This window comes from Drosophila santomea, chromosome 2L (assembly GCF_016746245.2).
Source record: "Drosophila santomea strain STO CAGO 1482 chromosome 2L, Prin_Dsan_1.1, whole genome shotgun sequence".
Taxonomy (NCBI): domain Eukaryota; kingdom Metazoa; phylum Arthropoda; class Insecta; order Diptera; family Drosophilidae; genus Drosophila; species Drosophila santomea.
Genome location: NC_053016.2, coordinates 27,525,107 through 27,597,195, shown reverse-complemented (window position 1 = coordinate 27,597,195; position 72,089 = coordinate 27,525,107). Strand labels below are relative to the sequence as shown.

At 42.3% G+C, this 72,089-nt stretch overlaps 3 protein-coding genes across 3 annotated transcripts; 2 read left to right on the top strand and 1 right to left on the bottom strand.

The window, feature by feature from the left end:
- The first annotated feature begins 44,674 nt into the window (after nt 1-44,674).
- On the top strand, nt 44,675-45,296 carry LOC120455161 (thyrostimulin alpha-2 subunit). Its single transcript, XM_039641087.1, has 2 exons — nt 44,675-45,013; nt 45,071-45,296. The coding sequence occupies exons 1-2, from the start codon at nt 44,711-44,713 to the stop codon at nt 45,161-45,163; spliced, it is 396 nt and encodes a 131-aa protein (XP_039497021.1). The 5' UTR covers nt 44,675-44,710; the 3' UTR covers nt 45,164-45,296.
- Nucleotides 45,297-55,411: 10,115 nt separating this feature from the next.
- Nucleotides 55,412-58,796, top strand: LOC122756521. The gene is made up of 4 exons (XM_044006344.1): nt 55,412-55,564; nt 55,655-55,814; nt 55,898-58,246; nt 58,687-58,796. The coding sequence occupies exons 1-4, from the start codon at nt 55,412-55,414 to the stop codon at nt 58,794-58,796; spliced, it is 2,772 nt and encodes a 923-aa protein (XP_043862279.1).
- Nucleotides 58,797-60,827: 2,031 nt separating this feature from the next.
- LOC122756520 lies at nt 60,828-64,646 on the bottom strand. The gene is made up of 3 exons (XM_044006343.1): nt 62,332-64,646; nt 61,827-62,234; nt 60,828-61,631 (listed from the first exon to the last, which is right to left on the bottom strand). The coding sequence occupies exons 1-3, from the start codon at nt 64,402-64,404 to the stop codon at nt 60,828-60,830; spliced, it is 3,285 nt and encodes a 1,094-aa protein (XP_043862278.1). The 5' UTR covers nt 64,405-64,646.
- Nucleotides 64,647-72,089: the final 7,443 nt, after the last annotated feature.

Genomic DNA, 72,089 nt, shown 5'->3' with positions numbered 1-72,089 from the left:
AAAGACCTATCCACAAACCTAAATAAAAGACTGCTAAAACTTTTGAACAACATCCTTAGCTCATACATACCTCAGCAACTTAAAGTAAGCAGCATCATACCTATACCCAAACCGAACACGGACAAAGCCAACATTAACTCCTACCGACCCATTTCACTCAATCCATGCATATCCAAAGTCCTTGATAAAATAATAGCAAAACGGCTATGGTGGCAAGCTTCTAGATAACCGGCAAATGGGATTCAAAAAGGGAAAATTGGTTTCTGATTCTCTTGCTATGCTAGATTATCAGATAACTACATCCCTATCAAAGAAAAGCCACGCGTCTATCATCTCACTAGATTTCGCCAAAGCGTTTGACAGAGTAGGCATCCACAGCATCATTGACGAACTCATAGCCTGGAAAATAGGCCCAAGGATCTCAAACTACATAACAAACTTCTTCACCAAAAGAAAAATAACTGTCCTTTCCAACAAATCCTACTCAAACCCCCAACCACTACACAATGGAATACCGCAAGGATCCCCCTTATCTGTGATATTATTCGCAATAGCAAATTAAACAAAATACTAGCTACGCACAAACAAATGGATTTCACTGCTTACGCCGACGACTTCACAATAATTTACAGTCTTGGAAAAACAAAACAACCTCAACCTAGAAGCGCTTCTCAACGACATAAATCAAGGGTGCAACTACTCGGGTGCATCCCTCTCTACAAACAAATTCAAACATCTGCACGTTTGCACTGCAAACCAACGATACCCCCATACAAAATGTAACGTCCCTCAAAATACTAGGAATAACAATAGCCAGAAACTACAGATGGAAGAAACACATAGAAAATCTTTCTTTAGAACTAGCTAAAAGACTAGACGTCATTAAATGTCTAGCAAACAAAAAATTCTGCTGCAACACAAACACAATAATATATGTGGTCAAATCAATTATTATGTCCAAAATATACTAGGTATAGACTTGGTATAGATTAATATACCAACAAAAGTTCAAGGAATTAAAAAACACACTAGCAGGCAGACACTCTCTTTACACAGATGGATCCAAGTCAGTTAGCGGAGTCTCATATAGCGTAACAACGGAAACAGAAATTATTTACCACCATATACTCACACAATACTCCTCCATATATACAGTCGAAATAGCAACAGTTCTGACAGCATGCAACCACGCCAGCAAACAACGAAGAAAATTTGCAATCTGCACAGATTCCCTTTCAGCCCTAAAAGAAATTGAAAACATAAAAAGCCAAAACTACTACACCACCTCCATCAGAAATGTCCTAAACAAATACAAGAGAAATTAAATCTTAATTCTATGGGTCCCGGGACACTGCGGGATTCCAGGAAACGAGCTTGCGGACGAAACAGCAAAAAACGCACATGACTTCTTTTTGATTACCCAAAAAACTTCAACACATCCGACATCTTGGAACACATCAAACTAAACACTGAAACCTTTAAAACTTCAATATTTAACAACTCCTCAATCCACTACAAAAATATTAGCCACGACATCACCCCGACGAAAAACATCCCACGATCAGACTCAATAAAATTCACAAGAATAAGACTAGGACACACCAACCTAACCCACAGCCACATACTCAATAAAACTCCACCACCAATCTGCACAACCTGCAACACCAACATAACATTACAACATATATTACTCGACTGCCCTGACCTTCAGTAAAACAGATCGAACCTCTTCGAACAAACAATAAGAGAAATCACCTCATTTCACCAATTCTTAAAAAATACAAAACTTTACCATACAATATAAGCAAAAATAAAAAGTCATATCCATAAATATCAACGCTACACATAAATAAATTAGCTTTAAAAAACTATTACATAGTAATTATAAGTAAAATAAGAACCTCACTTGTACATATAATATAACCAAACCCAAAAAAATGTATATAACTTAGCTTAAGGCCCTCAGCTGCTATAGCTAATCCAAAATTCCGCATAATTTTAATTATGTGTTAATTTCTCAATAATAATAGTAATAAAACAAGAGAGAACGCTATAGTCGAGTTCCCCGACTATCTGATACCCGTTACTCAGCTAGTGGAAGTGCGAAGGAGAGTCTTCAACACTGACAGTTTTTGGCGGTTTGTGGGCGTTAGAAATGGCGTGGCAAAAAGTTTTTTGGCATATCGATAGAAAATAATACAAAAATGAATAAATATCAAATAATTTTTCAAAAGTGTGGGCGTGGCAGCTTTGGGCGGTTTGGGGGCGTTAGAGTGGGCGTGGCAAAAAGTTTTTTTGCAAATCGATAGAAATTTACAAGACCAAAACAAAAATAAAAAAAATATCAAAACATTTTTCAAAAGTGTGGGCGTGGCAGCTTTGGGCGGTTTGTGGGCGTTAGAGTGGGCGTGGAAAAAAGTTTTTTGGAAAATCGATAGAAATTTGGAGGACCAACACAAAAATGAAAAAATATCAAACCATTTTTGAAAAGTGTGGGCGTTGAAGTTTTGGGCGTTAGAGTGGGCGTGGCAACATGAATCGACAAACTTGCGCTGCTTCTATGTCTCTGGAGTCTGTATGCTTAATCTCAATCTATCTTTCTAGCTTTGGTAGTTCCTGAGATCTCGACGTTCATACGGACGGACAGACGGACAGACGGACGGACAGACGGACATGGCCAGATCGACTCGGCTATTGATCCTGAATATATATACTTTATATGGTCGGAAACGCTTCCTTCTGCCTGTTACATACTTTTCAACGAATCTAGTATACCCTTTTACTCTACAAGTAACGGGTATAAAAAAAGAAAAAAGAACCAGGTGCTTGTAAAGTGGAGCGGTTTCGAATCCAGCCATAATATGCTTAAGTAATGAAACACAATAAAATAATTTCAAATTCAATTTTGTTTTTCTTTACTTACATTTCCGTATTGTTTTGTAATGTACAAAGGTATACAAAAATTTGGTATTATTGAGTATTAGTGAAGTTATTGGTAATTATATTATCTATATTACATATAATGACCGTGTTACAATTATCTGGTAAAATATATCTTTTATCATCCTTATAGATAAAAATAAATTTTATGTACAATTTCGGTATAAGGAATGTGAGACCTACTACGAATTACTCGCTGTGAGCCATAAAATGTATTTATACCCGTTACTCGTAGAGTAAAAGGGTATACTAGATTCGTTGAAAAGTATGTAACATACAGAAGGATTCTTGATCAGGATCAATATCCGAGTCGATCTGGCCATGTCCGTCTGTCCGTCCGTCTGTCCGTCCGTCTGTCCGTCCGTCTGTCTGTCCGTCCGTATGAACGTCGAGATCTCAAGAACTACAAAAGCTAGAAAGTTGAGATTAAGAATACAGACTCCAGAGACATAGAAGCAGCGCAAGTTTGTCGATTCATGTTGCCATGCCCCTCTAACACCCACAAACCGCCCAAAACTGCCACACCCACACTTTTGAAAAATGTTTTGATTTGTTTGCATTTTTGTATTAGTCTTGTAATTTTCTATCGATTTCCAAAAACTTTTTGACAGGCCCACTCCAACGCCTACAAACCGCCAAAAACTGTCAGTGTTGAAGACTTTCCTTCGCACTTCCACTAGCTGAGTAACGGTTATCAGATAGTCGGGAAACTCGACTATAGCGTTCTTTCTTGTTTTTTTATACATTCGGGTTCATTTCCTTCTCCATCAACTAAACAAGAGTATGCCTTAGCCTTAAGTCCCGCAAAAGAAGGTATAACCTTACCGGCATGTTTATCTTTCATTTTTCCTGGTTGTTTATTATAAGCCTTTATTATATTAAATTGGGTTTCTTGCTTATAGTTATAGTTAAAGTATCAAAGCGTTGTGGGTTGTGTTTTATAGTTTCATAAAAATCTTCTTCTGAAGATAATATAAATGAATCTGTATCCTTATATATTATTTTCGTAGAAGGACTTTTAATTAAAAGAAAGTTATAATAAAATTCATACATTAGACATTTTGAGAGTTCTAAAACCGATACTCCTATATATATGGGTTTATCAAACATAATTTTGGACGGTGTTGACTCAATTGCTGCTTAGTCGGGCTCAAATATTTCTACGCTATGAAAATCATTTCTAGCTATGCGCTGTCTAAAACCTGAAGAATTTTGTTTAGATTGGTCAAGTTTAACTAAAGCTACTTGACGACGCTTTGCTACATTTTCCATTGTCTTCCCGTAAACAGCATTATTCATTAGCTTAAAAACTTTTTTTTCAAAATCATTTTCAGCCAATATTTTTTACTGTTTTTTATAATTAGACCATGCTCTAAACAAAGTTGAAGCTGTATTAAGTTAACTATGTAGGTATTCACTTTTATTGGTTAAATCAGCTATAAGCTTTCTTTGCTTGCCCCCGGGTGGAATTTTATTTTTAGGACAGAATGGTAAATAATTATGTAAATCATGCTTATCGGCAGGGTACTCTAGATGAACTTCTAGCATAAACCCAATACTACCGAATGAATCAACTTGATCCCAAAAACTAAAACTCCTATAGGGGTAAATTATTGGCATTAATATAGTTTAAAAAATTGTTCGGTTTTTTTGGATCAAAGTTTTTTAGGTATTTATTATTTGCTATAGAAATCCGCTGAGTGCATTGAGTCAACCCTCCCCGAAATGCTCTTTTTAAAAAATTATACATATCCCCTTCACTTATTAGTTCTAAATTTACATTAGTGAACTTGAGCATAGCATCCCATGATATTGATGGCGCAGTTACATAATTAATAGGATCTAAATTATAAATTTTTTTGCAATTTTTCCTAACATTTTCAAACACATCTGCTAAAATTAAAACGTCGCTTTCTAAATATAGTTTTAAATAGTCTTTAATAGTTCTACAGTTAAATGTCTCCCATACTTTCTGTGCGAAATTAAAGTTATCTATACTACAATTTTCTTCACTAAAAGAATTATAAAAACAAGAGAGAACGCTATAGTCGAGTTCCCCGACTATCTGATACCCGTTACTCAGCTAGTGAAAGTGCGAAGAAGGTCTTCAACAGTGACAGTTTTTGGCGGTTTGTGGGCGTTAGAGTGGGCGTGGCAAAAAGTTTTTTTGCAAATCGATAGAAATTTACAAGACATACAAAAATGAAAATATATCTAAACACTTTCCAAAAGTGTGGGCGTGGCAGCTTCGGGCGGTTTGTGGGCGTTAGAGTGGGCGTGGCAAAACGTTTTTTGGCAAATCGATAGAAATTTACAAGACCAATACAAAAATAAAAAAATATCAAAACATTTTTCAAAAGTGTGGGCGTGGCAGTTTTGGGCGGTTTGTGGGCGTTAGAATTTAAAAATCGGACTGATTTTTATAGTCTGTGTAAGTGCTAAATAGAGCTCTTTATTGTTTTTATGCTTTTTGCTTATTGTTCTTATGAATGGGACCTACGTATTCTCCAGAAAATTGGTCGAAGAATTTGTCCAGGTCGCTCGCATTTATCCCTTTCTCACAGGCGGAACAATTTCCATTCTGAAGCTGTTCATCGCTCGGTTTTTTGGAGTTGACCCAATATTTGTAATACAGACTTAAAGTTTTTTCTTTAAGAGGTTTACAAAACGTTTGTATAAACGCCCATAAAATTATACAATTTAAATATGTAAGTTAAATATAATTTTATAAAAATGTGGTTCTATTTACCTTCGTAGGTCCACAGCTCGTTAAGATAACATAGGATAATCTTTATGGGCAACATAAAAAAAAACTACACATGCAGTATGTCTGCATAAATTACAATTGGAGGAGATAATTTTTTGTGATACCCCTTAAACGATGTTGTCGTATTAGGGTCAGGATAAAATGAGGACAATTTTTCGCATTCAAGTTTGTTGTGAGTAGTGCTTTTCACGTGATAACACTGAAGACAGTTTTCACAAAAATATCCTCCCGATTTTCCTTTCGACTGAAGAGCCGCTAAATAAATTATAGATAAACAATAAAAGATATAAGAACGCGAAAAGTGAAAATTTCTGTTCGCCGTGATAAACCAAAGACAAGTCCAAAATAGTGGCACAAATTGTTAGTAGTGACCCTCAAGTCGATATCAGTGATATTGTAGTGGAACTTAACCACTTTCATTTTAAAAAAGACTGTCAATTTATTTACACAAAGTGGGGCTCCCAGCGGCCACGCGATCGCTTGCGCACAAAAATCAGCTGTTGAGCTCAAAGCTCCAACTATCCCAGAGTCCAAGTCTTGACTAGGACCCTGGTGATTTGATGCATACTTCCAGGCGTGCTCTAAAAACGAAATCTAGAGACAGTATGAAAACAACAAGATACAAAGAGATGCTTGGCGATGCGCTTAGAATAGCCGTCAATCAACCTGAGACGATGAACGGCGTAACCGAGACTACCACGACGGTGACTCCGACTACTGGCCCCTTTTCGAGCGCCAATGAATCCCCAGCTGGGCTTCACACCCGCAACCTAAACTCTGCTTCAGGTGACGCAGTAGTGCACCGCTTCCAAACTGTAAAGCGCAAGACAATACCAGGCGCTTCTCCAAATCTTGAGAGGAAAAAATTGAACTCTGGCAAGAAGGATGATATCTCCCAAGCTAGCTACAATGGCCGAGCAAATCGTTTCGGGCTCCTCGCGGACACGCCAGCCAACATGGAATCTGAACTTGAAAGTGTCGAGCAGCCCAGCACCAGCCGCCAAGCTGCTATAGCTGCGCAGGAGAGGGCGGCTACTGGCAAAGCGCAACCAAAGCCACCACCAATTGTGCTTGAAGGTGTCAACAACGTCAAATTGTCGAAGCTAGAGCATCGCTGAATGGTGTCATGCGACTTTACGCTGCTGATGCAAGCACGTTTCGAAGTATCGTCAGCTGGCTAGAGGACGAGCAATACGAGTTTCATTGCTACCAGCTAAAGGAGGACAGACCGTATAGAGTAAAGGGCTGCACCACAGCATGCTGACCGCCCAGATTAAGGAGGAGATTGAAAAAGCTGGTCACAAGATACTTGATGTACATACGCCCCTAAAGCGCAGCGAGCCTGGCACTCCCACAACAAAGCCAGTCAATATGTTCTTTATTAATGTTGCCGCTGTGGCCAATAACAAGGAGATTCTGGTAGTGAAGACTCTATGCCATATGAGAGTGGTAATAGAGCCACTTCGCAAGCGCACTGCCATCGTGCAATGTCACCGATGCCAGCAGCCAAATACTGCCGTAAAACACACATATGTGTGAAGTGCGGTGGAGAGCATCCTGCCAAGGAGTGTACTCGACCACGCAGTGAGGAATGCACTTGCTACAACTGTGGTAAACAGCACCCAGCCAACTATTCGGGCTGCACCAAGTACCAGGATTATCTGCAACGCTCGAGGCCGAAGAGTGGACTTGGAAGCAAAACCGAAGGTACGGGTAGAAGTTTGCCACGCTACACCACCGGAAGCAGGGCGACTGCCACCCTTCAAGGCAGCGTTTCCTATGCAGACATAGCAAAGCAGCACCAGCAGCACTGCAACGACAGGAGCCGCAGCCGACAAAGGACGACGAGAGATCAACTCCAGCAGCCTACGGACACCAGCAACAACATCGAAGTCATCCTCAAGGCACTGAGTGATAGCATTAACTCCCTCCGGGCACTCCAAGAAAAGCAGATGGAGCTTATGATGATGATGCTAAAGCAGCAGCAACAACAGACACAGCAGCAGGGGCAGATTCTTAATCTGCTCACTGCCCTCCATGCGCACCAAGCCCCATAATGATGCCGCTGCGCATCCTAGTGTGGAACGCCGACGGCGTATCCACGAAGTTGCCTGAAGGGGAGTGCTTCGTGCGACGTCATGAAATCGATGTGTTACTGCTCAGCGAGACACACTGCAAGGGGACAGAGGCGTCCAAGCTATTCGGCTTTTTAGCTTACATTGCCAATGATCCGAGTGCTGGCAACGCCAAAGGCGGGGCAGCTATCTTGATCAAATCTAGCCTTGCCCACTTCCCGCTAACACCAATAGCCACTGACAAGGTGCAACTCGCGCCGGCGGCTTTTGAAACGGCACTTGGTCCTATAAGCTTTGGAGCGGTCTACTGCCCACCGAGATTTGCATGGACTACGGACGAGTTTAAGGACATTTTGGAAGAGTTCCAGACGAAATTCATCGTTGCGGGCGATTGGAACGCGTCCCACTGGCTCTGGGGTGCGGCCGATCAGTCTCCTCCCTTCAATTTCGAAGGTGTTTGAGAGAATGATTGCTGTCCGGATTGTAAGGATTATGGAAGCCCAGGGGATTACCCCTGAGCACCTGAGTAGCTCCATCGGGTCGTCGAGCAAATTCTGACTGCCTACGACAGCAAGGAATATTGCAACAGCCTCTTCTTGGACATTCGAGAAGCGTTTGATCGAGTGTGGCACATTGGACTTCAGCTAAAAATCAAGCAGACGCTGCCTGCTCCATATTATGGGTTGCTAAAATCGTACCTGGAAGGTAGGAGGTTCGCTGTGCGCTTCCATTCAGCAATTTCCACCGAGCACTGGTGTTCCACAAGGAAGTGTCCTCGGCCCCCTGCTCTACTGCCTATATAGCCACGACATGCCGCAGCCGGATGTAAGCCTTTACGGGAATTCAATGTTGGCCATATTTGCCGATGACGTGTGAGTCACCTACAGGTCCCGATGCGAGCACGACGCAGCGGATGGTATACAGGACTTTGCAGATCGATTCTCGGAATGGGCAAGACGTTGGAACATTGGCAGCAATAGCAGTAAATTCAACAACGTCTGCTATACTTTAAAGCGGAGAACGCCACCGCCCGTCTACATCGAGGCAGCCCCTGTACCACAGCCGAACGCAGCCAAATACCTTGGAGTGCTTCTGGATTGCAGACTCACATTTGCCAAGCATGTGGCCGACATTAGAACGCGCCTACGTGCTAAGGTGGCGAAGCACTACTGGCTACTTTGTCCGCGCAGTAAATTGTCGCTATCCAACAAGCTGACAATCAACAAACAGATTTTAGCTCCAAACTGGAAGTACGGGTGCCAAATCTGGGGCTTGGCATGCGACAGCCAAATCAAAAGGATCCAGGCTATACAAAATAAGGTCGCAAGACTCATCACCGGATGCGAGTGGTTTGTGCGAAACACCACCCTGCACAGAGACCTGAAACTCGCAACGGTATTTGACGAGATAAACCAGCACTCGAGCAGATACCATGACAGGTTGGAGCGCCACAGAAATCGCCTGGCCAGCGCTCTAAACATGTTATGTAATTGTAGTAAAATCATTGTAAAATAGAAAAAGCTAACTGTAGTTAGCCGGCGCGCCCAAATGGGCTGAATTCAGAGAAAAGAAGGACACAAAAAGGCTCCAAGTTTTCCTCGTATGCCTTAATAAATAAAAATTATTATTACTAAAAAAAGAAAAGATATAAACATTTTCTGCCTAGAAGTATGCACTAAATTACGTGATACTCTGAGCCTAGCTTTACGCGACGGGAATAACGTCGCGGCATTTCGGTAAAAGCTTTACGTTGTTTAAGCTGAGTTTTAATCCACATGCAGATTTTAATTAGCTAGCTGCATTTCTGCCAGAACAGAGTTTTGGACAAAAATACCAGATAGCTCATCGATGCGCCAGGGAAGATCTGGAAACCTTTAGTCTGATTAGGAAATTTTATGCTGTGGCAGAGAAAAGGGGCTAAGCGACTTCATCCATTTCCGTGCTAAATTCTTTTCCTTGTGAGATCCGGTAGAGTGCACATCGTTGCAGGTGCTGATAAGAACAATCACATAGTGCCAGTGTCCACGCGGATTGTGAAAATCTGTTTGCGGGGAAAAGTGTCGGCGAAAGCCGTGTTCATTTACATACAGATGCATAACCTTTTGTTGCCCAGGTCACGAAAAGAGTGTCAACGGAGGCAACCAGGCGGCGGACTGGCAGGCAGTGTCAAAGGCCGGAATTTTCCGTCTGGAAAACCCTTATCTTTCATCGGGGCTCAACCAGCGGATCGAGCTCAGCAAGCCTAGTTTGCCCGAGGAGCACCCCTGGGAGGGACATGATGGAGTACTAAGGGAGCAGCAGCAGAAGCAGTAGGAGGATGTTAACAAATAATATCGAGTGCGGTTTAACTGGCCAACAGCGCGCATGCGCAATATTCTTCAGTGGCCAGCGTTGGCGTTTTATGAAACTTCTAATGGGAAGTTGGCAGTGCTAAAAATGTCCCAATAATTTTGACCCCAGTTAACCCCAGCACCTATGTGGGATTAACCTAAAAAAATTTAATAAGGTGAACATAACCCCAAGGGGTAGTGTAGATCAGTGCTATTGGTGCGGAATAAAGCATTCGATGTCCGACTGTAAATTTTCTTGTGCGTTAAATCAAAACCATTTCATTTAATTTCACATCATTTTCGCAACAAATTGGTCATAACCTGTATCGAGACCATTTACGACACTCATCTGAAATGCTTTGTGAATTTGATTGCCATTACTAGAATATGAATATTTGACGAAAAAACCTCTGAAGAATTAGAACACATTTTTTTTATAATTTAAGTTAAGCTAGATAAAATCTAAGAAAATTTCTCTTGTTGCGAATTGAAACGAATCATGAAGAAGAATGCCACTTTTGACTCTTTTGTTTAAAATAATGCCTTAAAACCAAAAGTGGCCTGCCAAAGCCATACGATTTTGAGCACACGTTCGAGGGAGATCGATCTTTTGCCGACGAATAAGATGCGTAAGTTTATATAACCTTGTTTTAAGTGCAAACCAAAACTTAAGAGAAATGAACTAAATGGCTATGCTATAAAAGAAGTTAAGAAATGAATTAAATGCCGCAACAACCAAATTAGTCATCAATTTCATAAATATGTATGCTAAAGTTAACATTGTTTTTCTCAAAATGTCGAACTCCGATTTTTTCGATTGGAAATTTAATTCCCGAAAAATTTAAGGTCATTCCACCATACTCTATATTTTCATCAATAATATTAATGTTATAGCTTTGAGGCTTTGTCATTCTTTCTCTAGAATATTTCCTTTGCTGGGGGGTTGGAAAAGTTATATTTTCATGGTTTTGATTAGCTATAAATGCTAGTATACACCACCTGAAATAAAATACGTCGGCATTCTGCACGTTTATAAGCGCATTTCGAGCTCTTGTCTTTTAGGAGCTTTAATGTATCCGCTGCCAGGAATGTTATCCAGTTTTATTATAGTAGTTTCAAAATAGTTAAAATTTTTAATGGCCCAGCATGAGTCTTTCCCTCGAAATTCGCTGCTCAATGTAAGTAAGCAATCTATGGCCGAATTTAGCTCATCAATAATGTCTTCATTTATGTATACAGATTTGTAGGCAGTTTTAAAGCGCTTTATTGTTTCCTTCATCTAATTGCTTTATGTATGCTCCATATACACATAGGGTAAATTTTATGGTTTTGTAATCTATCATACAATGCTTTATAATTTCAACAATATTTTTTTCACACTGCTTATAAAACTCTTTTAAATCAATCCTATTATTAAATGGACTATCAGTTCGATATGATTTCACCGGAAATGTCGTCTCAGATGTAAGTAATATGTTATTAGCATTGTTCTTAACTTCTCTGGTCGACGCATTTTTATGAACATCGGATGCCTGATACTTTTCTCCGAAAGTAGGACATAAGAGTTCCCTTCTTAAATCAATTTGTTTTTTTTTTTGGGGGTGTTAGATATTTCCTTATCTTCTTCCATCCTCAATCGTTTTAAAGACTTTGCTGATGTCATAGGGTGGTCTGCTTGATGATTTGACCGGTTTTGTAGATTCTCCAGTTTTCCTATACCCATTAAAATACTGAATGCATTTCGGGGTCCTTCACAGCGTTGGTAGTGATCATCAAATTCGCAATTTTTTACTAGATTAGAGCCTAAGTCACATCTAATGTTAGAGTTTAACATGAAAGCCTCGCAGGCTTTACTGGTTTCTGAGCACTTCGCGTAATGAAAATCAAACTCACTTATTTCGATGCATTGGTTGCACAAATCACAAGCTACTGATGATTCCATTTTGAATTTTTTAATAAATATTTTTTATTTATATATTTTAATTAGTTATTAAAAATTTTCGCAGTATATGGTTCTAGTCCACACAAACAATAATAACGGTTAGACGTGATATCCCCCAGTTCGAACGAAATTTTATTATAAGAATGCAGTGCTGAGGTATTATAAGAACTGCTCCTGAGCAATTTAAGGGGATCCATTTTTATACACGAGAATTAAAGAGTTTGACATCTACAGGGGGTGTCTTCTCTTAGAATCCACCTGATTGGTTCTCGAATTAAGGAGCCTTCACAGACTGCAGACTGCACAGACTGCAATGGGGAAGTCAGAAAAGGAGGGCGAGCTATGGGTTTGGATGCAGACGCTTGACTTCCTCGATATTTGATTTTATGGGGTCTCCTAGCGTAATGAAAATGGAAACAGATCACAGATAATCTGAAATACATATCTCTGCAGGGAGTTATTTCGGATGACCGCAGTCAGTGCTCAGGAAATTATTGATGATTCATTGTTTATCTTTATAAGTAACTTTTAGCAAGGCCTACATTCAAAACGTGGGTGGCCTTAAGCTGAAAGTCGCTATGGCTTCAGATTGTTTAGGTTTTCTTCTCAACGACTCCATAGCTTTTAGCTGAGAGTAGCTGGAATATACGGGAACGACGGTTTTTAACGGTTTTATGATTATTTGATTTTTGTATATATACGTATACACGACCCTATAACCAGTTTGTATGATTTCTAAATATTTCTCAACAAATGTTCCAACCACCAGTTACCTTCCCAGAAAATTGAGGACAGAGTAAGGTGCATATCCTTGAACAGAAATCTCACCCCCACCCTTACGATCATCCTTATGACTGCTTGTGCGCGCTGGTACACCCCTTTTCAAGATTGCTTATGCGCGAAGAAGTGCATTTGTAATGTTGAGAGTTTATCTCTAATCCTCGTGTATAAAAATGGATCCTCTTAAATTGCTCAGAATCAGTTCTTATAATACCTCAGCACTGCATACCAATGGATCTTACTGTAGAGTTCGTCGACTCAGTAAATGGAATAAATGTTCCATTAACCCTCGGAGCTAGATTATGTGGAAGCTACCGACTTAGAGGATTCGGTAGATCGATTCTTAAGAGGAGTATTGGACCCTTCTATGTCATCTACCCCCACTACAAAAATTGGAAGTGAACTTGCGTCTCTTGAGTGGAGCGATTTTCCTTTTGGAGCGGCAACGCAGGACGTTTTAAATGATCTTATACGAGGCAATGGAGACAACCAAGAAATTCAATGTCCACAGCAATTCGTTTTGGATATACTGCACACAGATCCTATAATCTATGAGTTTCCTGATGATGATCATATCTTTGATCAGTTCATCTGAATGACGAAGATGACCATTCATTACTAGACGTTTTATTTGATCTAGGTTTTTAATTTGTCTATATAATTCAGAAATTTATTAAATAAAACTGTTTTACAAAATTCAATTCTCAAATTTGTTTTATCTTTATTTAAAACCTTTCCATTGATTTACGCATACTTTTTAATTCTGCATCGTGCAACAGCAAGAGATGAACATTGTAATTATATCGCAACCAGAATTTTTGTTCATTGGGACAGAAAAAGCAACAATAGTAAGAAGATTTTGATTTTGATAGCTGAAGTTAAGGTGTGTTTTTTTTAACCGCTGCGTGAAGTAAACGATTTTGATTCCGAACACAACTTACAATACAACTTTGTCATTCTGAAAGTAAAAATAGAATCTGAGTTTTTCGGAAAAAGTGCTGTCTTATATATGGTTTTCAGTAACATTTTTATTTCATATGAAGTTATACATATATACAAAAATAGATAGATATACTCAAGTATATAAAAATATTCTACATAGGCTTATCTGAGTTTATGTATATAAAGGTATATTGGTATCTCTTTCACGTAGTATTTTGTTCTTGTAATATATATAGGGCTGAACAGTATAAAAGTCCCGTAATTGAAAGTAAATGAATTAGTATAATACGGATAGTTACTAGAGCATAACGAATCAAATCTCCCGTTGGTCAGAAATGGTACGCATATAGGACATTAATAAATAAATTCGTTCAAATTTTGTGGAATTTCCAGGACCTCCTAGAGACTCTGAATTAATCGAAGCCTGTGATTGGTTATACAAAAACTGAAGATCTATGTAATGGATTTGACTATAAGATCACTGGTTGTAAGCTGAAAAAGACACCTTATGGAACTAAGGTAGCTCTTTATTTAGCAGACAAGGACAAAAAAGATGTTTGGATTTTTCTACCTAAGAGTTATGTAAACAAATTCTGTACTAAGACACCTTTTAGGAAATTAAATGAGAATTGTATTACCCATATGGTATATAAGGGGAAGGATGTAAGTAGATATAGTTCTGCACGAATTGAATTTTTATCAGTAAATAAGTAAGTAAATGAAATTTTCCAATATAAAGGTTTGAGTTTTCTAAATCCAACATCAGTCTTTAAAAAACCTTAAAAGAACCTTAACGAAAATGGACTCCAAACAAATTGAGATCTTCTTGATGCAGTTCGAAGACATGATATTTGACGAACACGTAACGCAGATTATATATTTGAAGAGCACTCTTGAGGATTTGGAGGATAAAGAACTGATCCACCCACAGTATGGATTCCACTACAAGCTTTGTCCCTGGAGTGATGATGACGCTTCGGAAGGACGAGGCCTTCAATATTATGTATTATAAGTTAAACAAACGACTGAATAAATAAACTACATTGATTTTTTTAAATATCTTGCATTTTATTTTTTAAAATTGGACAAACATTTTAAGTATAAACTTATTGTTATATGAAAAGTCATTTCTCTTAAATTTTTTTAATAAATTTTGTAGCGTTTTCATTTAACATTTAAAAATACCATACATTATGCAATAATGACCACACGTATTAGAAAACAAGAGAGAACGCTATAGTCGAGTTTCCCGACTATCTGATAACCGTTACTCAGCTAATGGAAGGGAGAAGGAGAGTCTTAAACACTGACAGTTTTTGGCGGTTTGTAGGCCTTAGAGTGGGCGTGGCAGAAAGTTTTCTGTCTGTTACATATTTTTCAACGAATCTAGTATACCCTTTTACTCTACGGGTAACGGGTATAAATATTAAAACATTTTTCAAAAGTGTGGGCGTGGAGTCTGTATGCTTAATCTCAACTTTGTAGCTTTTGTAGTTCCTGAGATCTCAGCGTTCATACAGACGGACAGACAGACGGACAGACGGACATGGTCATATCGACTCGGCTATTGATCCTGATCAAGAATATATATACTTTATATGGTCGGAAACGTTTTCTTCTGTCTGTTACATACTTTTCAACGAATCTAGTATACCCTATTACTCTACGAGTAACGGGTATAAATATCTTTGTAGTTGTTGCTTATTATATATAGCAATATTTAATTGCGTTGGATTTTAAAAATGTCACGAATTCCTTGTTATTCAAATTGACTTTTGCACATGTTGCCGCCGTAACGAAAATGCGGGCAAACAATGTAGCCAAAGTACGCTCCACTAAAATCAAAAACAAGAGAGAACGCTATAGTCGAGTTCCCCGACTATCTGATACCCGTTACTCAGCTAGTGAAAGTGCGAAGGAGGTCTTCAACACTGTCAGTTTTTGGCGGTTTGTGGGCGTTAGAGTGGGCGTGGCAAAAAGTTTTTTGACAAATCGATAGAAATTTACCAGACTGATACAAAAATGAAAAAATATCAAATCATTTTTCAAATGTGTGGGCGTGGCAGCTTTGAGCGGTTTGTGGGCGTTAGAGTGGGCGTGGCAAAAAGTTTTTTAACAAATCGATAGAAATTTACAAGACCAATACAGAAATGAAAAAATATTTAAACATTTTTCAAAAGTGTGGGCGTGGCAGTTTTGTGCGGTTTGTGGGCGTTAGAGTGGGCGTGGCAACATGAATCGACAAACTTGCGCTGCGTCTATGTCCTTGGAGTCTGTATGCTTAATCTCAACTGAAATTGCAGTTTGTCACGAGGATTTTTAAATGCAATTATATATTTAGTGTTAAATGAAATATCTCTGGTATGCGATGATTTGTGAAATATATTTCAAGTAACCACAATAACAGATAAATTTCGGTGGTGGGAACCTTTAGTAAAGAGTTCACATACATTTTTGTTAAAGGCTCCCATCATCAAGTCGTCCAATATCAAGAGAATAGGCTCATTAGTTTAATTTTCGATGGTTTTAGGAACTACTTTAAAGTATTCAATATTATTAAAATTTGGCTTAGCACTCTCCTCCCCATAACACCAAATAATACGATCAATTGAAACATTAAAAAGATCATTCTTCTCGTTTATCAGATTTTCTAGAAATGTTGTTTTGCCCGATCCTGAAGGTCCACAAATAAACATTGTGTAAGGATGTATATTCACTAATTTATTTTATACAAGATAAACTAAAAAATGTATTTTTTTATTGGTCGCGTTATTGGCGCAGTTCTTCTCGAAATGCGTATCAGATCCCCAATAATTGCAATATATAAGGCGAGAGTATTTTTTTTCTCGGAATTATTACCAAACAACTTTTTAACGGAATCCATAGTAAATGATAGTAGACGATCTAAATGGTTTACAAATTATTTTTTATTTAACTTTAAACATATGCGCACCATTACTGTATATTTCATAATCCGAGTTTTCTAAGAATACAAATAACTTAAACAAATTATTTAATGAACAGCGAAGTGGAAGTTTTTTCTTATGTAAATTAAGAGATTTCATTTAATAGTTTTAGGAACAATATTTATTTATTCGGCTCGCTGTCTAGCGTGGCGTATTAATTATGTAATATCAACGTGGGATGAGTTGGCTGAATTGACTTCGAGTAAGTTTGCGTGGTGATGACCGGCGCTGGTGATCTCCAAAAATCCACTGGAGCATGTACAAAAGAGTTGTTATCTCTAAAGATCGATCGACTAAGAATAACAAGTGCCGCAATATTCTTATCTCAAAAGCTTGCTCTATAACTAACCAAGACTATTGAGCTAGGCTTACGACTATACTTACTGTTTTATGAATTTCTGCTGGGTGATTGTGTATTCTACAATTGGTAAAAAAAATTAAGTAGCTGAGTTAAACTTTTTCCGATATCTATATCAATTATGTTTGCTGTTAAATACTTGCTTAAAAAGATTTTCTTAATTTCACCACGAACTATAAATGTACGCTATTTGTTTAGCGGGGAAAGTATTTCTTCAAGGCATGTATACGAAAAATCTCCAGCTGACCAGTCCAATCCGTTTATTTTCTAATGATTAAGATGTTGTTGCTTAAGAGTTCCATTATCCAATTCCTTAATGTTAAATGGTGGTTTAAAATGAAAGAAATTAGGTATGACAGTTCCGGTCGGCATAAACGTTCTCTTTTACAAAAACTTGTCTATTGTTTCCAAGTAAATATGGAAAGTCTAGTATAATGCTTGAAATTCGATCTACAGTGTTCATGATGATTGGTTGAGACTTTTTATTCAACTGAGGGTGAGTTTGGAGGGGCTTCCTCCTTTTATATACCGCAAAGATCAGAATATACTTTTAGTTTGAATAAAGCATTCTAAGCCAATGGATACGTGCATAACTAAAAGAATGAAGTCGTCTCGAAAGACCCAGGATCATGAAGTCATTTTTGGTTTCGAATATTATGTTGGTCATAACTTAAAGTTGAAATGTGGTCTGTCAACTTCTCGTAGTTTTTCGGCCATGATTTGGATGCACGAAAGTAAAAACAATTACGTTGGATTTGATAAAGACGAATGGATGCAACTGCTCACATATAAGAAATATATACAGCTGAAGCTTGACCAGTATGACTTCCTGATGCCAGATACTATTATTGATCGTCCTTGCATGCCCTCAATAAAGTGTAATTTTTGATTTAGGAAATCAGATAAGCAGTACGTTTTTGTAATTAATCAATATGGTAACAGAATTGAGTTCGATTGTGAGTCCTGGAGATCTTTATTAAGATTGGGCATCCTTTTTACCACATTTTTGTGTTGCAATTCCATATTACGACAACAAGTTATTTATCTTTATCACAAACATATAATTCCTAAGTGTGCATTCTTACAAAAGTTAAATATTCAACTGTCTGATTTAGAGGGTTCCTATGATAAAGATGTTCAACTAGATTTAACTCGATTATGTTTTGAAATTTCTAAATAGATGCGTGTTGAAATAAAACGGGATGTACTAGTATATAAGCAATCACTATTATCTAATCAAGCAACGTCTTATAATAAAAAATAACTCAAACAAATAAAATCCTGATCATGAGCAAACAACAAGTTGCTAATGAAATTCATAAGCCTGCTCGGAAATACTTTCAACGCCGAAAATTCGTTCAAAAAGGAATAAATGATACATGGCAAATTGATTTAGTTGAAATGATTCCATTTAGTAAAGAAATTAAGGGATATATATATTTACTAACCGTTAACCGCGGTTAAGACAAAGTCTGCCCTAGATGTAGTACAGGCAATGGAAACCGTTTTTAGAAATAGTAAATGTAGACCTAAGAAAATTCAGTCAGATCAAGGAAAAGAATTTTTTAATTCCGCTTTTAGGGATAAATCATTATACACACCTAAAGGCTTCTATATGTGAACGCTTCAATCGAACTCTAAAAAATCGTATGTGGAAAATGTTCAGTATGAAGGGTGACTATAAATGGATTCATAAAATCAAATTTCTTGTAGATCAATACAATAATTCTTATCATCAAACAAATTAAATGAATCCTGTGGATGTGTGTGCCAAAAATTAAGAGTTCATTTTAAAATCAGTATATAATATACCAAAACAAGAGAGAACGCTATAGTCGAGTTCCCCGACTATCTGATACCCGTTACTCAGCTAGTAGAAGTGCAGGTTTGTGGGCGTTAGAGTGGGCGTGGCAAAAAGTTTTTTGGCAAATCGATAGAAATTTAGACGACTAATACAAAAATGAAAAAATATCTAAACATTTTTCAAAAGTGTGGGCGTGGCAGCTTTGGGCGGTTTGTGGGCGTTAGAGTGGGCGTGGCAAAACGGTTTTTGGCAAATTGATAGAAATTTACAAGACCAATACAAAAATGAAAAAATATCAAAACATTTTTCAAAAGTGTGGGCGTGGCAGTATTGGGCGGTTTGTGGGCGTTAGAGTGGGCGTGGCAACATGAATCGACAAACTTGCGCTGCGTCTATGTCTCTGGAGTCTGTATGCCCAATCTAAACTTTCTAGCTTTTGTAGTTCCTGAGATCTCAGCGTTCATACGGACGGACAGACAGACAGACGGACAGACGGACAGACAGACGGACGGACAGACGGACATGGCCAGATCGACTCGACTATTGATCCTGATCAAGAATATATATACTTTATATGGTCGGAAACGCTTCCTTCTGCCTGTTACATACTTTTCAACGAATCTAGTATACCCTTTTACTCTACGAGTAACGGGTATAAATATTCCCAAAACATAAATTTTCAGTAGGGGATTTCGTTAGAATAAGTAAATACAAGCGAGTATTTATGAAGGGATATGAACCTAATTGGACTGCAGAAGTTTTTAAAGTTTTAAAAGTTAAGTCTACAGGGCCTGTAACGTTTGAAATAAAAGATTACATGAGTAACCCTATTCAAGGTTCGTTTTATGACGAGGAACTTCAGAAAGTAAAATATAAGAATGCGTTTCTAATAGAGAAAATAATTAAAAGAAAAAAAAACCAGGTGCTTGTAAAGTGGAGCGGTTTCGACTACAGCCATAATATGCTTAAGTAATGAAACACAATAAAATAATTTCAAATTCAATTTTTCTTTTGTTTATTTACATTTCCGTATTGTTATACCCGTTACTCGTAGAGTAAAAGGGTATACTAGATTCGTTGAAAAGTATGTAACAGGCAGAAGGAAGCGTTTCCGACCATGTAAAGTATATATATTCTTGATCAGGATCAATAGCCGAGTCGATTTGGCCATGTCCGTCTGTCCGTCCGTCTGTCCGTCCGTCTGTCCGTCTGTCTGTCCGTATGAACGTCGAGATCTCAGGAACTACAAAAGCTAGAAAGTTGAGATTAAGCAAACAGACTCCAGGGACATAGACGCAGCGCAAGTTTGTCGAATCATGCTGCCACGCCCACTCTAACGCCCACAAACCGCTCAAAGCTGCCACGCCCACACATTTGAAAAATGTTTTGATATTTTTTCATTTTTGTATCAGTCTGGTAAATTTCTATCGACTTGCAAGAAAACTTTTTGCCACGCCCACTCTAACGCCCACAAACCGCCAAAAACGGTCAGTGTTGAGGACTCTCCTTTGCACTTCCACTAGTTGAGTAACGGGTATCAGATAGTCGGGGAACTCGACTATAGCGTTCTCTCTTGTTTTGTAATGTATAAAGGTATACAACAATTTTGTATTATTGAGTATTATATATTACATATAATGACCGTGTTACAATTATCTGGTAAAATATATCTTTTATCATCCTTATAGTTAAGAATAATTATACCCGTTACTCGTAGAGTAAAAGGGTATACTAGATTCGTTGAAAAGTATGTAATAGGCAGAAGGAAGCGTTTCCGACCATATAAAGTATATATATTCTTGATCAGGACCAATAGACGAGTCGATATGACCATGTCCGTCTGTTCGTCTGTCTGTCCGTCCGTATGAACGCTGTGATCTCAGGAACTACAAAAGCTAGAAAGTTGAGATTAAGCATACAGACTCCAGAGACATAGACGCAGCGCAAGTTTATCGATTCATGTTGCCACACCCACTCTAACGCCCACAAACCGCCCAAAGATGCCACGCCCACACTTTTGAAAAATGTTTTGATATTTTTTCATTTTTGTATTAGTCTTGTAAATTTCTATCGATTTGCCAAAAAACTTTTTGCCACGCCATTTCTAACGCCCACAAACCGCCAAAAACTGTCAGTGTTGATGACTCTCCTTTGCACTTCCACTAGCTTTATTATATTAAATTGGGTTTCTTGCTTATAGTTAAAATTATCAAAGCGTTGTGGGTTGTGTTTTATAGTTTCATAAAAATCTTCTCCTGAAGATAATATAAATGAATCTGTGTCCATATATATTATTTTCGTAGAAGGACTTTTAATTAAAAGAAAGTTATAATAAAATAAAAAATACATTAGAAATTTTGAGAGTTCTAAAACCGATACTCCTATATATATGGGTTTATCAAACATAATTTTAGTCGGTGTTGACTCAATTGCTGCTTAGTCGGGCTCAAATATTTCAACGCTATGAAAATCATTTCTAGCTATGCGCTGTCTTAAACCTGGAGAATTTTGTTTAGATTGGTAAAGTTTAACTAAAGCTACTTGACGACGCTTTGCTACATTTTCCATTGTCTTCCCGTAAACAGCATTATTCATTAGCTTAAAAACTTTTAGGACAGAATGGTAAATAATTATGTAAATCATGCTTATCGGCAGGGTACTCTAGATCAACTTCTAGCATATACCCAATACTACCGAATGAATCAATTTGATCCCAAAAATTTAAACCCCGATAGGCGTAAATTATTGGCATCTATATAGTTTAAAAAATTGTTCGGTTTTTTTGGATCAAAGCTTTTTAGGTATTTATTATTTGCTATAGAAATCCTCTGAGTGCATTGAGTCAACCCTCCCCGAAATGCTCTTTTTAAAAAATTATACTATACTAAAATTATATTATATATACTTTTTATTCAACTGAGGGTGAGTTTGGAGGGGCTTCCTCCTTTTATATACCGCAAAGATCAAAATATACTTTTAGTTTGAATAAAGCATTCTAAGCCAATGGATACGTGCATAACTAAAAGAATGAAGTCGTCTCGAAAGACCCAGGATCATGAAGTCATTTTTGGTTTCGAATATTATGTTGGTCATAACTTAAAGTTGAAATGTGGTCTGTCAACTTCTCGTAGTTTTTCGGCCATGATTTGGATGCACGAAAGTAAAAACAATTACGTTGGATTTGATAAAGACGAATGGATGCAACTGCTCACATATAAGAAATATATACAGCTGAAGCTTGACCAGTATGACTTCCTGATGCCAGATACTATTATTGATCGTCCTTGCATGCCCTCAATAAAGTGTAATTTTTGATTTAGGAAATCAGATAAGCAGTACGTTTTTGTAATTAATCAATATGGTAACAGAATTGAGTTCGATTGTGAGTCCTGGAGATCTTTATTAAGATTGGGCATCCTTTTTACCACATTTTTGTGTTGCAATTCCATATTACGACAACAAGTTATTTATCTTTATCACAAACATATAATTCCTAAGTGTGCATTCTTACAAAAGTTAAATATTCAACTGTCTGATTTAGAGGGTTCCTATGATAAAGATGTTCAACTAGATTTAACTCGATTATGTTTTGAAATTTCTAAATAGATGCGTGTTGAAATAAAACGGGATGTACTAGTATATAAGCAATCACTATTATCTAATCAAGCAACGTCTTATAATAAAAAATAACTCAAACAAATAAAATCCTGATCATGAGCAAACAACAAGTTGCTAATGAAATTCATAAGCCTGCTCGGAAATACTTTCAACGCCGAAAATTCGTTCAAAAAGGAATAAATGATACAAGGCAAATTGATTTAGTTGAAATGATTCCATTTAGTAAAGAAATTAAGGGATATATATATTTACTAACCGTTAACCGCGGTTAAGACAAAGTCTGCCCTAGATGTAGTACAGGCAATGGAAACCGTTTTTAGAAATAGTAAATGTAGACCTAAGAAAATTCAGTCAGATCAAGGAAAAGAATTTTTTAATTCCGCTCTTAGGGATAAATCATTATACACACCTAAAGGCTTCTATATGTGAACGCTTCAATCGAACTCTAAAAAATCGTATGTGGAAAATGTTCAGTATGAAGGGTGACTATAAATGGATTCATAAAATCAAATTTCTTGTAGATCAATACAATAATTCTTATCATCAAACAAATTAAATGAATCCTGTGGATGTGTGTGCCAAAAATTAAGAGTTCATTTTAAAATCAGTATATAATATACCAAAAATATTCCCAAAACATAAATTTTCAGTAGGGGATTTCGTTAGAATAAGTAAATACAAGCGAGTATTTATGAAGGGATATGAACCTAATTGGACTGCAGAAGTTTTTAAAGTTTTAAAAGTTAAGTCTACAGGGCCTGTAACGTTTGAAATAAAAGATTACATGAGTAACCCTATTCAAGGTTCGTTTTATGACGAGGAACTTCAGAAAGTAAAATATAAGAATGCGTTTCTAATAGAGAAAATAATTAAAAGAAAAAAAAACCAGGTGCTTGTAAAGTGGAGCGGTTTCGACTACAGCCATAATATGCTTAAGTAATGAAACACAATAAAATAATTTCAAATTCAATTTTTCTTTTGTTTATTTACATTTCCGTATTGTTATACCCGTTACTCGTAGAGTAAAAGGGTATACTAGATTCGTTGAAAAGTATGTAACAGGCAGAAGGAAGCGTTTCCGACCATGTAAAGTATATATATTCTTGATCAGGATCAATAGCCGAGTCGATTTGGCCATGTCCGTCTGTCCGTCCGTCTGTCCGTCCGTCTGTCCGTCCGTCTGTTCTTCCGTCTGTCCGTCCGTCTGTCCGTCTGTCTGTCCGTATGAACGTCGAGATCTCAGGAACTACAAAAGCTAGAAAGTTGAGATTAAGCAAACAGACTCCAGGGACATAGACGCAGCGCAAGTTTGTCGAATCATGCTGCCACGCCCACTCTAACGCCCACAAACCGCTCAAAGCTGCCACGCCCACACATTTGAAAAATGTTTTGATATTTTTTCATTTTTGTATCAGTCTGGTAAATTTCTATCGACTTGCAAGAAAACTTTTTGCCACGCCCACTCTAACGCCCACAAACCGCCAAAAACGGTCAGTGTTGAGGACTCTCCTTTGCACTTCCACTAGTTGAGTAACGGGTATCAGATAGTCGGGGAACTCGACTATAGCGTTCTCTCTTGTTTTGTAATGTATAAAGGTATACAACAATTTTGTATTATTGAGTATTATATATTACATATAATGACCGTGTTACAATTATCTGGTAAAATATATCTTTTATCATCCTTATAGTTAAGAATAATTATACCCGTTACTCGTAGAGTAAAAGGGTATACTAGATTCGTTGAAAAGTATGTAATAGGCAGAAGGAAGCGTTTCCGACCATATAAAGTATATATATTCTTGATCAGGACCAATAGACGAGTCGATATGACCATGTCCGTCTGTTCGTCTGTCTGTCCGTCCGTATGAACGCTGTGATCTCAGGAACTACAAAAGCTAGAAAGTTGAGATTAAGCATACAGACTCCAGAGACATAGACGCAGCGCAAGTTTATCGATTCATGTTGCCACACCCACTCTAACGCCCACAAACCGCCCAAAGATGCCACGCCCACACTTTTGAAAAATGTTTTGATATTTTTTCATTTTTGTATTAGTCTTGTAAATTTCTATCGATTTGCCAAAAAACTTTTTGCCACGCCATTTCTAACGCCCACAAACCGCCAAAAACTGTCAGTGTTGATGACTCTCCTTTGCACTTCCACTAGCTTTATTATATTAAATTGGGTTTCTTGCTTATAGTTAAAATTATCAAAGCGTTGTGGGTTGTGTTTTATAGTTTCATAAAAATCTTCTCCTGAAGATAATATAAATGAATCTGTGTCCATATATATTATTTTCGTAGAAGGACTTTTAATTAAAAGAAAGTTATAATAAAATTCATACATTAGAAATTTTGAGAGTTCTAAAACCGATACTCCTATATATATGGGTTTATCAAACATCATTTTAGTCGGTGTTGACTCAATTGCTGCTTAGTCGGGCTCAAATATTTCAACGCTATGAAAATCATTTCTAGCTATGCGCTGTCTTAAACCTGGAGAATTTTGTTTAGATTGGTAAAGTTTAACTAAAGCTACTTGACGACGCTTTGCTACATTTTCCATTGTCTTCCCGTAAACAGCATTATTCATTAGCTTAAAAACTTTTAGGACAGAATGGTAAATAATTATGTAAATCATGCTTATCGGCAGGGTACTCTAGATCAACTTCTAGCATATACCCAATACTACCGAATGAATCAATTTGATCCCAAAAATTTAAACCCCGATAGGCGTAAATTATTGGCATCTATATAGTTTAAAAAATTGTTCGGTTTTTTTGGATCAAAGCTTTTTAGGTATTTATTATTTGCTATAGAAATCCTCTGAGTGCATTGAGTCAACCCTCCCCGAAATGCTCTTTTTAAAAAATTATACTATACTAAAATTATATTATATATATATAAAAATTCACTTATTAGTTCTAAATTTACATTAGTGAACTTGAGCATAGCATCCCATGATATTGATATATGCTTATTGCTTATTGTTCTTATGAATGGGACCTACGTATTCTCCAGAAAATTGGTCGAAGAATTTGTCCAGGTCGCTCGCATTTATCCCTTTCTCACAGGCGGAACAATTTCCATTCTGAAGCTGTTCATCGCTCGGTTTTTTGGAGTTGACCCAATATTTGTAATACAGACTTAAAGTTTTTTCTTTAAGAGGTTTACAAAACGTTGTATAAACGCCCATAAAATTATACAATTTAAATATGTAAGTTAAATATAATTTTATAAAAATGTGGTTCTATTTACCTTCGTAGGTCCACAGCTCGTTAAGATAACATAGGATAATCTTTATGGGCAACATAAAAAAAAACTACACATGCCGTATGCTTTTGTACTTGCGTGGTTGACGAAGTAGCAGAAGAATTCAAGCAAGTTTTGTAATTTTCAAGAACAGCCTCAATGTCTGCATAAATTACAATTGGAGGAGATAATTTTTTGTGATACCCCTTAAACGATGTTGTCGTATTAGGGTCAGGATAAAATGAGGACAATTTTTCGCATTCAAGTTTGTTGTGAGTAGTGCTTTTCACGTGATAACACTAAAGACAGTTTTCACAAAAATATCCTCCCGATTTTCCTTTCGACTGAAGAGCCGCTAAATAAATTATAGATAAACAATAAAAGATATAAGAACGCGAAAAGTGAAAATTTCTGTTCGCCGTGATAAACCAAAGACAAGTCCAAAATAGTGGCACAAATTGTTAGTAGTGACCCTCAAGTCGATATCAGTGATATTGTAGTGGAACTTAACCACTTTCATTTTAAAAAAGACTGTGAATTTATTTACACAAAGTGGGGCTCCCAGCGGCCACGCGATCGCTTGCGCACAAAAATCAGCTGTTGAGCTCAAAGCTCCAACTATCCCAGAGTCCAAGTCTTGACTAGGACCCTGGTGATTTGATGCATACTTCCAGGCGTGCTCTAAAAACGAAATCTAGAGACAGTATGAAAACAACAAGATACAAAGAGATGCTTGGCGATGCGCTTAGAAAAGCCGTCAATCAACCTGAGACGATGAACGGCGTAACCGAGACTACCACGACGGTGACTCCGACTACTGGCCCCTTTTCGAGCGCCAATGAATCCCCAGCTGGGCTTCACACCCGCAACCTAAACTCTGCTTCAGGTGACGCAGTAGTGCAGCGCTTCCAAACTGTAAAGCGCAAGACAATACCAGGCGCTTCTCCAAATCTTGAGAGGAAAAAATTGAACTCTGGCAAGAAGGATGATATCTCCCAAGCTAGCTACAATGGCCGAGCAAATCGTTTCGGGCTCCTCGCGGACACGCCAGCTAACATGGAATCTGAACTTGAAAGTGTCGAGCAGCCCAGCACCAGCCGCCAAGCTGCTATAGCTGCGCAGGAGAGGGCGGCTACTGGCAAAGCGCAACCAAAGCCACCACCAATTGTGCTTGAAGGTGTCAACAACGTCAAATTGCTGATGCTGGGAATTAAAAGACATTAGCAAGGTCGAAGCTAGAGCATCGCTGGGTGGTGTCATGCGACTTTACGCTGCTGATGCAAGCACGTTTCGAAGTATCGTCAGCTGGCTAGAGGACGAGCAATACGAGTTTCATTGCTACCATCTGAAGGAGGACAGACCGTATAGAGTCTGCGTAAAAGGGCTGCACCACAGCATGCTGACCGCCCAGATTAAGGAGGAGATTGAAAAAGCTGGTCACAAGGTACTTGATGTACATACGCCCCTAAAGCGCAGCGAGCCTGGCACTCCCACAACAAAGACAATACCAGGCGCTTCTCCAAATCTTGAGAGGAAAAAATTGAACTCTGGCAAGAAGGATGATATCTCCCAAGCTAGCTACAATGGCCGAGCAAATCGTTTCGGGCTCCTCGCGGACACGCCAGCTAACATGGAATCTGAACTTGAAAGTGTCGAGCAGCCCAGCACCAGCCGCCAAGCTGCTATAGCTGCGCAGGAGAGGGCGGCTACTGGCAAAGCGCAACCAAAGCCACCACCAATTGTGCTTGAAGGTGTCAACAACGTCAAATTGCTGATGCTGGGAATTAAAAGACATTAGCAAGGTCGAAGCTAGAGCATCGCTGGGTGGTGTCATGCGACTTTACGCTGCTGATGCAAGCACGTTTCGAAGTATCGTCAGCTGGCTAGAGGACGAGCAATACGAGTTTCATTGCTACCATCTGAAGGAGGACAGACCGTATAGAGTCTGTGTAAAAGGGCTGCACCACAGCATGCTGACCGCCCAGATTAAGGAGGAGATTGAAAAAGCTGGTCACAAGGTACTTGATGTACATACGCCCCTAAAGCGCAGCGAGCCTGGCACTCCCACAACAAAGCCAGTCAATATGTTCTTTATTAATATTGCCGCTGTGGCCAATAACAAGGAGATTCTGGCAGTGAAGACTCTATGCCATATGAGAGTGGTAATAGAGCCACTTCGCAAGCGCACTGCCATCGTGCAATGTCACCGATGCCAGCAGTTTGGTCACACGGCCAAATACTGCCGTAAAACACACATATGTGTGAAGTGCGGTGGAGAGCATCCTGCCAAGGAGTGTACTCGACCACGCAGTGAGGAATGCACTTGCTACAACTGTGGTAAACAGCACCCAGCCAACTATTCGGGCTGCACCAAGTACCAGGAGTATCTGCAACGCTCGAGGCCGAAGAGTGGACTTGGAAGCAAAACCGAAGGTACGGGTAGAAGTTTGCCACGCTGCACCACCGGAAGCAGGGCGACTGCCACCCTTCAAGGCAGCTTTTCCTATGCAGACATAGCAAAGCAGCACCAGCAGCACTGCAACGACAGGAGCCGCAGCCGACAAAGGACGACGAGAGATCAACTCCAGCAGCCTACGGACACCAGCAACAACATCGAAGTCATCCTCAAGGCACTGAGTGATAGCATTAACTCCCTCCGGGCACTCCAAGAAAAGCAGATGGAGCTTATGATGATGATGCTAAAGCAGCAGCAACAACAGACACAGCAGCAGGGGCAGATTCTTAATCTGCTCACTGCCCTCCATGCGCAGCAAGCCCCATAATGATGCCGCTGCGCATCCTAGTGTGGAACGCCGACGGCGTATCCACGAAGTTGCTTGAAGGGGAGTGTTTCGTGCGACGTCATGAAATCGATGTGTTACTGCTCAGCGAGACACTGCAAGGGGACAGAGGCGCCCAAGCTATTCGGCTTTGTAGCTTACATTGCCAATGATCCGAGTGCTGGCAACGCCAAAGGCGGGGCAGCTATCTTGATCAAATCTAGCCTTGCCCACTTCCCGCTAACACCAATAGCCACTGACAAGGTGCAACTCGCGCCGGCGGCTATTGAAACGGCACTTGGTCCTATAAGCTTTGGTGCGGTCTACTGCCCACCGAGATTTGCATGGACTACGGACAAGTTTAAGGACATTTTGGAAGAGTGCCAGACGAAATTCATCGTTGCGGGCGATTGGAACGCGTCCCACTGGCTCTGGGGTGCGGGAAGGAGCAACCAAAGAGGCATTGCACTAGCGAATCTCGTCCTTAACTCGGAGGTGAACTCGCTATCAACAGGAGGACCAACAAGATACCCGTATGGCAGTAGAGGCTCCCCAGGGTACATTGATTTTGCACTGACAAAGGGTGTGCTGGGCATTCACGCTAACATAAGTGCGGTTGTTGAGCTTAGCTCCGACCACCTGCCTCTGGTAATTACGCTGAATGCGGGGTCAATATGCTACCCTAAGATGGAGCGGCTTATCACTAGGCGTACTAACCTGGAGGTATTCCAATCGCAACTAGAATCCACATTGCCCCTCAACACTACCTTAAACTCTGGTCAGGATGTTGATGACGCTATTGAACTGCTCACCAACCATATCAAGTCAGCAGCTCGATTGGCAACTCGCAGCATATCTCGGCAGCCCGCGGTAGATCGAATCCCAATAACCAGGGAGATCCTGCTGCTCATAGCTGAGAAGAGGCGCTTACGCACTAGGTGGATGAGGTCCCGTCACCCGTTGGACAAGACGGAATGGAATCGAGCGCTGAGTAGGCTCCGATGCGCGTTGGTGCGGCACAAATCCGCATGGTTCGACGAAAGGCTCGCCAATACTGGAGTCGAAAGCGAAGCGACGCATTCGCTGTGGATGGCCACGCGCGCAATCAAAAGGCGTTGCACGAGGAAGGCGCCTTTAGTCGATAGCAACGGGACATGGTGTCGGACCGACTTGGGACAAGCGGAGGTATTCGCTGCGCACCTCGCTGAGCGATTTCAACCATTCAAGCTTGCCAGCCTGCAACAGGTTGAAGAAACTCAGGAGCGGTTGAACCAAGCGCTTCAAATGGATCTGCCAATCACGCCGTTTGAACCCTGCGAGGTAGCCGAAGTCATTGTGCGCCAGAGTAGCAACAAAGCACCAGGACATGACGTCATCTGCAACGCCACATTGAAGGCCCTGCCCAGTCAAGCAATCCTCTACATAACGTTGGTTTTCAACGCTATTGTGAGGTTGCAATACTTCCCTTATCAGTGGAAGCTCGGGATAATCTCCATGATCCACAAACCTGGCAAGCCGGAAAGGGAGCCCGCCTCCTACCGGCCGATCAGTCTCCTCCCTTCAATTTCGAAGGTGTTTGAGAGAATGATTGCTGTGCGGATTGTAAGGATTATGGAAGCCCAGGGGATTACCCGGTTCGGTTTTCGTGCTGGCCACTGTACTGTCGAGCAGCTCCATCGGGTCGTCGAGCAAATTCTGACTGCCTACGACAGCAAGGAATATTGCAACAGCCTCTTCTTGGACATTCGAGAAGCGTTTGATCGAGTGTGGCACATTGGACTTCAGCTAAAAATCAAGCAGACGCTGCCTGCTCCATATTATGGGTTGCTAAAATCGTACCTGGAAGGTAGGAGGCTCGCTGTGCGCTTCCATTCAGCAATTTCCACCGAGCACTGGTGTTCCACAAGGAAGTGTCCTCGGCCCCCTGCTCTACTGCCTATATAGCCACGACATGCCGCAGCCGGATGTAAGCCTTTACGGGAATTCAATGTTGGCCATATTTGCCGATGACGTGTGCGTCACCTACAGGTCCCGATGCGAGCACGACGCAGCGGATGGTATACAGGACTTTGCAGATCGATTCTCGGAATGGGCAAGACGTTGGAACATTGGCATCAATAGCAGTAAATTCAACAACGTACATCGAGGCAGCCCCTGTACCACAGCCGAACGCAGCCAAATACCTTGGAGTGCTTCTGGATTGCAGACTCACATTTGCCAAGCATGTGGCCGACATTAGAACGCGCCTACGTGCTAAGGTGGCGAAGCACTACTGGCTACTTTGTCCGCGCAGTAAATTGTCGCTATCCAACAAGCTGACAATCTACAAACAGATTTTAGCTCCAAACTGGAAGTACGGGTGCCAAATCTGGGGCTTGGCATGCGACAGCCAAATCAAAAGGATCCAGGCTATACAAAATAAGGTCGCAAGACTCATCACCGGATGCGAGTGGTTTGTGCGAAACACCACCCTGCACAGAGACCTGAAACTCGCAACGGTATTTGACGAGATAAACCAGCACTCGAGCAGATACCATGACAGGTTGGAGCGCCACAGAAATCGGCTGGCCAGCGCTCTAAACATGTTATGTAATTGTAGTAAAATCATTGTAAAATAGAAAAAGCTAACTGTAGTTAGCCGGCGCGCCCAAATGGGCTGAATCAATAGAAAAGAAGGACACAAAGGGGCTCCAAGTTTTTCCCGTATGCCTTAATAAATAAAAATTATTATTATAAAAAAAAAAAAAAAAAAAAAACTCTACGAGTAACGGGTATAAAAAGATATAAACATTTTCTGCCTAGAAGTATGCACTAAATTACGTGATACTCTGAGCCTAGCTTTACGCGACGGGAATAACGTCGCGGCATTTCGGTAAAAGCTTTACGTTGTTTAAGCTGAGTTTTAATCCACATGCAGGTTTTAATTAGCTAGCTGCATTTCTGCCAGAACAGAGTTTTGGATAAAAATACCAGATAGCTCATCGATGCGCCAGGGAAGATCTGGAAAGCTTTAGTCTGATTAGGAAATTTTATGCTGTGGCAGAGAAAAGGGGCTAAGCGACTTCATCCGTTTCCGTGCTAAATTCTTTTCCTTGTGAGATCCGGTAGAGTGCACATCGTTGCAGGTGCTGATAAGAACAATCACATAGTGCCAGTGTCCACGCGGATTGTGAAAATCTGTTTGCGGGGAAAAGTGTCGGCGAAAGCCGTGTTCATTTACATACAGATGCATAACCTTTTGTTGCCCAGGTCACGAAAAGAGTGTCAACGGAGGCAACCAGGCGGCGGACTGGCAGGCAGTGTCAAAGGCCGGAATTTTCCGTCTGGAAAACCCTTATCTTTCATCGGGGCTCAACCAGCGGATCGAGCTCAGCAAGCCTAGTTTGCGTCCCTGCCCGAGGAGCACCCCTGGGAGGGGCATGATGGAGTACTAAGGGAGCAGCAGCAGAAGCAGTAGGAGGATGTTAACAAATAATATCGAGTGCGGTTTAACTGGCCAACAGCGCGCAAGTTAACATGCCCCTCTCCCCGGCCACAGGGAAACAACACCGACCCGGCAACAAATCCAGAGCCGAGGAGTTTTAACGAAGATCGCCAACACGAACTCGGCCGAAGAGACATTTTGCCTAAGCATATAATTTTTTGTAATAAAGAGATTCCTTCTCGTTTCATACCCCGAACTGCACAGTTGTTTTTTTGAAAGCTTTTCCTCCCCCGGCCACAGGATTGTAACTGGCGCAGCCGGACTACGGACAAGGGATTAACAATGCCCACTACGCTTATCGTTCTAATTCTAGAGAGGTGATGAACATGTGACGGCAGTGGTTGTGGGGATTTTAGTAGTGAGTGGTGAAATAATAAATTAAGTAAAAAGTTATTAAACATAATGACGTCCAAGTGCAAATAAAGCAAAAGAAACAAACAAAATCAAGTTCAAATTGCTTCACAGGCGACCGTATATGTGTACATCAATCTCTGATAAGGCACCGGGATCGCTTGTGCAGGACAATTTACAAAAATTATACCAACAAGTTGCTGCGTGTGATGACCGTATAAGTGTACATTAATCGCTGATAAGGCACCGGGATCATCCATACACCCCAACTCATAAAATGATACCAATAAAAAAAAAGAAAAAAAAAAAAGAAAAATTTCAAATATCAAACTGCTGTGCGTGGTGACCGTTTGTATGTGGTTGGTATGCTTTTTTGGTTATTTCACCAGAATGGTAATTTCATCACTATGGTAATATTGCATCAGCCCATCTTTGCATTGCGAATGGTTGTTGTAATTCCGTAGTTCTGAGAACAACTATTTTGCGCGGCGATAGGCTGGCGCCGAATGCGAGTTTTAACATAGTTCTAAGAACAACTGTTTTGCGCGACGATAGGCTGGCGCCGCTGTCGCTGACTGCGAGTTTTAACATAGTTCTAAGAACAACTGTTTTGCGCGACGATAGGCTGGCGCCGCTGTCGCTGACTGCGAGTTGTTATAAAAAATTAGTGGTAAAGAGCTAGATCAGTTGAATATTAGACTTCATTGCGACCAGAACTCGCTGCGCAAGAAGTGGTGAAGAACTAAATAAGCCAAATACTAGACTTCATTGTGATCAAGAAGTGAATATATACATCAGTCGCCGCCAAGGCAACGGGATCCTCCGCACAGTGATTTAAAATAGATAAATGTGAGTTGTGTGATTAACGACCGAATATGTGTACAACAATCGTTGTTAAGGCACCGGGATCGTTTTTATTTATCAATTTACATGAACGCAAATTTATTTTACAAATAAAAAAAAAAAAAAAAAATAAAAAATAATATAATAAAACCTGGACAATTATTATTCATAACAATAAAAAAAAAAATAATAAAAAAAAAATAATAAATGAAAATAAATATATACACAGTGATACAGTTTCCTTTTGCAAATCAAGTAAGCATGTATGTGTTTGTGTTGCGCCGCTTGTAAAATCCTTGCGATGTCGGCGCATCCTGTACATTGGCTGCCGCCAAGAGGTGACGTCGCGCCATAGTGGCGCCGCGTTCGCTTGTACACTGTTAAATTCTGTTGAATTCTGTTTGCACACCACGCACTGCGAGAAAAGAACCACTTCGAAAAAAAAAAAAAAAAAATATATATATATATATATATATAAAAGCAATACAATTAATTTAAGAAAAACATTATACATTTATAAAAAAAAAAAAACAAGAAAAATAATAGAAAACAACAAAACAATCCACAAACAGCTTAACGTCTTTTGTTGTCACATGTTCACTAACCTCTAAATTACACTCTATTGAATACTTATTTAATTTATGCATTACAGTCAAAAACATAAAGAAAAAAAAATGAAAACTACAAAGTTGGAAGTAAGCACAGCAGCACTACACGAATGACATACAATCAACACTAAACACGGGAAACAAGGAAAAGAGGAAACTGCGTAACAGACACACACATCCAGGTTCTCTTTTATTTTCGAAAGAATACCCACATATTATAATACACATTTAAACATAGATACATATACATAGTATCACAAAATATAATACAATATATTACTACATTAACATACAAACGAAAACAATACAAACCAAACAAACACCCAAAATTTTCCCTATACAAAAAAAAAAAGAAAAAAAAAAAAAACCCATACATATTATTAATATACCTATTTACACTATTACTACATTATTACTACATTACTTACATTATTACTATTTTATATACACATGCACATTACTTGTAAACAAAAATACATTACACGTAAATGTTAAGGAAAAAAGCCAACACCGGTAACACAGTTAGGGGCAGATTAGGGTTAAGGAGCGGATCAGGTCTATCTGAGATAAGGGAAGCGACAGGAACAAAAGAGAAAGACCAGTCGGTTCCATCCCAAAACAATAATCCCACCAACGCTATGGATTCCGGTAACGCATCAGGGCCACTAAGCCCCACCGTTAGCAATTCTTCAATAAACACAAACCTTAATTTACAACAACTACTAACCCTCGTACATCAACTACCAACTTACGAAGGCCCACCTGACAATCTTGATAGATTTATAGACAGAGTAGATCAGCTCCTTTTGTTAGCCTCATCAGTGGATCAAGCAACATGCGGACAGTACTTACTTGGAACTATCCGTGACAAAATTAAAGGCAGGGCAGACGAAGCGCTGAATGTCTGCGATGTACTCCTTAGTTGGGATGACATCAAAGCAAACCTCAAGCGACTATACTCTAGCAAAAAAACAGAAGAAATGCTTGTTAGAGAGCTACACAATTTTCCGGACGGACTCACTATGGGGAAATTATATTACTCAACCGCAAAAATAAGAAGCGAACTAATGTCACTCGCCAGAGAAACAGACCCTAGTGGACAGACTCTCGCGGCCAAACGTGACCAATACGACAGATTCTGCCTAAATGCATTTTTAGTTGGATTAAAGGACCCATTTAGGTCAGCCATTAGGTATCAAAGGCCAGAGACAATCGAGAAGGCATACGAGTACGGACAGATTGAATTAAACTTCTCTAGAAGCCTGAACAAACACCAAGAAAACCGACGACGCGACAGCCCAACATACAGGAATCACCCATACGCGAAAGGACAACCAACTAATAGTGACTACAACAGTCGCTACATACCACGACAACAGAACTATAATAGCGGCAACAACGCTCGTCATGATAACACCCGACATTATAACACCAACAATGACAATAATAGCCGCTTTATGCAGAGACAACAAAATTTTAACAACAATAATAATAGACGCTTCACACGTCAAAATAATTCCGATAACGATAGTAATGGTCGACAAGATAGAAAAACTCTGGGCAGGAACCCCTTCCACAATAACGACCAACCGGATCAGACCCTAAGTCACCAAAACAGGAACAACCATAATCCAAGCGCTCCGCTATGCAACATCAACGATGATGTAAATTTTCTAGTAGAAGCCTCGGGAAGCCAGTCGGATACATAAGCAAGAAGACTCACGGATCTTCCTTGCCCTTTGTTTTCTTATCACCAAACTCCATGGTGTCAAACCCTCTCAAATTCCTTATAGAAACAGGATCTACTTACTCTTTCATAAATCCAGCACTTATTAATGAAGATCATATCAAAAAACTAACCTCAGATATCAATATCCACACTGTCCTCAGTACATTCAAAATTCGGGAATATACAGATAAATTAAATTTCAAACAATTCGGAAAAATGGTCAATTTTAAGTTCTTATTATTTGATTTCCACCCCCACTTCAATGGTCTCCTAGGCATGGATATCCTATCTAGCCTAAATGCAAAAATAAACTTTGCCGAATCCATACTAGAAACACCAGAAACCGCCATCCCAATCCTCACAAGGGCAAACCCTGTAGACACATTACATAACCTGCCACAAAATACCAAAATGCTACTTCCGCTCCCAGTAAACTTCATGCAGGGAGACTTTATATGCGAAACCACAAATTTGGATAATCAAATATCCATAACAGGCGGTTTATACACCGCAAACGCAGGATCCGCCTATTTCGAAGTCTGCAATAACTCAGACCAGATCCAAACACTTTACCTCGAGGAACCGTTACAGGCAGAAGAGTTCTCTCCACGAACCCACCAATATTTAAACTGCATGTCCACGGCAACAGATACAGAACGACCGGACGACCAACAATTGAACATTCAGACGGAACACCTCAACAGCGAGGAGAAACAACACATACTCAAACTATGCAAGTCATTCAAAAGACTTTTCCACAACGAAAACAACCAACTAACGTTCTCTAACGCCGTCAAACACTCTATACCAACAACAGATAATATACCGATTCACACAAAATCTTATCGTTACCCATTTGTACATAAAGACGAAGTTCGAAAGCAAATTTCAAAAATGCTCGAACAAAACATCATAAAAAACAGCCATTCCCCCTGGAGTGCACCCGTCTGGGTCGTACCTAAGAAAAGTGACATCACAGGCGAAAAAAAGTGGCGCTTGGTAATCGATTTTCGGAAATTAAATGAGAAGACTGTCTCTGATAGATACCCTATCCCGAACATTGCAGATATACTAGACAGCATAGGAAAGACCATGTATTTCACAACGATAGATTTAGCAAGTGGCTTTCACCAAATTCAAATGAACCCACACGATGCGAGCAAGACGGCATTCACCGTCGAAAATGGGCATTACGAGTTCACGAGAATGCCCTTCGGCCTCAAGAACGCCCCTGCCACGTTCCAACGCGTTATGGACAACGTTTTAGGTGACTTGGTCGGTAACGTCTGTCTCGTCTACCTCGACGATATAATAGTATTCTCACCCTCACTCCAAAAACATATAGCAGATATTAAATCGGTTTTCACAAAACTCCAAAACGCAAATCTAAAAATCCAACCAAGCAAGTGTAGCTTTTTAAGGAAGGAAATCGATTTCCTGGGACATATCGTAACCCAGGAAGGAGTCAAACCAAACCCACTTAAGATTCAAACCATCAAAGACTTCCCCTGCCCAAAGACAACCAGGGAAATTAAATCATTCTTAGGATTATTGGGTTATTACAGGAAATTCATAAAGGACTTCGCGAAAATAACTAAGCCCATAACGAGACAGTTAAAAGGGAAGAAATCTATAATAATAGACGATGAATTTAAACAAGCATTTGAAATGTCGAAAGATCTTCTTTGTAATGATCCCATACTCATATACCCTGATTTCAATAAACCGTTCACGCTGACCACAGACGCAAGTAATTATGCGATAGGCTCTGTGTTGTCACAAGGCCCAGACACTAATGACAGACCCATATCTTTTGCTAGCAGAACACTATCGGACACGGAAATACGCTATTCTACGATAGAGAAAGAAATGCTAGCCATCATTTGGTCTGTAGGTCATTTCAGACCATACCTCTTCGGGCGTAGATTCAAAATAGTCACAGACCATAAGCCCTTAATCTGGCTAGAAAATCTGAAAGGCCAGAATCCAAAACTACTTCGATGGAAAACTATCCTGGCCGCTTACGACTACGAAGTCGTATACAAAAAAGGGTCGCAAAACGTAGTTGCTGACGCACTCAGCAGAATTGAGCCAAACTTAAACATAAACGAAGACCCACAAATTATACCAATCACTTCGCAACCATTAAATCACTTCAATTGCCAAATAATATTCCGTACCGGATCAGCAACTGGGAGACAAGTAGAAACACCATTTATCCATAAAGTAAGACACATAATCACAGAACCCGTACATACTTTCGACTCCGTTACAAATACCCTTCAAACAATCCTGAAACCGAATAAAACATTCGCAATATTTGCACCAGACGATATTTTCAAAATAATAGAAGAGTCCTATAATAACTATTTCTTTGAAAATGACTTATACAAAATTTTCCGCTGCAATATATGCCTAACCGAAATTACGAATCCTCTTGACCAGGAAAACGAAATTCGTGCGTACCACTTTAACACTAATCATAGGGGGATAGATGAAACATATAACCATTTAAAAAGGGACATTTATTTTCCGAATTTAAAAGACATTATCACAAAAATTATAAAAAATTGTGATACCTGCCTAACCCTAAAATACGATAGACACCCCCATAGACCATTGATGCAAAGCCCAACCGCCCCAGAGGGACCATTAACAGTCGTAAATATAGACATATATTTCATTAACAATACTTGTAACCTCACAATTATCGATAAATTCAGCAAGCTAGCGCAAGCTTACCCCCTTAGCAATAGGAATTCAATAAAAGTCGCCGATGCCCTACTACAATTCATAAGTCACTATGGCGCACCACAGAAAATAATCTTCGACCAGGGCGCGGAATTTTCGGGCAGTCTATTCAACGACCTCTTAACTCAATTCCAAATAACAGCTCATACAACTTCATTCCAACAATCTACGGGAAATGCTTCTGTCGAGAGACTGCATTCCACCTTAACCGAACTATACAGGATAATCACGAACAAAAGAAAAGAAGCACGCCTAGAACGCGATCATGCCCAAATACTCTCAGAAGCAATAGCAACTTATAACAATGCTATACACTCCAGCACTTCCTATACCCCTTTTGAACTCTTCCACGGAAGAACTCACATATTCAACAAAACAATAACATTCGACAATCACCACGATTACCTTAAGAAATTAAACGAATTTAGAAAAGACATATACCCAAAAGTACAGGAACATTTAAACGCGACCACAGAAAGAAGACTGGCTAAATTAAACGAGGACAGAGAGACACCAATCCAAGTCGAGCCTAATGATAAAATATTTAGAAAAGAAAACCGTAGAAACAAGATAGCACCGAGATTTTCACTACACAAAGTAGATAGAGACAAAGGCATCACTCTCCTAACAACTAAAGGTCAAAAGTTACACAAACAAAAAATTAGGAAAACAGTTAAGAAAGCAGTGGAAGAAACATAAGATAGACAAGCACTATTCAATAAATATATTATTAACAAAAAACGAATCAAAAAAAAAAATCTGAAAAGGCACTAACATTTTTCTTTAACGAACTTAGGCAAGTCAGAAATAACACATATTCATTATAAAATAGGTTAAACTACAATATACACACTGTCTGATAATGTAAACAAAGTAAACTGTTATTTCATAAGGAACAAATAATAATATAAGATAGATAATAAGTAAACAAAGTGTAACTTTAGCATAAGATATAACGTTAAAAAAACAACACTCATGTTTTAAAAAAAAAAAAAAAACTGTCAAATTCAAAATGTCCTCGGAGTTCGTGGCATACACCAACAACACGTCACCTAATCACCTTTCTCCGATCCGGCCATTCCCCATTAACATGCCCCTCTCCCCGGCCACAGGGAAACAACACCGACCCGGCAACAAATCCAGAGCCGAGGAGTTTTAACGAAGATCGCCAACACGAACTCGGCCGAAGAGACATTTTGCCTAAGCATATAATTTTTTGTAATAAAGAGATTCCTTCTCGTTTCATACCCCGAACTGCACAGTTGTTTTTTTTGAAAGCTTTTCCTCCCCCGGCCACAGGATTGTAACTCGCATGCGCAATATTCTTCAGTGGCCAGCGTTGGCGTTTTATGAAACTTCTTATGGGAAGTTGGCAGTGCTAAAAATGTCCCAATAATTTTGACCCCAGTTAACCCCAGCACCTATGTGGGATTACCCTAAAAAAATTTAATAAGGTGAACATAACCCCAAGGGGTAGTGTAGATCAGTGCTATTGGTGCGGAATAAAGCATTCGATGTCCGACTGTAAATTTTCTTGTGCGTTAAATCAAAACCATTTCATTTAATTTCACATCATTTTCGCAACAAATTGGTCATAACCTGTATCGAGACCATTTACGACACTCATCTGAAATGCTTTGTGAATTGGATTGCCATTACTAGAAGCCATGAATATTTGACGAAAAAACCTCTGAAGAATTAGAACACATTTTTTTTATAATTTAAGTTAAGCTAGATAAAATCTAAGAAAATTTCTCTTGTTGCGAATTGAAACGAATCAAGAAGAAGAATGCCACTTTTGACTCTTTTGTTTAAAATAATGCCTTAAAACCAAAAGTGGCCTGCCAAAGCCATACGATTTTGAGCACACCTTCGAGGGAGATCGATCTTTTGCCGACGAATAAGATGCGTAAGTTTATATAACCTTGTTTTAAGTGCAAACCAAAACTTAAGAGAAATGAACTAAATGGCTATGCTATAAAAGAAGTTAAGAAATGAATTAAATGCCGCAACAACCAAATTAGTCATCAATTTCATAAATATGTATGCTAAAGTTAACATTGTTTTTCTCAAAATGTCGAACTCCGATTTTTTCGATTGGAAATTTAATTCCCGAAAAATCTAAGGTCATTCCACCATACTCTATATTTTCATCAATAATATTAATGTTATAGCTTTGAGGCTTTGTCATTCTTTCTCTATAATATAATATTTCCTTTGCTGGGGGGTTGGAAAAGTTATATTTCCATGGTTTTGATTAGCTATAAATGCTAGTATACACCACTTGAAATAAAATACGTCGGCATTCTGCACGTTTATAAGCGCATTTCGAGCTCTTGTCTTTTAGGAGCTTTAATGTATCCGTTGCGAGGAATGTTATCCAGTTTTATTATAGTAGTTTCAAAATAGTTAAAAATTTTAATGGCCCAGCATGAGTCTTTCCCTCGAAATTCGCTGCTCAATGTAAGTAAGCAATCTATGGCCGAATTTAGCTCATCAATAATGTCTTCATTTATGTATTCAGATTTGTAGGCAGTTTTAAAGCGCTTTATTGTTTCCACTGTAACTCCTTCATCTAATTGCTTTATGTATGCTCCATATACACATAGGGTAAATTTTATGGTTTTGTAATCTATCATACAATGCTTTATAATTTCAACAATATTTTTTTCACACTGCTTATAAAACTCTTTTAAATCAATCCTATTATTAAATGGACTATCAATTCGATATGATTTCACTGGAAATGTCGTCTCAGATGTAAGTAATATGTTATTAGCATTGTTCTTAACTTCTCTGGTCGACGCATTTTTATGAACATCGGATGCCTGATACTTTTCTCCGAAAGTAGGACATAAGAGTTCCCTTCTTAAATCAATTTGTTTTTTTTTTTGGGGGTGTTAGATATTTCCTTATCTTCTTCCATCCTCAATCGTTTTAAAGACTTAGCTGATGTTATAGGGTGGTCTTCTTGATGATTTGACCGGTTTTGTAGATTCTCCCGTTTTCCGCTACCCATTAAAATACTGAATGCATTTCGGGGTCCTTCACAGCGTTGGTAGTGATCATCAAATTCGCAATTTTTTACTAGATTAGAGCATAAGTCACATCTAATGTAAGAGTTTAACATGAACGCCTCGCAGGCTTTACTGTTTTCTGAGCACTTCGGGTAATGAAAATCAAACTCACTTATTTCGATGCATTGGTTGCACAAATCACAAGCTACTGATGATTCCATTTTGAATTTTTTAAAAAATATTTTTTATTTATATATTTTAATACGTGATTAAAATTTTTCACAGTAAATGGTTCTAGTCCACACAACAATAATAACGGTTAGACGTGATATCCCGAGCCAGTTCGAACGAAATTTTATTAAAAGAATGCAGTGCTGAGGTATTATAAGAACTGATCCTGAGCAATTTAAGGGGATCCATTTTTATACACGAGAATTAAAGAGTTTGACATCTACAGGGGGTGTCTACATTTAGAATCCACCTGATTGGTTCTCGAATTATGGAGCCTTCACAGATTGCAGACTGCACAGACTGCAATGGGGAAGTCAGAAAAGGAGGGCGAGCTATGGAGTCTGTATGCTTAATCTCAACTTTCTAGCTTTTGTAGTTCCTGAGATCTCGACGTTCATACGGACGGACAGACGGACGGACAGACGGACATGGTCAGATCGACTCGGCTATTGATCCTGATCAAGAATATATATACTTTATATGGTCGGAAACGCTTCCTTCTGCCTGTTACATACGTTTCAACGAATCTAGTATACCCTTTTACTCTACGAGTAACGGGTATAAATATCTTTGTAGTTGTTGCTTATTATATATAGCAATATTTAATTGCGTTGGATTTTAAAAATGTCACGAATTCCTTGTTATTCAAATTGACTTTTGCACATGTTGCCGCCGTAACGAAAATGCGGGCAAACAATGTAGCCAAAGTACGCTCCACTAAAATCAAAAACAAGAGAGAACGCTATAGTCGAGTTCCCCGACTATCTGATACCCGTTACTCAGCTAGTGAAAGTGCGAAGGAGGTCTTCAACACTGTCAGTTTTTGGCGGTTTGTGGGCGTTAGAGTGGGCGTGGCAAAAAGTTTTTTGGTAAATTGATAGAAATTTACAAGACTAATACAAAAATGAAAAAATATCAAAACGTTTTTCAAAAGTGTGGGCGTGGCAGTTTTGGGCGGTTTGTGGGCGTTAGAGTGGGCGTGGCAACATGAATCGACAAACTTTCTAGCTTTTGTAGTTCCTGAGATCTAGACGTTCATACGGACAGACAGACGGACAGACGGACATGGCCAGATCGACTCGGCTATTGATCCTGATCAAGAATATATATACTTTATATATCCTTCCTTCTGCCTGTTACATACTTTTCAACTTTCAGTATGCTTTGGAAAAATTTGACCCCAGAAAAACGCATCTAAAAGAATACGCTGGGATTTATTGATTATTTCAATTCTAAAGTTAACTATTAAATATTAATTATAGACAAACCGAATTTACACGTGAATTACTCGTTTACATTGTTTTTACACGGTTAAAAAAAAGTAAATAGAGAGTAATTTATCAAAAAAAAAATAACACTAAGAAGAACTATACTGAAAATTGAAAAGTGAAAAGAAATTAATATATATTTCTATATGTATATTTCAATATTTAGTAATATTAATTCTATTTCATTCTAACTTATAAATATTTACTTAAACTTACATAAATCTGTAACTATTACCTTACACTTCATTACGTACTTATTATTAGTTCTTATGCCCCCTTTTGTTAGTTATTAGTCTCAAAAGCGAAAATAAAATTGAATATCTAATATCTGTTCCTCCAGACATAGGGCACAGAAGGGTAGATAGGGTAGCGCAATCCGCGATCACAGTAAATTTTTCCTCCTTCTCCTTCTTTTGAACAACTATTCTTTTTTTTGAAAATGTTTATTTGCTTCCTCCGATTTTGTGTACTTGCTACCATTTGTCGCAAGCACGCTCAATTCTTAATTTTACTTAATAATGTCTGTAGCTAAAAACAAGAGAGAACGCTATAGTCGAGTTTCCCTAATATCTTATACCCTTTACTCAGCTAGTGGAAGTACAAAGGAGAATTTTTCACACTGAGAGTTTTTGGTGGTTTGTGGGCGTTTTTTGGCAAATCGAGAGAAATTTACAAGACTAACAAAAATGTGGAAAAATATCAAAACATTTTTCAAAAGTGTGGGCGTGGGAGCTTTGCGCGGTTTGTGGGAGTTAGAGTGGGCGTGGCAAAAAGTTTTTTGGCAAATCGATAGAAATTTACAAAACTAATATAAAAATAACAAAATTTTTCAATGTTCTTTGGGCGTTACATACTTTTCAACAAATCTAGTATACCCTTTTACTCCACGAGTAACGGGTATAAAAACCAAGATGAAGCGCATCAAGAGTCTCGAACATCACAAACCCGTTATTCAGCTAGTAAGAGTGCAAAAATATTAAAATATCCAAAAAACACGTAAAGCATTTTTGCTAATTGTGGTTGTGTTAAACTACTATATAAACTTATATTTATATGTACAAAATCAACTTTTTTAAAATGATTGGGCGTGGTGGCTTGTGGGCCTTAGAGTGGGAGTGGCAGCTATCTAAACTAAACTTGCACAACGTAAGCATTACAACTAGAATCTGCATGCTTAATTTTTTGCTTTCTAGTCCCCGAGTTTACAGCGTTCTTACGGACAAAAAGACGTACGGACAGAAGTGATCAGATCGACTCTGCTAGGATGACAAATCAAGAATAAATATACTTTATAGGGTCGGAAACGATTTCTCCTACCTATTTTATACGTGTTAACAAGTCTAATATACCTTTTTACTCTACGAGTACCGAGTATATTATTATTATATATATTAAGTATAATTATTTATTATTATATTCACAACGAAGGCTTTGAAACTGATTACTACGTTAAAACAATTTTTTTTTAATCGTATTAAATATATGTATATAATTATACAACTAGAAGAACTATTAAGCATAATCAAATCTTTGTATTCAAAATATTAGAAATAGCAATTATAGATTGAGCATACAAATGTTTATAATATACTAAAAATGGTTTATTACATTAAATGTTTATTTGATATACCAATAAACTAAGAAATTTTTCACGGTATATACATATATTAATTATTATCAAGCTTTTTTAATCGCTTATGAATATTTCATGAAGTTCAATATCCCTTTTATTAGATAAAAGAATAGAATATAAATATACATTTTTTCTATTGCAACACCTATGCATAACTTATCCTCGTTCTCCTACGCAGGCGTCAGGATACCGTGTCGCTTTAAAAGCCAAAGCTCTCGCCAATCTCAACAGTTACCGAGATGAGGTCTTCGCAACTACTTGTGCTTATAGGCTGCATTTCCTGGCTCTTGCTTTGCGATAGTAACTCAATGGGTAAGGACACATGGCTGCGTCCTGGGTGCCACAAAGTTGGAAATACTCGAAAAATGTCTATCCCTGATTGTGTCGAGTTTACCATTACAACAAATGCGTGTCGCGGATTCTGCGAGTCCTTCTCGGTACCTGCAATTCCCTTAATGGGTGCATCGGCTTCCGTTTTATTTAAAACACCAAAACCAGTGGTGAGCGTTGGACAATGCTGCAACATGATGAAATCAGAGGAGGTGAGTTCCACCTTTAGATCCCTATTGTTTCATAAAAAAATTCTAAAATCGTTTCAGATACAACGACGTGTGCTATGTATTGAAGGAATACGTAATGTGACTTTTAAAAGTGCATTGTCGTGTAGTTGTTATCACTGCAAAAAAGATTAGACGAGAACAGAATTATATACCTGAGCCATTTCTTAATACCATTTTTATTTACATTTTTAATTATAACATAATAGCAAATATAAATAAACATTCAGTGGTGCTCTGTAAATCGCATCAGCATCAAAATACTGAAAACCAGAATAAGCGATGCTACATTTCTTATATTAATTGGTTTCCGCATAAATTTTTTAAACATTTTTCATTCACAACTCCGAGAAAAATAATTTATTTACCAAATCTCGACTTATTGACAAGGTCGCGGTGATTACCAACTTGCTAAATATTTATACCAGTTACTCGTAGAGGAAAAGGGTATACTAAATTCGTTGAAATGTATGTAAAAGGCAGAACGAAACTTTTTCGACCATAATAAGTATATACATATATTCTTGATCAGGATTAGTAGTCGAGTCAAACTGGCCGAGTCAGCTTGTCCGTCTATCTGTCCGAATGAGCACATCGATCTTAGAAACTATAAAAGCTAGAATGTTGAGACTAAACATGCAGCTTCCAGAGACATAGCCGAAGCGCAAGCTTGATTCCAAATGTAGTCACGCCCACTCTAACGCCCACAAGCCACCCAAAACTGTCACACCGTTGAAAAATATTTTGATATTTATACCCGTTACTCGTAGAGTAAAAGGGTATACTAGATTCCTTGAAACGTATGTAACAGGCAGAAGGAAGCGTTTCCGACCATATAAAGTATATATATTCGTGATCAGGATCAATAGCCGAGCCGATCTGGCCATGTCCGTCCGTCTGTCCGTCCGTATGAACGTCGAGATCTCAGGAACTACAAATGCTAGAAAGTTCAGATTAAGCATACAGACTCCAAAAACATAGAAGCAGCGCAAGTTTGTCGATTCATGTTTCCACGCCAGTGCGCGTGGCAAAAAGTTTTTTGACAAATCGATAGAAATTTACAAGACCAATACAAAAATGAAAAATTTCAAAACAATTTTTAAAAGTGTGGCCGTGGCAGCTTTGGGCGGTTTGTGGGCGTTAGAGTGGGCGTGGCAGAAAGTTGTTTGGCGAATTGATATAAATTTACAAGACCAATACAAACAAGAGAGAACGCTATAGTCGAGTTCCCCGACTATCTGATACCCGTTACTCAGCTAGTAGAAGTGCAGGTTTGTGGGCGTTAGAGTGGGCGTGGCAAAAAGTTTTTTGGCAAATCGATAGAAATTTAGACGACTAATACAAAAATGAAAAAATATCTAAACATTTTTCAAAAGTGTGGGCGTGGCAGCTTTGGGCGGTTTGTGGGCGTTAGAGTGGGCGTGGCAAAAAGTTCTTTGGCAAATCGATAGAAATTTGGAAGACTAATACAAAAATAAAAAAATATCAAAACATTTTTCAAAAGTGTGGGCGTGGCAGCTTTGGGCGGTTTGTGGGCGTTAGAGTGGGCGTGGCAAAATTTTTTTTGACAAATCGATAGAAATTTACAACACCAATACAAAAATGAAAAAATATCAAAACATTTTTCAAAAGTGTGGGCGTGGCAGTTTTGGGCGGTTTGTGGGCGTTAGAGTGGGCGTGGCAGCATGATTCGACAAACTTACGCTGCGTCTATGTCCCTGGAGTCTGTATGCTTAATCTCAACTTTCTAGCTTTTGTAGTTCCTGAGATCTCGACGTTCATACGGACAGACAGACGGACAGACGGACGGACAGACGGACAGACGGACGGACAGACGGACATGGCCAAATCGACTCGGCTATTGATCCTGATCAAGAATATTTATACTTTTTACGGTCGGAAACGGTTCCTTCTGCCTGTTACATACTTTTCAACGAATCAAGTATACCCTTTTACTCTACGAGTAACGGGTATAAAAAGAAAAAATATCAAATTATTTTCCAAAAGTGCGGGCGTGGAAGTTTTGGTCGGTTTGTGGGCTCTAGAGTGGGCGTGGCAACATGAATCAACAAACTTTCGCTGCTTCTATGTCTCTGGAGTCTGTATGCTTAATCTGAGTTTTTGTAGTTCCTAAGATTTCGACGTTCATACGGACGGACGAACGGACAGATAGACAGACGGACGGACAAAGCCAGATCGACTCGGCTATTGATCCTGATCAAGAATATTTATACTTTTTATGGTCGGAAACGGTTCCTTCTGCCTGTTACATACTTTTCAACGAATCAAGTATACCCTTTTACTCTACGAGTAACGGGTATAACAATTGCAATGAACAAGTAATTAGAGAAGCAGAATATAGGTTCTGTTGTCAGCTTCTTATTGACTTCGCAACAAGAGAGAACGCTATAGTCGAGTTCCCCGACTATCTGATACCCGTTACTCAGCTAGTGGAAGGGAGAAGGAGAGTCTTAAACACAGTTTTTGGCGGTTTGTAGGCGTTATAGTGGGCGTGGCAAAAAGTTTTTTGCCAAATCGATAGAAATTTACAAGACTAATACAAAAATGAAAAAATATCAAAACATTTTTTTGAAGTGTGGGCGTAGCAGCTTTGGGCGGTTTGTAGGCGATAGAGTGGGCGTGGCAAAAAGTTTTTTGCAAATTGATAGAAATTTACAAGACCAATACAAAAATGAAAAAATATCAAAACATTTTTTAAAAGTGTGGGCGTAGCAGCTTTGGGCGGTTTGTGGGCGTTAGAGTGGGCGTGGCAACATGAATTGACAAACTTGCGCTGCGTCTATGTCTCTGGAGTCTGTATGCTTAATCTCAACTTTCTAGCTTTTGTAGTTCCTGAGATCACAGCGTTTATACGGACGGACAGACAGACGGACATGGTCATATCGACTCGGCTATTGGTCCTGATCAAGAATATATATACTTTATATGGTCGGAAACGCTTCCTTCTGCCTGTTACATACTTTTCAACGAATCTAGTATACCCTTTTACTCTACGAGTAACGGGTATAATAATAAGAAAGAATTCTAGAAATAATATTACGGCTGATTCACTTGCAGAACTATCATCAGATCACTCACCAGTTTTACTTGCTCTCAGGCATCGACCACATATAACTGAGCACACCTACAGGCTGACAGGCAACAGGACCAACTGGGCAAGGTACACGAAATATATTTGTACTCACATGGTACCAACTCAAACAGTGTCTACCCATGAGGATATTGACCGCCTGACCGAATCGATGGAGGAAAATCTTGTTGCTGCAGCCAAGGCCTCTACCCCTCCAGACACACACAAAATGACAAATCATACCAAGACAACTCGCGAAATCGAACAGCTAGTACTTGAAAAACGAAGACTAAGAAGAAAATGGCAGAATCACAGATCCCCAAAGGCTAAGAAACAGCTAAAAATAGCAACACGTAGACTAACCAGGGCACTTAAGCTTGAGGAAGCAAACGCCCAGCATCTATATATCAAACAACTATCGCCCACCAGCAAGAAGAACACAAAAATATTCAGCCACCAGCAGAAACAGTCGTTCCACTGCGAGGCCCCTCAGGAAGCTGGTTACAAAGCGAACAAGATAAAGCAAGTGCATTCGCCGATCACCTTCAAGGCGTATTCAAACCAAATACTGCTAGCAACTCATTTGTCCTACCTGTAGCAATTAAAATCCAGCCACCAATAAATCCAATAACATTTAGTCAACGTGAGATAGCATCTATAATAAAAGATCTTGAGCCCAAAAAATCACCTGGACACGACTTGGTGACACCAAAAATGATCATAGAACTTCCACCGTGTGCGGTTCTGACCTTATGCAATCTCTTTCACGCTATTACGAAACTTTGATACTATCCCCGAAGGTGGAAAAAGGCGGTCATAGTGATGATTCCCAAACCAGGCAAAGACAAAACGCAACCCTCATCCTACAGACCAATCAGTCTCCTATCGTATCTCTCGAAACTGTTTGAAAAGGCATTTTTAAAACACCTAGCTTCCTACTTAAGAATGCGAAACACAATACCATCATATCAATTTGGTTTTCGCAAAAATCATGGAACGATCGAACAGGTCAATCGCATCACAAACGAAATTCGTACTGCTTTTGAGCACCGGGAATACTGCTCAGCAATATTCTTAGATGTCGCACAAGCATTTGACCGAGTCTTGCTGGAAGGACTAATGTACAAGATAACAAAACTGTTCCCGCAGAATACCCACAAAGTGTTCGAATCTTATCTCTTCAAAAAAGTGCTCTCAATCAGGTGTAACAGTTCGACTTCACACGACCGCGTCATCAATGCTGGAGTTCCCCAAGGAAGTGTGCTGGGCCCCGTTCTTTACACTTTATATACAGCAGACATGCCTACAAACTATCAGCTCACAACCTCTACGTTTGCTGACGATACCGCAATACTCAGCCGATCCAAATGCCCATCAAAGGCAACAGAAAAACTTGACTGTCATCTTAAAACAGTGGAAAGGTGGTTTGCGGACTGGCGCATTAAGATAAACGAGACCAAAAGCAGACATGTAACATTCACACTGAATAGACAAACCTGCCCACCATGTACCCTAAACAATACACTCATCCCACAATCAGACGTAGTAACATATCTCGGGGTTCACCTAGATAGACGCCTCACCTGGCGGCGACATATAGAATCTAAAAGGACTCATATGAAGCTTAAAGCAGGCAATCTCCACTGGGCCGTCTCTAACTAATACAACTATTTAACATTGTACTTAAACTAATTTATATAATAAGATTTGAATAATTATTGTTAGTCTCATAATAAGAGAAGATCCAATAAATAACGCAATAAGTTCGAAAAAAAAAAAGTTGGCAGCTTTTACTCGCTCGCTCGTTTCTGGGCAGTGCATACGAAGAAGAGATAGAGAACGGATGAGAGAAAAAGAATCAGTCTGAATTTGCGAACGCCGCTGAACGCCCGCATTCGGTGAAACGAGCTATCTATTTTACCTACACACACACACGCCTGTACAAGACCATAATTTAAAGTAAATAAGTGAATAATTAAAACGTCTAAATATATTCGACCTGTGTTTACTCTTGCCTGGGAACCCCTCTTACAATGACCTCTTGTTCGGGGACACAACTGTTGTTAGTGGTTCATGAGGGCAACCTGCAAGTGTAAAAGTTTAAATTTCACAGTTTATTGTAAGTAAATAGAAAACGTTAGATCGCGTCCGCGTTAGGTTTGCAAATCGACTCGGCGAATTGTCTGAAAAGAAGACTGCGATACATAATCGCAGCTAAGGCGGTTTAAAATTTTAGAGCTCTTCTTCTTCACTTGTTCCCGCGGAAAGGAATGACGGCGATACATAGGCGCATGAGCTACAGGTCGTGGAACTTTGCGACGCTCTCTTCTGTTTTGGCAGCTTCTTGTGGGTGGATGCTGGGACAAGAATTTACCGAATTTTTATACCCGTTACTCGTAGAGTAAAAGGGTATACTAGAAAAGTATGTAACAGGCAGAAGGAAGCGTTTCCGACCATATAAAGTATATATATTCTTGATCAGGATCAATAGCCGAGTCGATTTGGCCATGTCCGTCTGTCCGTCCGTATGAACGCTGAGATCTCAGGAACTACAAAAGCTAGAAAGTTGAGATTAAGCATACAGACTCCAGAGACATGGACGCAGCGCCAGTTTGTCGATTCATGTTGCCACGCCCACTCTAATGCCCACAAACCGCACAAAACTGCCACGCCCACACTTTTGAAAAATGTTTTGATATTTTTTCATTTTTGTATTGGTCTTGTAAATTTCTGTCGATTAGCAAAAACACTTTTTGCCACGCCCACTCTAACGGCCACAAGCCGCCCAAAGCTGCCACGCCCACACTTTTGAAAAATGTTTTGATATTTTTCATTTTTGTATTAGTCTTGTAAATTTCTATCGATTTGCAAATAAAAAATTTTTCCGCGCCCACAAACCGCCAAAAACTGTTGAAGAGTTGAAGACACTCCTTCGCACTTCCACTAGCTGAGTAACGGGTATCAGATAGTCGGGGAACTCGACTATAGCGTTCTCTCTTGTTCTTATTACATTATAATTTGGGTTAGTAAGTTGCGCTTAGTGTGAGTTTACAACCTTCAGTATGAAATCTTATTCAGAGGCTTCGAGTTTGGTGGAATTAGTTAATTTGCAGGCAAATCGGTACCAAGCCTTTAAATCGACGTTGCAGAATTTCGCAATCGAATCGAGAATTTATTTAAAAAATCGTCTGGAGCAGGTGGAAGAACTACGGAACGCGTTTCAGGAATCGAAATCCGTGATCGTCAATCTAGATGGGTTTGCGAGATCGAACTATGTCGGAACTTGAGGAGCGGTATACCACAGATGTGTCACACTCCAATTAAAACTCAACCTGGAGGCATCCTTATAAGTTCCATATGTACACACTATAAAAAGGGAATGCCATGAGAGAGTCGAGAGAGAACCAGCGATAGAAGCGGACGTGATTGCAACGAGCGGCAAAAACGCTACCATCGATTAAAACTTATTCTTACTTTACTCCGTGTATCATCCCTTATTCGATTAATTAATTAAAGTATACCTAATACTAAAGTGTCGCGCTACGCACTCGCTTAATTCCTGACTGTTCACGCCAGAAGGGCGCAAACAGTTGAGCGGCAGTGTAAGCGGCCAATGCTTGTACTCACCACTCCGCGGTCCCGCGGTATTCCCAATGTTAGTTTTAAGTTAGTCTTAATTTACAAGTGCGATAATAAAGTACCAAAGTGAAGTCGATCCCGCGCGTTTAATTTCTGGAATTAGCAGCAGCAGCCGCAACAACAACTAATTCCGCCCACTCCATTTCATGGTCCTTCGAGTCCGCGACACATCCTGATCCTGCCAGCGCTCCTTGCGGAAAAATCAAGATAAGTACGGCTTTAAATCCGCCATTTTCGTTTTTCCAACGGCGTTTATTCTTTCCGTCCATCCATCAAGTGAAAAGTGAAAAAAAGTGAAAATATATAAGTACATGCGCCCAGCCACCGTGATTCTTTTTTTTTAAGTGCATAAACAAGCACTTTGCCAATACCGGCCCCCTAATTCGTCTCACGGTGATCCGCTGGTATCCAAGCGCATATACATATATATATATACATTTTTTTAAAAACACTGTCCAAAATTCATTATTATCGTCCGTTGCTTAACTGCTGTTTTTTGCCTCAATAAAATACAAACCACAAATTCAACTAAATTAAATCAAATATACATATACATATATTCATACATATACCCATAAATATACATACCCATACATATCCATTGACATACATATAATCCAATAAAATTTACATCTACATACATATATAAGAATCAGTCCATAAATTTAACCAATTTAATACACAAATAAAATATATTACCAAAAACAAGAGAGAACGCTATAGTCGAGTTCCCCGACTATCTGATACCCGTTACTCAGCTAGTGTAAGTGCGAAGGACAGTTTTTGGCGGTTTGTGGGCGTTAGAGTGGGCGTGGCCAAAAGTTTTTTGGCAAATAGATAGAAATTTACAAGACTAATACAAAAATGAAAATATATCAAAACATTTTTCAAAAGTGTGGGCGTGGCAGCTTTGGGCGGTTTGTGGGCGTTAGAGTGGGCGTGGCAAAAAGTTTTTTTTGCAAATCGATAGAAATTTACAAGACCAATACAAAAATGAAAAAATATCAAAACATTTTTCAAAAATGTGGGCGTGGCAGTTTTGGACGGTTTGTGGGCGTTAGAGTGGGCGTGGCAACCTGAATCGACCAACTTGCGCTGCGTCTATGTCCCTGGAGTCTGTATAGTCAATCTCAACTTTCTAGCTTTTGTAGTTCCTGAGATCTCGACGTTCATACGGACAGACGGACAGACGGCCAGACGGACAGACGGACAGACGGACAGACAGACGGACGGACAGACGGACATGGCCAGATCGACTCGGCTACTGATCCTGATCAAGAATATATATACTTCATATGGCCGGAAACGCTTCCTTCTGCCTGTTACATACTTTTCAACGAATCTAGCATACCCTTTTACTCTACGAGTAACGGGTATAATAATAAATTATATCGAAACCGAACTGAGAATAAATTTTATCTCTTGGCTCAAAATAAAACACAAATCTCGACACACAGAATAAAATAAAACCTGACTTTTTTCTTCCGATATTACATTACATATATATGTTTCTCCATACATAAATACATATTGCAAGTCCCCTATTAAACTCCAAATAATACATACATACATACACACAGACGCGACTTACATAGGCTTGCCAAGTGCAAGTTCTTTCGTCTCCTCTTTGTTCTTTATTGCCCTGACAAAAAACCGGCGCATAGCGACGAGAGAATATCCTAGAATCGAAACATAAAATAAAATAAATAAGTCCGACGACAAAATTTAAGAAAAAACTGACCCGATTATTTAATAATTATTTAAGCCAAATAATAATTTTTTACAAGCTATTTCTGGCTCCTATTTCTGGTTCCTAAATTAAAATAATTATTGCACCCAAATTTATCAGCCTCCCAACTTGGCTTTTTGGCGTGCTTGTTGGTTTTTTTTGGTGTTTATGTTTCGCATCCGTTTGTCGCGATTTTTCGGTGTGGTCCTAAATCCGGTAGCTATTTTTCTATAAATTATTAGCTATCATCCGAACTCTACTGGTAGCTATTTTTTAGCTATTTTTCCATAAATTCAAATTTATAGCTATTTTCTATATATTAGCTATTTTTTTCGGGATTTCCAGTCGGTAGCGATTTTTTATAAATTATTAGCTATCATCCGAACTCTACTGGTAGCTATTTTTTAGCTATTTTTTCATAAATTCAAATTTATAGCTATTTTCTATATATTAGCTATTTTTTTTCGGGATTTCCAATCGGTAGCGATTTTGTATAAATCATTGGCTATTTTCCAGACTCCATCTGGTAGCTATTTTTCCATAAATTCAAATTTATAGCTATTTTCTATATATTAGCTATTTTTTTTCGGGATTTCCAGTCGGTAGCGTTTTTTTATAAATCATTGGCTATTATCCAGACTCCAGCTGGTAGCTATTTCTTAGCTATTTTTCTAGAAATTGCAATTCATAGCTTTTTTTTTTATAAATTTGAGCTATTGTTTTTCTAGACTCCAATATAGCTATATCTTCTTGTGGACTTCACTCTAGCTGTTTTTTTGTGAATCCTCCTATCTATTTTTCACACTGAATTTTAACTATATTGTGCTTCATTTAAGCTTTTTCGAGTTGATTGAAGATCTATTGGGGCCTTATTTCACAAAAATTTGGATTTTTGTTCCCCTTTCGTGCTCCAATCTCCAGATCCCAATTGCAACTTTCTCTCGAATTCCGACGGGATTCTTTGTCCATCCAGATTTTGGTGCCTTCTGTATCTGGTTCTTTTTCAATTCCACATTTTTTGCGGCGTGCAGGCCTTCTTGACTTCCTTCTCCTAGGGCATAGCTGAGCATGCCCCTAGAGGGAGACAAGAAAAAGACACCCTCACCTGGAAAAGAACAAAAGTTCAACCCGCAATCCGCTATCCACTCGCGGTAAGCCAGCACCCAAGTCCGTTAGTCCCAGGGTCAAAACCGCGACTCCCACTCCGAAAGCAAAGGTTTTGCCATCGACCAGTTCGAAGACAACTCCTAGGATTGTCATCTCCCGACCAGTGACGCGAGCGTCTAGTGAGTTTTCTCTATCGAGAAAATCCGAGAGTCCTGACTACTGCTACTCAGTATACGAGTCATGTGCAGCACAAATTGGCGAAACAATCGACAGAGCAACGCCTCAAGTCGCGCAAGCACCCTCTCAGCCGCTAATTTCGTCCGGCTGCCGCTTACCTCCATGCGACACGGAAGTCTTCGATGGCGACTACCTCCGATGGCCCACTTTCCGGGACCTATTCACGGCCATTTACGTAAACAACCCCAGGCTGACTCTGGTCGAGAAGCTATTCCATCTCCTTACGAAAACAAGTGGCGAAGCAAAAGCCATCGTGGCGAAATCTCCTCTCACGAATGATGGTTTTGCTTCGGCGTGGGAGGCGCTTCGAGATCGGTTCCAAAACAAGCGACTTTTAGTCAACAGCCAGCTCAAGCTCCTTTTTAACTTGAGTTCAATTTCGCCAGAATCTGGTCATGCTCTAAAAGAGCTACAATCCACGATTCAGTTGTGTTTAACAGCACTAGCGCATTCCCAGGTATCCACAGAAAACTGGGATTGTCTCTTGGTTTTCCTTTGCGCGAGCAAACTGCCCAAGCAGACCCTGTCCTTATGGGAACAGTCGCTAACTGCCAAATCCGAGATCCCAGCTTGGGAAGAAATGAATGCCTTCCTGAGCGAAAGGTATCGGACATTGGAAGCCATCGAAGATATGAAACCGACTCAGGCAGTTCCAAAAAGGCTTCAATCCTTCGAGACAAAGGTCAGCACCAAACAGAAAGGGTGTGACTTATGTTCTAAGGAGAACCATCCGGTAAAATTGTGCCCGCGTTTTCTTCAAATGTCTGTTGACTCGCGCTCCGGCTATATAAGAAGCAGCTATGTCTGAATTGTTTTGCCAGAGGTCACCAGCTACGTGACTGCACAAGCACACACAGGGCAGGCACCATACGCTGCTGCATCGCAGCCCCCCAAATTCCGAAAATGCGAGTTCCTCAACCTCGCCCCCTACACAGCAACCTCCGAGACCCTCCAGCAGAAATGCATCGGCAAGCACCTCAGCGGTGCAAACTTTTTTCGCGTCCAGCACTTCAGCCGTCCTACTGAGCCTTAATTGACTCGGGATCCGAGGCGACGTTCATTTCAGAACTCCTGTTCAACCTCATCAAGTTGCCATTCCGCAACACCCAGACCCAAGTCTCCGGGTTAAATCATTCGGTCTCCGCGAAATCCTCGAAGCTGTGTCACTTCGGGATTCGCTCTCCGACTAAGCCAGGTCTACAGTTAGACACTGAAGCGTACGTCCTTCCGGAGCTCTCAGGCAAACTGCCCTCCTATCCGATCCCTCGGAATTCTTTGAAGGACCTGCCCGCACTCCGCTGGGCAGATCCTACCTTTTTTGAGAGCTCTCAAATTGATGTACTGATCGGGGCTGACATTCTACCATCCATAATGATGGATGGCACCCAACAAAATATTTGCGGCTCGCTCCTGGGCCAAGAAACTATTTTCGGGTGGGTGCTAACGGGGCCGATTTCCAAGGGTAAGCCGAAACGGGTCGCATCCTTCACGACCCAGGTGCACCAAATAGGCGACCCTGATTCGCTCGACACGCTTCTCAGCAAGTTCTGGGAGGTGGAGGATCTACCAGTAAAGATGGTAAAAGAGTCGGACTCCTATTGTGAAAGGAACTTCCTCCAAACAACAACAAAAGACGCAAGCGGAAGGTACGTGGTGACGCTCCCGTTCCGGGACCCCGAGAATACCGGATCCGATTTAGGATATTCAAGGTCCATTGCGTTAGCTCAGTTCCTTAGAAGCGAAAATCGTTTAAAAAGAGACTTTCCCTTAAAAGAGCAATATGACAGCGTGATCCAGGAGTACCTGGATCTGGGTCATATGAAAGAAGTTCCGCCGACTCACAATTCTCCCTCGTATCATCTTTCTCATCACGCGGTAGTTAAGCCCGAAAGCACCACTACAAAGCTTCGCGTTGTATTCAACGCTTCAAGTCCGTCGGCAAATGGGACCAGCTTAAATGATATCCTTCATGCTGGTCCAGTCCTACAATCCGATCTAACGATCCAGGTCCTGAAATGGCGTTATTTTCAATACGCCTTCAGTGCAGACATTACGAAAATGTATCGTCAGATCTGGGTCGAGCCAAAACATACCCCGTTTCTGTTCCGAAACAAGGAAGGAGATATCCGCGACTTTGAACTAAAAACAGTTATCTTCGGGGTCAACTGCGCCCCCTTCCTCGCCATTCGAGTCTTGCAACAGCTGGCAGAGGATATCCAAGTGCCATTTCCAAATGCCAGCCGCATCATCCAGCAGCACATGTACGTCGACGACGTTCTGGCAGGGGCGAATTCCGTAAACGAAGCCCAAAGTTCGATTCGAGAGTTGCAAGCAGCCCTAAGTGCCTCCGGGTTTCCGCTAAGAAAGTGGACCTCGAACAACAAAAGCGTCCTTAAAGACGTCCCGGCCGAACACCTCCTTCATAGCGAGTTCCTCGACATCGATGCCGAAAGCACGGCCAAGACGCTCGGTATTCGGTGGAGGGCAAAGTCCGACGAATTCTATTTCGTTCCCCCCGAAATAGTTGTGGAACCCTCCTATACAAAGCGAGAAGTTTTGTCCCAAATCGCTAGGTTGTTCGATCCTGCCGGGTGGCTCGCGCCGTTCATAATCCGTTCAAAAATGTTCATGCAGGAGATTTGGTTGCAGAACTTAGGCTGGGACGATAAGCTTCCCACTGAAATGAGTCAGCGGTGGCAATCGTTTTTAGACGAGTATTCCGACCTCAACCAGATCCGCGTTCCGAGATGGATCTGGTACCAGCCTGAGGTGATCATAGAGCACCACGGTTTCTGTGACGCGTCTCAGAGAGCCTATGGAGCGGCTATATACATCCGCGTCGAGATGGGGCAAAGGATCCTGACTCGCCTGCTTACAGCCAAAACACGAGTGGCCCCGGTAAAAACCGTCTCCCTTCCTCGGCTAGAGCTCTGTGGTGCCGTGCGGTTAACCGAAATGGTGACAGCAATCCTTCCGCACATGCCCTCCGCCAATTCAGATATCCGCTGCTGGACAGATTCCACAATCGTCTTAGCCTGGCTACGAAAGCCTGCGTGCAACTGGACCACATTTGTGGCCAACAGAGTTGCCAAGATCACGCAGGCGACGCCAGTCGACTGTTGGGCACACGTTCGCTCAGAACAAAATTCCGCCGATCTAGCCAGTCGAGGCGTATCCCTACATGAATTGGCAGAAAACCATCTCTGGTGGCACGGACCAGAGTGGCTGCAAGGGCCACGAGAGCTATGGCCAGCACAAAGCGACACTCTTCCAGTGACAGAACTAGAACAGCGCGCGGTCAAAGTGCATTTTGTCAAGGCCCCGTCCATCGACTTTCTCGAACGTTTCTCCAAATTGGACAAGGCCCTGCGAGTTCTGGTCTATGTTCAACGCTTCCTTAAACGCTGCCGCAAAGGTTCGTTCTTGCCCAATTCACGCCCTACAAGTGAAGAGATCCGGGAGGCAGAACGAACTCTGACCTCCATTGCGCAGCGCAGAGCATATGGCCAAGAGCTTCAGCATTTGACCGAGAAAAGGCCTCTTCCAGTGTCAAGTCCTTTGGTGAATTTGTTCCCGTTCATTGACCAACACGGCCTTTTAAGGCCGTGCGGCCGTCTCACTGCCTCCAAAACCCTGCAATATGATGAACGTCATCCGATTATTCTCCCCTATGACTGTAGACTGTCGCGTGTAACGAACTGTTTTTCTTATTTCGGCTCGCTACGAAATGCAACGGCTAGCTCAGAGATTTTGTTTGTTCGTCCCACCAAATTTATGATTTGTGTGATTGCCCGACCAAGAAGAAGACAGATTCTCAGATTTAACCACTTTTATTTATCGTCACTTGTTGACCAGGATTCGGTGATCCTCGCCGCTGGATGCACGTCGTTGCTCCCTCGTCGTCCTTCCGTCGTACGCCTGCGTCGCTGCCGACGGGGATCCTTACCGGCTCGCCTGGGGCTTAGGATGTTATGGGCAGGGTGTATCGTCCACGAGTTAAGCTAGTGCTCCCCTCCGAACCACCGTTGCGACCACTGACTCCACTGTCCCTTTCTGACTACGCTAGGTCCTCGCCGAAGGATAGCCTGCGGGCTCGACCGGGGCTTAGGATGTTATGGGGCAGGGTGTATCGTCCACGAGTTAAGCTAGCGCTTCCCTCCGAACCACCGTTGCGACCACTGACTCCACTGTCCCTTTCTGACCACGCTAGGTCCTTGTTTTCGCTCGTCCTTCGCTGATCTTCACGTGCGGCGATCCACTCTGGATGCCCGCTTGACGCACTTGTGTTCCCGTCGTTTCACTGTCACTCGGTATCGACTCTTCGCGTACTTCTTCGCTTTCCGTATGGCTGTAAGGCTCTCGCGTACTTCTTCTTGACTGTCCGTATGGCTGTAAGGCTCTCGCGTACTTCTTCTTGACTGTCCCGAGCTGCGCCGGCGCCGTCCCTTATATCGGCTGCGGGAATCCCGTTATTTCCCGTTTTGCACACGGCTCGCTCGGGTACAAGGTCCAAACATGTCCCGTTAGTTCACGGTGCGTCCTCTTTGTGCCTGTCCAAAGTCCGCACCGTTACCGTATGACCTCTACGCCCTTGGCGGGTTCGAGTCCAAGGTCCAGCGCGGTACCGTTAATTCACGGTCTCTCCGCTTTGCCGGGGTCCAAGGTCCATTATTTACCGTTCGACCTGACCGCCCTTGGCTCCTCTCGCATTCCAGCCGTCTTCGCTGTTGCTATGCCGATCTCCTACACCCGGATTTGTGGGGAGTTTTAAGACTCCTCACATCTCCCCCTTTCTTCGGAAGATTTCAAAAGAATGCTGCTTCCGGCGGTCCTCTGCTTCGGTGTCTCCTTGCATGGGCAACTTCCTCAATCACCTCTCGTCGACCCTGCGCCCTTTGTTCTCAGCCTGGCAGTCGCAGCTTATTAGACCCCGTCGTTCAGCGTCTTGACTTGGCATCTTGAACCTCCTTGCGCCTTCCTGATCGCAGCCTTACGTCTCAGCGTATTCGAGCATCTCGACGTGGCATCTTGATCCTCACCGTTCCATTCTCCTCACGTCGACTGCGCCTCCTTGATCTCAGCCCGGCAGCCTCAGCCTAGTAGACCCTGTCGTTCGACGTCTCGACTCGGCATCTTGATCTTTGCGCCCTTCTCCAGCCTCCTGTACCTGTTGCCGTCTGCTTCTTGTCACCAGCTCCGCATTTAAATTTGCCGCCTCTTCGTCGCTTCGCATCCCTGGCAACTCCACCGATACTCACCATGATCGACTTATCGATGTTGGCGACCGGCGTTGCCACCTCCGACTCCTACCGATGTTGTCCCATCGCTGATTGCGCGATCGAGTTATCGATATTGGCGACCGGCGTTGCCACTTCCTGTTCCGATGTTCCGATGTCGTGCCGATTGCTGTCAATAGTGTGACAGCGTGTTGAAAATCAATTTAATATCCAGTATTTTTGTTCCCTATCGATCTCACTATCGATCGACCGCTATTATCGTAGCGCCCCCATCCCGATTTTCTCCAAGCACGTGGATTTCGGAGTTGCAGCTCAATGGAGGTAAGTTTACGGAATTTATTGTAAAAACCGCCATATTTACTCATCCTCTCCTTTTTTGTTTTAGCTCCTCCCACACGATATGATGGCCCTTGATGCTCCAGGGTTGCTGGCCCTGGACACAGGCGCCCTGGAGGCCCTTTGGCAGGGACCCCGATGATCGCCCCTCCATGCTCCGGGCGGCTGCCCCTGGACCCAAGCGCCTTGGAGGCCAGCATGCCGTCTCCGCGCCTGCGGCAGCCTCGCGTCGATTTGCCGGCCCGCGTGCCTGGCCCCGCGTCCGATTGCTGGCCCGCGTGCCTGGCCCCGCGTCCGATTGCTGGCCCGCGTGCCTGTTGGCTGCTGCAGATGACTCGCACCTATTTTTTTACTGTGAGCAACAAAGTGCCCTTACCCTCCCCTGACCCACAACTCTCATTATGTCGTTTTCGTTTCGTTTTTTTATTGGGGTACGTACACCTGAATGGCCCCGCCGCGACGCACCTTCAGCCGGAACCGCTGGCCGTCCAGCACGAACAGCTTGGCCCAGCGGTCCTTGTGGCTTCTTCTCGCCTGGGCCTCGGCCTCCTCGACCACTCTGGGTGGCCACTCCGCGCGCTCGAGCTCCTTCCAGGGCTTCCCGCCCAGCGACTGCTGCCTGCGGAGGCATGGTCGCTGCGGTGGCGGTCTTGCCTCGGGGCACGACTCCTGCCGCGCGAGCTTCGGTGGTGGTGGTACGGGCCACACCCACGGACCCTTCTCCGGGTTCTCTCCCGCGTCTCCGACCTCTACCCGTGCGCGAACTTGCGGGTCGCGCGCCCGCTTCTCCACCGGCCTCCATCCGACCGCGCCCACCTCCTCCCACACGCGGGCCTCCGGCGTGTCCTCCTGCGGTGCGGGCCATGTCCAGGTCACCGTTTGCTGGTGCCACCGGCGGCCGCCCAGGCCGATCGTGCGCAGCGTCTGCGCGACGTGCGCCTGGTCCACTTCCCAGGACTGCTGCCGCTCGCACCGGGGCCCCTCCTCATCCTGGGGTGGCGGCGTCGGCGTGCGCGGCGGCGGCGGCGTCGGTGGTGCTGGCGGCGGTGTTGGCGTGCGTGGTGGCGGTGGTGGCTGCGGCTGCGCCGGTGGTGGCGTCGGCGGCAACGGCGGCTGCGGTTGCGGCGTCGGTGGCTGCGGCATCCCCGGGTGCTGCGGCTCCGGTGTCGGCGGCTGCGGCTGCTGCTGCGTCGGTGGCTGTGACTGCGCCGGTGGCGGCGGTGGCGGCTGTGACTGCGCCGGTGGCGGCTGTGGCTGCGGCGTCGGTGGCTGCGGCATCTCCGGGTGCTGCGGCTCCGGCGTCGGCGGCTGCGGCTGCTCCTGCTGCTGCTGCGTTGTTGGTGGCGGTGGCGGCTGCGACGGCGGCGGTGGTGTCGGTGGCAACGGCGGCTGCCGTGGTGGCAACGACGGTGCGTGGGGCACCCACAATGCCTCCTCCTCCTCTTGCCACTCCGACAGGCGTTTTTCCCACGCGGCCTTGGCGGCGGCTGCCTTCCGCTCCACCACCATCCGCTCGAACCGCCGCAGCGTGGCGATCCGTGCCTCCGCGAACTCGCGCACCTCCCGCGGGTCCTTCGACGGCATCGCCTCTCCCAGCCGAATCCGCCCGTGGCCCTGTGTCGCCCGCCGCACGCTGCGGTAGGCCATCCTCGCCTTCGCTCTCCGGCCTCCTTCGTCCTCCTCCGAGGATACCACCGGGGTGACGGTCTCACCCCCGTCGTCCTCCTCGCTCTCTGAGGAGAGGGACACGCAATCCACGGGCTCTTCGTGATTCGCCTCCATCGCCTCGTCCTCCGACAGCTCCGTGTCGGGCACCTCCTCCGTGTCCTCCTGGACCGGGGGTCATAGTCTTCCGACTTCCCAGGTGTCCCGCCGTCGGCATGTCGTGGTTCTCGGCCATGACGCGCTGTCTCTCCCTGGTTGGTACACACAGCTTCCATGACACCACATCCTCGTGTCCTGCCCGGTGCGGAATGTGCCTATACAATTGGCCGGCCTCTTCCAGGTAGTCCGGGTACTTTTGGGGCTCCTGCTTCATCTTCCTCCGCATCCCATCTATCCACTTGCACTCCTGCTGTTCGTCCGGTTGCCCTTCTTCCGTTATCCTGCGACTCGTTTCCTGCAGCGGCTGCCTCGATAGGGCGTCCGCGACGATGTTCAGCTGGCCCTTTCTGTACGCAATCTCGAAGTCGTATTGTTGGAGCTCCAATGCCCATCTCGCGATCCTTCCGGACGGACTCTCGATGCTGTTCAGCCACTTCAGGGCCATGTGATCCGTTATCACTTTGAAATGGTAGCCCTCCAGGTATGGTCTTAATTTCCTGACAGCCCACACTATAGCTAAACATTCCTTCTCTGTTGCAGAATAATTTTTCTCCGCTCCGTTCAGCGATCTGCTGGAGTAGGATATCACCCGCTCGCCTTGCTCGGAGTGCTGTGTGAGGATAGCGCCCAGCCCGTAGTCGCTGGCGTCCGTCTGTAGCACGAACGTCCGTGTGAAGTCGGGGCATGCCAGGATCGGGTCGGCGACCAACCTAGTTTTGACGGCCTCGAATGCTTCTTGGTGGGCGTCAGTCCATTCCCATTTTGCTTGTTTCTTTAGGAGTGCGTTAAGTGGTTGTACCAACGTTGCAAAATCCGGTACAAAACGTCTGTACCACGACGCCACTCCTAGATACTGTCGCAGTTCCTTAACGTTTCCCGGGGGCTTTAGCTGAGCTATTGCCGCTACCTTCTCCGGATCCGTTCCGATGCCCTGATCCGTCACCCGGTGGCCCAGGTATTGTAGCTCCTTTCGAAAGAACTTGCACTTATCTGCGTTAACTTTCAGGTTTGCCGCCCTCAGCCTCCGGAACACCTCCTTCAGGTTACGCTTGTGCTCTTGTAGTGTCCGTCCGATCACAATTATGTCGTCCTGGTACGCAAATGCGTGTGGCATCATCTCTGGTCCTATCACCTGGTCCAACGCCCGCTGGAACGTTGCCGATGCGGAGTGCAGTCCGAACGGCATTACTTTCCATTGGAACAGGCCCTTTCCCGGCACCGTAAATGCCGTATATTGCCGACTTGCTGCTGCCAACGGAATCTGCCAGTACCCGTCCTTCAAATCCAGACTGCTTATGTATTTCGCCTCCCTTAGTTGATCCAGAATGTAGTTGATCATTGGCATCGGGTACGCATCCTTCACGGACTTTGCGTTTATTTGGCGGAAATCCACACACAAGCGCCACTGACCCGTCTTCTTTTTCACCATCACTATGGGAGAGCTGTACGGGCTCCTAGACGGCTCGATGCACCCCTTTTGTAGCAACTCGTCGACCTTGGCGTTGATCTCCACCTGCATCTTCGGGTTCTTCGAGTAGTAGCTCTGTTTGACCGGTTGATCGTCTTTCATCGTGATTCTGTGCACCGCCACCGTTGACGTCCCTTGGACTCTTCCCAAATCTGCTAGCTCTGCCTTCAGGAAGCCGTCTATATCTTCCTCCGCAAAGTCGGTCGTCCTTTCCACTACTGCCACTGACAGCTTCTCGCGTGCATTGCTTCGCACCAGCTGTCCCGCCGGTATCGTTGCGCTCAGACCCGCGCATGCTATCCTGGCTCCAACTTTCGTTAGGAAATCCCATCCCAGTACTAGCGCGTCGATGATGTTGTGGAGGATTAGCAGTTGCATTCTTACGGTCCTCTCTCCCAGTCCTACGTCTACTTCGAGCAGCGATGTGACCTCCTCGAACCGTCCATCAGCCATCCGCACCTCTCTTCTCGTGGCTACGACCTCTCCCACTGCCCGCAACCTGTCCGCCAACTCTTCGCTAATAAAGCTTGCTGTGGCTCCGGTGTCCATCGTGGCCTTAACTTCCATTCCGTTTATGAGCACTGTGGCGGACAGTTGTCTTTCTTCCGCCTTCAGCTTGCCCATTAATTTTGAGGGGCAGCACCTTGCGAACCCTGGTTGCCCCTCTGAGGCTGGGGTCGCGTGGCGTTTCCCGATCTTGGGCAGCATTCTGCGGTCTTCCGGCCGATTCGCCCGCACGACCAGCAAAATGTGATCGGTCGGTTCCGACACTCCCGCATCCAGTGCTCCTGGCTTCCGCACCTATGGCAGGCTTGCGCTGGGTTTAGCACAAACCCCCGCCGCGCCGGGTCTGGTCCTCGCCCGTTCGTCTCGTGCCTCGACGGTCCTGTGGGCTCCTCTTGGCACCTTCTGCACACCGTGTGCTGTTCCCCTCTTTGGAAATCCCGCTGGTGGCGGGCTCTTTGGGTTCGCTCTGATTCGAACCGCTCCCTCTGGGAGTCCAGTTCCTCGAATTCGTCGGCCAGGACCATCAGAGCATCCAGGTTTCGGCACTCGTATGGGCGGACAAACATCCGTAGAGCCGGAGTGCTGTTCTCCCTTATCCTCTCCAGGATCTCTTTGTGGGACATCCCCAAGGGCCGCATTAGGGTCTGCATGTCCACCATGTAATCTTTGAAGCATTCGCCATGCCGCTGCTTCCTCTGCCTGACCTGGTCTGCCACCTTCGTCATGAAGCCTCTGGGCAGGAAGAATTCCTGGAAGCTATGGATGAACTCTGCCCATGTCTCCCAGAACCTGTTGTTGGCGATGAACCACTTTAGGGCCCTGCCCTTCAGCAGTTCCGGCATCGCTCGTGGGATCTGGTTGATATCCAGGCCGTACGTCATTGCTGACCACTCCACCTGTTCCAGGAACTCCAATGGCTTGTCGTGGCCGTCGTACCGGAAGCTCCACTCCCGCACCTGTTTCGCCACCTTTGCGTAATCCGGAGGGGCTACCCTTGCGATGTCTCGCCGATCGCGGCTGGGCTCCCGCCTCTCCCTTCTCGTTCACTCCCGGTTTCCTGCCTTTCGGGTCTGCTCCCGCTGGCCTCCATCATGCTGTGGACATCGAGGCTCCCCACCAGGCCTTCCACACCGGTGACTTTGATCTCCGGGGCCGGTCTTCTTGCGTACTCCCTCTCCAACGCCTCGAGTATGGCGACTGTTTCGGGCTCGTCTGTGGTCTGCTGGATAAATTCGGACAGCGTCCTCCGCATATCCTCGACCAACCCTTCGAGCTTAATGCCTAGGGCGCTTGCTATTGCGGGAAAGTCATCCCTCTTCAGGCTGTATAGCCACGATTTCCCCATCTTCTCCTCTGTTCTTTTTGATCAGGACAATCACGGTTGGGCGCCAGATGTAACGAACTGTTTTTCTTATTTCGGCTCGCTACGAAATGCAACGGCTAGCTCAGAGATTTTGTTTGTTCGTCCCACCAAATTTATGATTTGTGTGATTGCCCGACCAAGAAGAAGACAGATTCTCAGATTTAACCACTTTTATTTATCGTCACTTGTTGACCAGGATTCGGTGATCCTCGCCGCTGGATGCACGTCGTTGCTCCCTCGTCGTCCTTCCGTCGTACGCCTGCGTCGCTGCCGACGGGGATCCTTACCGGCTCGCCTGGGGCTTAGGATGTTATGGGCAGGGTGTATCGTCCACGAGTTAAGCTAGTGCTCCCCTCCGAACCACCGTTGCGACCACTGACTCCACTGTCCCTTTCTGACTACGCTAGGTCCTCGCCGAAGGATAGCCTGCGGGCTCGACCGGGGCTTAGGATGTTATGGGGCAGGGTGTATCGTCCACGAGTTAAGCTAGCGCTTCCCTCCGAACCACCGTTGCGACCACTGACTCCACTGTCCCTTTCTGACCACGCTAGGTCCTTGTTTTCGCTCGTCCTTCGCTGATCTTCACGTGCGGCGATCCACTCTGGATGCCCGCTTGACGCACTTGTGTTCCCGTCGTTTCACTGTCACTCGGTATCGACTCTTCGCGTACTTCTTCGCTTTCCGTATGGCTGTAAGGCTCTCGCGTACTTCTTCTTGACTGTCCGTATGGCTGTAAGGCTCTCGCGTACTTCTTCTTGACTGTCCCGAGCTGCGCCGGCGCCGTCCCTTATATCGGCTGCGGGAATCCCGTTATTTCCCGTTTTGCACACGGCTCGCTCGGGTACAAGGTCCAAACATGTCCCGTTAGTTCACGGTGCGTCCTCTTTGTGCCTGTCCAAAGTCCGCACCGTTACCGTATGACCTCTACGCCCTTGGCGGGTTCGAGTCCAAGGTCCAGCGCGGTACCGTTAATTCACGGTCTCTCCGCTTTGCCGGGGTCCAAGGTCCATTATTTACCGTTCGACCTGACCGCCCTTGGCTCCTCTCGCATTCCAGCCGTCTTCGCTGTTGCTATGCCGATCTCCTACACCCGGATTTGTGGGGAGTTTTAAGACTCCTCACACGCGCCTCATCGTCCAATTTACCCACCAGATTACTCTTCATGGCGGTAGTCAATTGATCGTACGCCTGATCCGATCGAAGTATTGGATTCCTAAAATCAAGAATCTGGTGAAGGCTGTGGTCAAGGGTGTCTCATAACGAAGGGATACGTTTGTGTGTTTTTCCACGAAGGCTATCCATTTGGAACCCACTTCCGATCTAACAACCGAGAAATTTCTAGCGGCCTTTGCTCGTTTCGTAGCAAGGCGCGGTTGTCCTCAGCGGGTCCATTCGGATAATGGTAAGACCTTTGTGGGGGCGGCAACTTTGATTTCCAGGGACTTTCTCCAAGCTACCAAAGAGTCCGTGACTGATGCATATAGCCATCAGGGACTCGTATGGCGGTTCATCCCACCAGGGGCTCCACATATGGGGGGTTTGTGGGAAGCAGGGGTGAAAAGCTTCAAAACCCTGTTCCTTAAATCGACGTCAGCCCGCAAATACACATTTGAGGAGCTGGCGACGCTTCTCGCTAAGATTGAGGCTTGCCTTAACTCTAGACCCCTCTCCCCTATGTCCGAAGATCCCTCAGATTTGCTGGCCCTCACACCAGGCCATTTCCTCATTGGAGGGCCGTTGCTTTCCACGGCGGAACCCGAGATAAAGGGCGAAGCCAAGTCGATAATAAATCGATGGCAACACCTCAAGGCACAACATCAGCAGTTTAGTGCACGGTGGAAAGAGGAGTATCTTAAAGAACTCCATAAACGTAACAAATGGCAATTTCCGACCAGGAACCTCCAAGCCGACGATATGGTAGTTGTCAAGGAGGACAATCTACCACCGAACGAATGGCGGCTCGGCAGAATCGTTTCTGCCTTTCCAGGAGCCGACGACCGCATTCGAGTCGTTGAGATCCGTACGTCTCGCGGCACCATAAAACGCCCTGTCCACAAAGTTATTCTTCTACCGATGGAGGACAAAGAGTCCTCCGTTCCTAGGGATTAGGGCACTTCCCCCAGTCCGGGGCCCAGATAGTAGTCGGCTCATACTAAGCTTTTTATTTCTTTTATTGGCAGACTTACTCACTTCCTACAGTAATGGCTCCTCGTCCTCGTGCCACCCAGTCGTTGGAGAGCAGACGTACTCGAGGTATTAAATCCTACCGCTGCCGAGTCTGCTCTGGAATCCATCCTCTTCGGAAGTGCAAGAGGTTCCACAAACTGAGCACTGAAAAGCGCCTTCGGGCAGTACTTATCAATAAGTACTGCTCCAACTGCCTCGCCCATCAGCACTCAGGAGGAGACTGCCGCAGCCAAGAGGGATGCAAGAAGTGTGGAGGAGACCACCACACTCTCCTCCACATGCACCATGATCGACCCATGCATGCCGGTGAGCAGCATCGACCGGTCGTTGGCGGCTGCGTTTCGGCTGCCCCACCCATCCGAGCTCTGAGCGACGCCGCAAGGGCCAAGTTTGACGGTGTTCGTCTCGCGGACGAGCGCTTCCACCGGCCGGCCTCTACTCCCTCGTGTTGGGATCAGATGTATATGCCAATCTGATCCAACCGGGGTTCCTAAAAATTGAAGATGGGTTGCCTGTCGCGCAGAACACGGTGTTCGGATGGACCGTTTCTGGAGCGTGCACGGAATGAAGAGGCCGATCCTGCTGTCTAGCCGGCCAGGGATACCTTTGCCTACGCAAGGGGGGGAGAATGTTCACGCCAGAAGGGCGCAAACAGTTGAGCGGCAGTGTAAGCGGCCAATGCTTGTACTCAAAGCTCCTCCACGGCTCGCAAGCACCGCTGCTCGCGCTCTCCTTCTCTCCTCTCGCTCTCCCTCCTTCCCGAAAGGTATTCACCACGACGCGGTCCCGCGGTATTCCCAATGTTAGTTTTAAGTTAGTCTTAATTTACAAGTGCGATAATAAAGTACCAAAGTGAAGTCCATCCCGCGCGTTTAATTTCTGGAGGGCCTAGCAGCAGCAGCCGCAACAACAACTAATTCCGCCCACTCCATTTCACAAAACTGAAAGCTTACACACATATGCATCGCGAACCAAATTTCTTGGTGTGTATGTAACATTCTCAGAAGTGGGATAAGATAGTGCGCAATAAGTGAAATCGTGCGAAAAATGACCGTTTAAAAACAGCAAAGAAACGAAGCACCAAACATGCTTCCGATGAAGGATTACGTCAGCAAGAAAGACCTGCAACATAAATGCAGAGAAGCAGGACTCTCAACGTCGGAAAGTCGTGAAATCTTATTGAAGGGACTAAATGCCCATAACAGTGACGACGAGTACGCGAGTGCAGAAAACCAATCAATGCACACTGTTTTTATACCCGTTACTCGAAGAGTAAAAGGGTATACTAGATTCGTTGAAAAGTATGTAACAGGCAGAAGGAAGCGTTTCCGATTATATAAAGCATATATATTCTTGATCAGGACCAATAGCCGAGTCGATATGACCATGTCCGTCTGTGATCTCAGGAACTACAAAAGCTAGAAAGTTCAGATTAAGCATACAGACTCCAGCGCACATAGACGCAGCGCAAGTTTGTCGATTCATGTTGCCACGCCCACTCTAACGCCCACAAACCGCCCAAAACTGCCACGCCCACACTTTTGAAAAATGTTTTGATATTTTTTCATTTTTTTATTAGTCTTGTAATTTTCTATCGATTTACCAAAAAACTTTCTGCCACGCCCACTCTAACGCCCACAAACCGTCCAAAGCTGCTACGCCCACACTTTTGAAAAATGTTTTGATATTTTTTCATTTTTGTATTAGTCTTATAATTTTCTATCGATTTACCTAAAAACTTTCTGCCACGCCCACTATAACACCTACAAACCGCCAAAAACTGTGTTTAAGACTCTCCTTCTCCCTTCCACTAGCTGATAGTATCAGATAGTCGGGGAACTCGACTATAGCGTTCTCTCTTGTTTTTATATTTAGGATAGTCCAATTAGATAAAAAACGGCCGATTTTTACTTTTATATGCAACACAGGCTTATCGCCCACCTCTCAAAGACAGCTGATTGTCGATAATATGCGTAAGACAAAATTGGCGGCAAATCATTTTGCGACATTTGTGGTTTATATTTCCTCAGAGAATTAAAAAAATTTAAAGTGTTGTCATGGAAAACACTAGTACAGGTATGTAGATTTGTAGTTCACTAACATTTTTGTGTATGTTATATGTTTTTGTGTAGTTTTATCGTGTTTTGTTTATGTGCCGCTTTTACAGTCAACTTAACAAATGTAGCTGTGTTTCGTGGAATATAACTTTTGTATGGCAAACCACTTAAAAAGAATTTTAACGGCAAGTTATTAACTAACATGTGTATAACATTATACAACTAGTTTCATATGCTTCTTTTTGTTCTTTTTTGAAAAAATCACGTTTTTGTAGTTGAATATTTGTTTGGGCCTGCAGAGCTGCTAGACATTTGGAGCAACAATAGTCGCTCTAAGGATGCAGTTAGGCATCATATATTTAAAACAATTCGTCAGAATAATTTAAATAAATGTTGTATTTCATTGGTAAATATTTAAATATAAATAAAAAATTTTTTTCTTTGGTAAGATAAATATTTTTATGGCATATCGGCCAGATCGTTTATGTGGCAGCTATATGAAAAAGTTGACCAAATCACTTGAAACTTTGTGAGTCATGGAAAGAAAGAAAGAAGAAGAAAGAGTAACACAAACTAAATTTGGTGTAGATAGGTCTACATTTTGAGTTTCTGCCAAAAAAAGGAAAATCAAGAGAGAACGCTATAGTCGAGTTCCCCGACTATCTGATACCCGTTACTCAGCTAGTAGAAGTGGGAAGGAGATTCTTTAACACTGACAGTTTTTGGCGGTTTGTGGGCGTTAGAGTGGGCGCGGCAAAAAGTTTTTTGGCAAATCGATAGAAATTTACAAGACTAATACAAAAATGAAAAAATATCTAAACATTTTTCAAAAGTGTGGGCGTGGCAGTTTTGGACGGTTTATGGGCGTTTGAGTTGGCGGGGCAATATGAATCGACAAACTTGCGCTGCTAGTTTCTGAGATCTCAGCGTTCATACGGACGGACAGACAGACAGACGGACAGACGGACATGGCCAGATCGACTCGACTATTGATCCTGATCAAGAATATATATACTTTATATGGTCGGAAACGCTTCCTGCTGCCTGTTACATACTTTTCAACGAATCTAGTATACCCTTTTACTCTACGAGTAACGGGTATAAAAACCACAGTGCAATGCAGAAAAAAATTGCCGAATTAGAGAAATCATTGTGTGAACTTCAAGAGATATCTTTTTATCCGAGCGGTAATGTCGCAGTCTTTCCGCAACATTCGATCTTTCCGCAACATGTTCATTTTTCAACGACACCGCAAAACCACGTTAATTTGCATACGTATAGTTATTCGTCACAACTAAAAATTAATTTTCCGATTCCTCACGCTCACTTGGGACACTGTAACGCAACAGCGGTACCTTTCGGCACATATTTACAGCCGTACTATGACTTAAATCAATACAATACACAATACATATACCGCCAAACTACTTATACAACCGCGGCCCAACGGTACCTGAAATATATAAGTGAAATGGTATCTCTTCTCCCGGAATTCAACCTATCATCCATCAATTCCTTAGACTCGCAACAATTCATTAGACGCGTTGACTCTCTTCGAACAGCATATCGTTGGGATGATCGAAGGCTAATATTTGCAGTTCAAAAAAAGATGCTAGGTTCTGCTTGGTATTGGGTAGACTCAACTGAAGATGCCTTCCAAACATGGCCAGAGTTTAAGTCAAAGTTCCTTAACGATATTCCATGTCTCAGTAATTCCGCAGACGTTCACCTTAAAATTTCCAAAATTCGTCGAGATCTCAGTAAATCACCGCAAGACTATTTCTATAAAATGCTAGCTATTGGTAAAAAGGGTGAGCTAGCCGATTCAGCAATATCAACACACATAATCAACGGAATTAATGATTACGATTTTAAAAGGAAGATATCTAATAATTATATATCTTGTAACGACCTGTTAAGAGATATTCTTGCCTATTCAGCGCATAACGAAATAAAGAAAGCATAATCACTTTAATATGTCTAGCAAACGTTTTCCCAACGCTCTAAAACAAAATATACAAGAGATTCCAAAACGTGTTGCCAACGACAAAATTGGAATTGCAGAATAAAGTGCTAAAACTGTCAAAAGGTTGGACATTATTCCTCGAAATGTCCTGAACCTCAGCGCAAGCCCCGTTGCGGTCACTGCAATCGTACCACACACGACTCAGCCAGTTGTCCCGAAAAACAAAAAGGCGGAACCAAACATTATAAAATCGATACTAATGTCCATTCGGATATTTTCAAAATAATGTTGGTCAACGGAAATGGTACAAATG

Coding starts and splice junctions, on each gene's coding strand:
- LOC120455161 (XM_039641087.1), top strand. CDS start 44,711: ATGAGGTCTTCGCAACTACTTGTGCTTATAGGCTGCATTTCCTGGCTC. Junction 45,014..45,070: donor ACATGATGAAATCAGAGGAG/GTGAGTTCCACC, acceptor AAATCGTTTCAG/ATACAACGACGTGTGCTATG.
- LOC122756521 (XM_044006344.1), top strand. CDS start 55,412: ATGAATGCCTTCCTGAGCGAAAGGTATCGGACATTGGAAGCCATCGAA. Junction 55,565..55,654: donor GTTCTAAGGAGAACCATCCG/GTAAAATTGTGC, acceptor GTTTTGCCAGAG/GTCACCAGCTACGTGACTGC. Junction 58,247..58,686: donor CCTTAAACGCTGCCGCAAAG/GTTCGTTCTTGC, acceptor CTTGTTGACCAG/GATTCGGTGATCCTCGCCGC.
- LOC122756520 (XM_044006343.1), bottom strand. CDS start 64,404: ATGCTGCCCAAGATCGGGAAACGCCACGCGACCCCAGCCTCAGAGGGG. Junction 62,235..62,331: donor TGGTGTCATGGAAGCTGTGT/GTACCAACCAGG, acceptor CCCCCGGTCCAG/GAGGACACGGAGGAGGTGCC. Junction 61,632..61,826: donor AGGAGGAGGAGGCATTGTGG/GTGCCCCACGCA, acceptor GCGCAGTCACAG/CCGCCACCGCCGCCACCGGC.